Here is a 72,089-nt window from a genome sequence, read left to right as displayed (position 1 = left end):
TATATAAAAGCCGCTGCCAAAAACCATCACCTCTGCTTTGCCACTGCCACTGCCACTGCCTCTGCCTGCTCCTCCCTGCGCACATGCCGCCGCTTGCTCCGCCGCGTCTGGCCACGAGTCGAGCCTCGGTTGGGCAAGGGGTTGAGGTTGGCCGCCGCGCCGTCCCGTGAGCTTCCTTTCGCACGCAAGTGCACGAACTATGAGAACAATCGAACCTTTGAACGCTTGAACTCTTGAACGTATCCAAAACTTGCAAACGAACTTGAACCATGGACGTAACCAACTAAAATGCAAACTAAAAACTGAAAAACAAACCTCTGTGAACCTTAGTGGAGCACTTGGCGCGCGAGGACGAACCGCGAGCCGAGCCTCGACGCCCGTCGACCGCGCACGGTGTACCGCTACTCGGCTGCCGCGAGGTGAGCATCTTCTCCTTCCCTTGCTCTTCTCCCCTGTAACACCCTGAAAATTTCGGTTTTAAAATACGAAATTAAAAATTCGAAATAACTAAAAATCTTTTCTAACCTACTTGCATGCTAGAATTTATTTGATTTTATTTTCCGTTTTCCTGCTATGCATAACGTATGAGAATATGCGTGTATTTTGATTTTAAATATTATTTATTTAAAGAACCATGATTATGAAATATGTTAATATTTGCAAATACCAATTATTTTCCTAAAAACCCTTCTCCATATATTAGAACCCCTCTGACATATTTGTTCTATAAATAAAGATATATATTACAGTTTTGAATAGAAACCCTCTGTGGGATAGTTTGTTAAAACGAATACTATTTTGCAAAGGAAATATAATTTTGATTATTTTCTAAGAATCCTTAAAAAGGAATAAGTCTTTCGGAAAATAACTTGCAAACGATATCTAGTAGTAAAGTATTTATCAAAATCTTACTTGCAAAGTGAAAAATAATTCCTAAAAGGCTATTTTAAAAGAAATGACTTTCACAGATAAAGTCCGGTTTTATTCCCCCTTAAAAGGCCTAGCGTTGATATTTCTTACAGGGGCGGACCTACCCATTGGGCAGGGTTGGGCGACCAGCCCAGCTACGGCCCACGTTGCCCCACTCCCCTGGATCCCATATCCATCAGTCCATCAAGGAAAATAGCCCACAAGTCAGCCCATCAAGCAAACAAGCCCATGTTAGCCCGTTAGGCATCTGTTAACGACCAAATTTGGTAAGATATGAACCAGGTTTGGCATTGGAATCGAAGTGGATTCGGCAAAGAGATAGATTTGAAGAATAGAGTATGCATCGGCTGCGAAGGCATCGGCTGGATTCTGAATCGGCTGAGATGGATTGGATAGAGGACAGCCGATGGAGTCGGTATAACAGATTCTGATGAAGATGGCTTCGAGGCTGCTTCTAGAATCGATGGACGTGCTTAATGAGGATTGCCACGATAGAGATAAAGCTCTCAGATAGGTAATTGTATCTATTAATTAGGATATCTTATGTAATTTCCTTAGAGATATGTTTGGGTAAAAGTCTGCCGCAAAGACTTTATGGTATCTTAGAGTTTGTTAGAGATAAGAGTCATGTCCGGCAAGGACATATTTTGTATCTCGGAGTATAAATATGACCTGAACTCATGTAATCAATTAACACACGTTCAATAACACTTTCGGCGCATCGCCACCCTTTTATTTTATTTCGACGAGTTCTTACTTTCGGGTTGAGCTGCATCGATTCGATCTTCAACTAGAGGTAAACTTGTCATGGCGGTTTGCGTTCTCGGGATTAGTGCTTCCATCTTTATGATACTCTAATCTTGTCTATGTAATTCATCGAGTTATCATATATACTTTATAATCTCTGTTAGTTGCGCTATATAACTTGTCATCGGCTGTTTCTTTTGTTAGGAAGTTGCCGATAGAGTTAGATCTCGTTATTAATATAGATTATATCGTGTATCTACCATCTCTTAGAGGTTTTCATCATCTTGTATAGATCTCACAGTTATCTTTATGCTTAATGCTGCATCGGTTGAGTTCGATCTATTAAGTTTTATCTATAATTGTGATATCCAGCCTGTTTTATGATCATAAATAGAGATAGCATCGGAGTTTCAGCCGATCTTACCTGATTTAGCTATTTTATGTCTCGTATGCTTGATCATTATGCTAAATCTGCCCTTTATATTTAGATCTTATTGCAACAAAGTATATTAGGCTTTCTGTTTAGTATATCTTGCTTGTTTTGATATCTTAGTATAAAGTTGTATCGGAGTATTAGCCGATACGTGCTAGATCTATTTGATCAGCTATGCTATAAACATTTACATATTCATTGCTTTAATATATATTTCGACTTAAGTGATTTATACTGTCTTGGCATGGCAACCGTCTATCCCAATCACTTAGTTTAAGTATATATCGGAGTAAAGATTATATGCTGTTAATGTCTACAGCCGATCGAGTAGATTTAGTTTTATCTTATTTATTCATTATTGCCAATCGATTCAAAGATGACATCGGCTCGAAGATAAATGATATGTCATCAGTAAGTAGCCGATCGGCTATCGTTTATAGATTTAACCGCGGTTTCTCTTGTCTTTATTCTTGTTGATTGCAGGATCAAATCAACTGGCACGCTCACGAACCTAAAGGCGAGATTTTGGATCTGTACAGGAGTTAAGCAGATCTTTTAGGCCAGTGTGTGTTTTTTCACATCAACACGCTTTTGGCACGCCCGGTGGGATCGAGTTGCGATAACTTTTTCTCATGGCAGAAAAACAATCACCGTCATCAGGAGTCAAGCCTCCAAACCCCCCAGGGGCCAAGCTTCCAAACCCTCCGGGGACCAAGCATCCAAATCCTCCGGGGACCAAGCAATCATCATATGAAGTTGGGACTAATAACATTGTTCCAGTCACTGTAGACAAATTATCACCAGAACAAAAGCTGGAGTTTGTGCAAATAATGAAGAGCGCTCAGGAGAAATTCATGAACTCATTCAAGGAAACCCGCCAAGGAACAATCATTCAAAAGTACAAGCTGAAGGTGGTTGCTGCCGATGAACCTGGAACAAGCTCATCTCAAGATGGTAGAACCAAGGGAGCTAAAGGTGGTGTGGATGGTTCAGGTGACAAAGGTGCGGAACTTAGAGATGGTGAGGTTGAGGACATTGGAGAAGAGGATGCTGAGGAGCAAGAGCCTCCAAGGTGCAATAATTTCCAAGACCAAGTTGACTATGCTATGCAACATGCTTTGATCAACCAATCAGGAGTGCTTGTTAACACTTTAACAAATATGATTAAGTCTGTGGTTGATGGTACGATAACTGAGCATCAAAACACGGGGCCAGTCTTCCTACCAAATGGCGTGTTCCCACAGTACAAGAATTTGGTGACAGGCAACCAACAGCATACCGCCAATGCACCACCGGTCCAGCCGATGGCAGCAGTTTCTGCTCTAGCACCAGGTGCACCGTCGTCGGCACAAAGGCAGGTGGTTAATCCTCATGTCTTGACCAGAGAGCAACCACAACATGTTGGACAGAACATCATTCGGCTGACTCAGGAGCAGATTGCTGCAATGTTCGCACCAACTCAGCCGACTGTCGAGCCAGTACAGTCGACACCGATCAGGCAGCAGGTTATCCAGCCGATTAGGCAGCAGACGATGCAACAGATACCAACAGGACAGAGAACACCTATTGCTCAGCAAAATCCACCTGTCGGAGCCCAGTTTGTGCCTGAACAGCAGATGTATAATGTTCAACAAACCCCTCAGAACTATCTTGGTGGTAATTTCAATCTCCAGTATCCACCTCGGTCACCTCAAATTCAATAGCAAACAGGAGGATCACCTCAGCCTTAGTTTCTACCCCAACTGAATCAATTCGATCCAATACAGCAGCAGATGCAAGGAGTGCCCCAGCAGAAGCCTTGGGCAGACATGATTGCAGATATGATGAGGGAGCAGTTTGGGCTTAAGCCAAAAGACACTAGAAATTTGTATCGGCACCCCTATCCTGAGTGGTTTGAAAGAGTTCCGCTGCCCAACCGATACAAGGTTCCGGACTTCTCGAAGTTTTCAGGACAAGACAATATTTCAACCTATGAGTATGTCAGCCGATTCTTAGCTCACTGTGGAGAGGCATCGGCTGTTGATGCTTTGAGGGTTTGATTGTTTCCTTTGTCTTTGTCTGGATCGGCATTCACATGGTTTTCTTCGCTACCTTATAATTCTGTCAATAGTTGGGCCGATTTAGAGAAACAATTTCACAGCTACTTCTACAGTGGGATTCATGAGATGAAGCTTTCTGATTTGACAGCAATTAGACAGAGGCATGATGAAACTGTACAGGACTATATTCAGAGATTCAGAGAGATGAGGAATAGGTGCTACAGTTTGGCTTTGACCGATTCTCGGTTAGCTGATCTGGCTTTTCAGGGTTTGATCGCTTCGATCAAGGAGAAGTTTTCATCCCAAGACTTCGAGAGCTTGTCCCATCTTGCACAGAAGGTGACCCTGCATGAGCAAAGGTTTGCAGAGGCTAAGAATAATTTCAAGAAGGTCAATCATGTGTATCCTTATATGTATGACTCTGAAGAAGAAGATGACTCCGAGGTAGCAGTAGCCAAATGGGCCAGAAGTAAAAAGATTATAGCGTGCCCATGGGTGAAGAGTTCTGGGAAGGAAGAAAGATATGATTTCGATATCACCAAGGCTGATAAGATTTTCGATTTGCTACTTCGGGAGAGGCAGATTCAACTTTCTGCTGGTCATGTGATTCCATCGGCTGAGGAGTTGGGGAAAAGGAAATACTGCAAGTGGCATAACTCTAGTTCTCATGCTACCAATGATTGCAAAGTTTTTAAACAACAGATCCAGCTGGCTATCGAGGGAGGCAAAATTAAGTTTGTTGACTCCAAAAAGCCGATGAAGGTCAATGGTAATCCTTTTCCTGTCAACATGGTGCATACATCTGGGAGAACAACCGATGAGGGCAAACATCGGAGTTCACAGCTGAATTCAGTTAGAATTATCAACAAATATCAAAGGAGGCATGACAAGCAGCAGGAGAGGTATTTTGAAGAGAAAGATGACGGTTTTGATCCACATTGGGATTGTGAGTTTTTCAGATTTTGCTGGAACGAGGGGATGCGGTTGCCATCAATTGAAGATTGCCCTGGATGCAGAGACAATGCGGGGAGTTCAAGCCGATCCTACAATAGAGGCAATCGGCTGGGTCAGAAAAGAGTCCCTGTTCATTAGAGGTTGGGCCCAGTGCATCATGATCATGATCAAGATGAAGATGAGGGTAGAAAAACGCAATGGTGTCCTTCTGGTATTTTCACCAAAAATCAGAAGAGAAGGGTTCAAAGGATGAGGAACAGAGAGCGTTTTCAGGAGGTACAACAGGAGATCAATCATCGGCTAAAGAAGACCAAGTAGGAATGGCGCATCAAAAGTAAAGTTACAACAGCCGATGAATTTGAAGCCGACAAGGCGAAGAGATTGACCAAGAGCAAAGCTGTTGCATCCACGTCGGTAAACATGGTTTTATGTTACCTGCAGAATTCGAAGCCAAACAAGCCAATGTTGATGATGTAGAAGAGGCCTCTGCTAGGTTGATTTTGTTGCCAGAGCAAGCAATCTTTGAGAAGCCAGAAGGGACAGAGAATCGGCACCTTAAGCCATTATATGTCAATGGGTTTGTCAATGGGAAGCCGATGTCCAAGGTGATGGTCGATGGTGGGGCTGCTGTGAATTTGATGCCATACGCTACATTCGGGAAGCTGGGCAAGAATACAGATGATCTCATCAAGACAAACCTGATTCTCAAGGATGTTGGTGGTAATCCATCGGAGACCAAGGGAGTTTTAAATGTGGAGTTGACAATCGGCAACAAAACTGTTCCTACAACGTTTTTTGTCATCGATGGGAAGGGATCCTACAGCCTGTTGCTTGGAAGGGATTGGATTCATGCGAATTGTTGTATTCCTTCAACCATGCACCAGTGCTTGATTCAATGGCAAGGTGACAAGATTGAGATCGGCTCGAAGATAAATGATATGTCATCGGCAACTAGCCGATTGGCTATCATTTATGGATTTAACCACGGTTTCTCTTGTCTTTATTCTTGTTGATTGCAGGATCAAATCAACTGGCACGCTCACGAAGCTAAAGGCGAGATTTTGGACCTGCACAGAAGTTAATCAGATCTTCCAGGCCAGTGTGTGTTTTTTCACATCAACAGCATCACGCGCACACGCCGCAGCCGCACACGAAACAGACTTGACTTCTCGTCTTGATTATTTTCTCGTCTTCCAATCGGCGATGCCGCCCGACGCCGATTGACACCGACCCATTATGGCGCACTGCCTCTGCCGTCGTACGCGCGACTGCGCCGACGCATCCACGCGCCCACGCCGGGTGCTGCTGCCATGCCAGGCTGCTGCCTGCTGCAGTCCGCTAGGGCCTAGGGCTAGCTAGCGGCATGGCATTGCAGGCAGCGGGCCTGCGGTAGCCGGCAGCCGGTAGCCAGCAAAGGTCTGAAGTGGCGAAAGCCGCTGTCCGTTTCCAGGCAGTCCGGTTGGAAAAGGTATCATCAGCAAGAAGTCCAAAATGAAATCAAGGTATCGTAGATGTAGTGGAGTTTTCAATATAATTGACTGATGAGCAACAAGCTAATGACCGGATTTTTCTCCTCTTAGAATTTTGATCTTGTGGATATAGACATTTCTTTTAAAGAAAGTGCTAGCATGTGTTTTCCAATTGTCTCTACTCTAGAAAGGGCTAATTTATTAGCAGGACATCTTCTTATATATTAAACGATTTTTAAAGACAATGACCAGTTAACTATCACCAATGTTTTATAAATTACCTGGTTTTTGCAAATTGATATGATGAATTATATATAACATAAAGATTATTGTTTTGTTTTTAAATGAAACGCACCATCCAGAATAAAAGTATTATCTTGAATGTTCTTATTCGTCTTAATTTATTGATTGTATTGAACTTTTTATGTGATTAAAATATATAAATATAATGCATGCCGTGTTTGGTTGTACTTATCGAGTGAATATCTCCACCCCATCTTTTTTATAAAGCTGCATCCGCCACTGATTTCTTAACGACATTACTAGAAATATAATTTCTAGCAATGATGTAGAAATATTCATGGTATATTCATAGATACAGATATGATCCGTAAACGCACGGATATACCATTATAATTTCACCCGGAAGTATTCCAAGGTATCGTATTTATTTAATCCAAGGGAAGATATGATAAGAGAGAATTATACTGATAATTTATATATTACTTGTATATAAGGTCTATGGAGGGGTTAAGTAATTCAAAGGGTAGGATAAATGTGACACACAGTAGAAAGAGCTAATATATTCTCACTAAAATATAATCTAACCTAAGTGGAGGAAGAATAAGAAAAGAATTCATTCATATACTTCTAATATACATTCATGCTTACTTTACACTTGCTAGTATACAGTCATGCAAACAATAGCCCTAATAGTGCCCTCCTAGTGTTTCGAGAGACCACCCCTGATTGCCGAGTTAATTACGACAGCCTATCATATACATCCAACCAGGGCTAAATACAGAAGAGTACCCTCCCCAGGAAAGTGTCTCAGGAATATACACTAACATAGAGGAACACCTGTACTGAGCTGTCACCATCAGCAGCCCACCTCTACTGTCCCGCAGCATATATGGCCAGATAATGATACTCCCTCCGTTTCACAATGTAGGTCATTCTAGCATTTCCCACATTCATATGATGCTAATGAATCTAGACATATATATCTATCCAGATTCATTAACATCAATATGAATGTGGGAAATGCTAGAATGACTTACATTGTGAAACGGAGGAAGTACTTAATAATCTAAGCACCACGCTTACATTATTAAATACTACACCACATCCATGCATCCAACATAGAGCAACCGAATATTCGGACATTAAACCCATACCAATGCACCTCTCCGGTAAGCTAGCTACACAACTATATCGATACACGTAGAAAATAAAGTTGGTACTCGGATAATAAAAAGCAAATAAAATAACAAAGATGTATAAAGAAGAATATTCTATTAATTTAATGTCTTACAAAAGAAGAGAGAAAAGCTGCTAGAGCCATACCCGAAATCTCCTAAAGACTCGAGGACTAAGAAAACTATTCTATTTCCTACTCCACTAGCACTAGAACACTACTAAACTTGAGAGAGCTCTTTGATCTTCTTCTTGAGTGTGTGGAGAATGGAGTGAGAGGAGGGGTATTTATACGCTATGAGGTGCCTTGGGAGTGTGGAAATGCTCAAAGCATCCAATGAGCATATTCCCTCTTGCTTCACCTCCTTGTGCCAAGTATCCATGATGGTTGCTTCAGGTAGAAACGGTTACAACTGCCATGGGATGTCGATAACTACCGGCCTGTGGAATTTCTGGGCCATCTGGGCTGTTTTGGGTTCGATAGAACCCTGGACTGGCCCATTTAGCCCACAAATCGATAGATGAACTCCTCGTTGATTCCTCAGCTCAGAAGTGCAGTAGTTGGGCCCAATTGATATTATTTTAATGGGTTTAGAGGCCCATCCACCCGTAAATCTACCTCTCGATGGATTTTGATTAATTGTTCAGTTATGTTTCGTCGATTCTCCTCCATTTATGAATGCTTCTCCTGCATATATGTTAGTAGCATAGCACATAGTGGAAGTAGATATTTTATTTGGAAATTATGCATTGCAAGCATAGCTAGTCTTCATTAATTGGGTAATATTGACGGTCGAAATTGGTCGATAACGACCGTCAACAATCCCCTCAAGCTTGAATCTTTGCTCGTCTCGAGTAAAGGATGAAAGGAAACGAAAACTTGGTTGTTGATCAGGAGTTGTTGCAATGCTGTATATCTAGAATGTACAAAATGCATAGTATGGGTACCCTTACCAGAATCAAGTCAGTCAGCACGGTGGCTTAACCATACGCCTAAACTGTGAGGCATCATGCTTCACCTTGTCTTGGGTGGTTGAGAGACAGAATGGTTAGTAAAGCACTACTCACCCATTCCTTGTCTAACTTTTATTCAGGAGATTTTCTCAAATGATTTGTGCAAATAAAAAAAACAAGTTGCTCAAATGATTCTCTCAGTCCCTCAGCGGTATATAATTGTATTCCTCACCAAGGTATTGCATTTGTCCCTATTCTAAGGTCATATATGTGGAGTTTGGTAGGGATCAAGTGAGTCATACTTCTATTCACATTTATTACTTCTGATATATGGTGGTACCAAGACCTATTTAGTGGATAAATATAAAACTAAACTTTACTTTTTGATATACCTCCTCCTTCTTTATTTTTGCAAGCTTTAAGAAGTATGGCTAGCTCTTTGTCGAAACTAGATTTCGGCAATACTAAAGGGGGTAGCGAACAAGCTGTAAAAGTGGATGGGTTATGAGACAAAGGATTTATACTGGTTCAGGTTCTCTCGATGAGAAGTAATACCCTACTCCTGTCTAGGAAAATATTCTGCTGATTGTGTTATTGATTTGACAATCTGAAGGGTGGTTATGCCCTCAAGGAGCCCCCCGACCTCTCCTTATATAGGTAGAGGAGTCGTGATTACAAGATAGAAACCTTATCCCATACGATCTAAGTTCTATAGATATTTTACAATTGTCACCGAGTAGAACTACAAGATATTTCCTTGATATACAAGTTAACATAATACCCGAGTCCTTATCTTTACATATTCTGTTACTACGTGTTACCCCCAATAACCAGTCGGATAACATAACCCTGTGAGTATATGGTATAGCCCCTGAGACATTCACAGACGATGAGATAATCCTTTCCCAAGTGATTTAATAAAAAGGTCGAGTAATTCAATCATCCTCCGCTGCAACCCTCGAGTACTTCAATCATCTCAAGCTGTGAAGGGCTAAAAAAACAAAAATTAAGGTGCATCAACTAGATGCACCTAATTAGGTGTAGTCCTCGACTATGTGATTAGTTGAGCAAACTAAACATATAGTCAAGGATAAAATAAATAACCAACCAAGCGGTATGGAATGATTACGGTCATCAAAATGACTAAACAAAATATAAAGCCGATTAATCGCCGATTCGCCGTCCCGTCCTCCATCCGCCGCACGCCGTCTCCGCCTACGCGCCGCGCGCCGACTCCTTCACCACCACACAGCCTCGCCAACCGCTTTCATCGTTCTCCCACGTCGCCATCACCATCCTATCTGCTGCCGGCGCTCTCCAGTGGTCCTGCCTACCGCCGGCACCACCCCCATCCGCCATACCCCCCGTGATACTCCCATCCACCGCCAGGAACTCTTCTCCACTCCTCCCTCCCCAGGCTCGCTCCGATCTGGATTTACTGTTGTGGTCCACGCTCCCGCCAAGCGTGGTCTCGACTGCACCTCCTCCTTCCCACCTTACCGCTACTCTGCTCCTGTGGGCGACGAGGGGGAGAGAGCGCTGGCGCAGTGCCTGTTCGCCCTCGCTTAGATCGGCGCCACCGCCAACCACTCACTCGCCGTCACCAAGATCGGCTGCACCACCGACCCCCCGCTCTCCCTTGCCAAGATCGATGCCGCCGCACCTATTGAAGGTTGCTGCTGCGTTGAAAGGGGAATAATTTTCAGACTTAAACTTACTGAATCCACTCGATCCACTCCACCGCCATTGCCTCGATCCACTCCCATGTCCTTTTGGCGCCTGCTGCATCCATTCCGCCACGGCTGCATCCACTCCACGTCTCCACCACAGCTCCATCGCTGCACTCGATCTTCTAGCGGTGACGGCGCCGTCTCTGCCTGGGCCGTGGTGCGAAAGCGTCGTCGCCAAGCTGGTCAGCTAGCCCCGATCAGTCTCCAAGTTTGGTTGATTGGTGATAACGAATAACGTACAATCCTGACTGTGGTAGTATGGTAGAATAGCGCTCCTGTGCTCCAGCTAATAGTTTGTTTGACAGACGCTTGATTGGCTTTTTAAGTGACCATTTTATAATTTATATTTTGTCATATTTCTGTGCTCCACAGAGTAGAAAAGGTGTTGAAGGAAACAATTGAAGACAAAATATCGGTAGTACTCCAAGTTGCTATCAGGGAAGCACTTACAAAGTGTTTGTGGAAATGCCTCTCAACAATATATCCACACGTGATCTTTAATCTTCATGCATTTTTTTTGTTGGAATTTTTTTCCTTGATATAGTAGGCGGGACTGGATTTTTCACATTTTGGTCCTTTTGAAAAACTTATTTCGCAAATAGACCCTTGGAAAAACTTATCCCAGAAATGGTCCTTTTTGGGTGCCAGAGTGGCTGGCGCCGTCCCCCTGCCGACGTGGCGGGGTGATGCTGAGGTGGCTAGGGGGAGCGCGCCAGAGTGGCTGGCGCCCCCCCCCCCAAATTTTTTTTATTTGTTTGATATTTTTTTCACGTTTAGGGACACACAAAAACCAACCATAGAAAAAATGAACTCAAATGGACGTAATATGTGGCCTGTAGAATTTTTCCTCTCCTCTCGTCTCTCTCCGAACTAGTGCAGAGGAGAGAGATGTGCAACTTTTTTATTTTTATTTTATTTTTCTGATATTTTTTTCATGTTTAGGAACTCAAAAGAACCAACCATAAAAAAATAAATTCAAACGGACAAAATATGTGGCCCGTGGAATTTTCCAAAGCTCTACCGAAAAACTTCTTTCCTCGAAAATACAATCTTACAAGCGGAATTTGGAGGTTTTAATATCGCTGAACCCGGCAAAGCGGGGAAGAATCGGATATAACTTTTTATGTAGATGTCCGTGCATATATTATTTGCCTGATTCCGAGTCCGTATGAGAAAGTTACGCCGATTTTAATAGATGACACCTGAATGACTTTTCGCTAGAGCTTTGTAAAATTCTACAAGTCACATATTTTGTCTGTTTGAGTTTATTTTTTGTATGGTTGGTTCCTGCATTCTCCTAAGTGCGAAAAAATATCAAAAGAATAAAATAAAAATAAAAAATTTGTATCTCTATACTGTTTAACTTATGGCTATCATTTCATGTGGTTATATTTTGAATTAGATTAAGTAATTTCATATAGTGGTAGATTGCATTATGTTTAACATGCTGATCAAAGGGTTTTACTAAAGGAGTTATGGTCTAATTTTGGTGAAGGTGCAAAGTAGGCTAAGTGGTATGCTAGCTATTTTCAGACTTAGCTAAGTGGTATATTCCGTTCGAGTTTAAAATTTTTTTGTGGTTGGTTGTATCGTGATCCTAAGTGAAAAACATCCCAAAAAATAAAATAAAAATGACACCATTGCAACTCTATATAGAGAAATGGAGGCGGGGGTGGGGGGGGGGGGGAGGAGGGCGCCAGCTAGTGCCCTCCTCCCTGGGGCGGCGCCAGCGTGCTGGCGCCCTCCTCCTGCCACGTCAGTTCGCGTGTGCCACGGTGCCAGGAGGACGGCACCAGAGAGGCTGGCACCGTCCCGTTGGACGACGACGCCAGCCACTCTGGCGTCCCAAAAAGGATCATTTCTGGGTTAAGTTTTTCTAGGGTCTATTAGAGAAATAAGTTTTTTAAAAGGACCAAAATGTGAAAAATCCAGGTAGGCGGGACATTGATCATGATGGTCTGGACGATATATGTATTTCAGACGGTAAGGATTTCTTGCTATGTCATTTAATTAATGTCAATCTAATTATATTTCTTTTAGCTTAGATATCATTTTGCATGTTTTATAAAGGAGTAGTACTTTTCATCTTGCTGTGTTGGCCTGTTTCCGGAAAATCACAATGTTGGGCTATCCTACATAAATTTAATCTGCTTGCTTAATTTTCATGGCAAACTGCACTTATGCTGATTAACCTAGCTCTTTTGTTGATAAGAATTAATATAGTTTACAAAAGCGTTATTGTGAATTAGACTAAATGAATATATGTGGAGTCGTTAAATTATGTATACGATGAGTGCAAGCTATAGTCGCTGAATGAAATCTCACTGATTCATTGTAGTTGTAACTAAAGAAAAAAGAGATTATGCTCAACACCTTCGCCGCCTCCCACCTTGATGGCATGCTGGCGTCCTCCTCCGGCCCGCTTCCAAAGCTAGGATCCTCATCCATATCTGCTACCGTGGCCCGTGGCATCACCGACTCCCAAGTCGGCGCATCTGCGACAATGGGTTATGTGGACACCCCGAGTATTATACCATCCAGTGTCCAACGCGACCACCAGATACTATTGGAGAAGTGGGATCCATACACGCACAAATAGCCACTTGTCCTCAATGTGTCCATGATCGCGGTTGACAACCTTCTGTTATAATAACCGGAATGTCGAGTAGTGAGCACAAGACATAACCATAAGATAGCTTGCCAGTCTACTCCGTCATAAGCCCGTCAACCACTCGAAGGTGGCGACCGAAAGCATACCCCAGTGACTCGATCCAAAGCGCTATCCCCGATTATCTCAAGTGATCAAAACTCGTTACTCATGCTTGACTAGTCCCCAGGAATGCGACTAGCCTCACACTTTCATTGCAAGCAATTAATAAACATAGCAAGTACCATAATAGGGTTAAAGTGCAGCGAGGTACATGACACATAATATGGTCCGAGGTCCCAACATACAACACATAAATATAGCAGCGGAAGTCTCAATTAGAGTTCATAAGCAAAAGATAAAACCGGTGGTGCCACAACCCCACTAGGGCAAACCAACCGGGCAAGAGCCAAGCTGCAAGAGATCACTCATTGCCCTCGCCGCCCTCGGCAGAGCAATGACCACACAAGAAACATAACTCATAACCGGAATCCTCTCCTGAAATTGCAGACACCGGGTTAAGTACAAGATTGTATTCGCAAGTCTTACCCAAAATTATAAATACATAAGGGAGAGAGAAGTATGCAAGCTTTCTAGCCTATAGTGGGTCTCTAGGTTCAACATTTGCATAAAGCTAATTTTATTGAGCAATTAATGAGTAAAATAAGCAAGGACAAGTAAATCTAGCATCATTTTAATTTATGGACAGCAAGTATATAATTCTGAAATGTATAAGCAAATGAGCCCAAACGGCGCTCTCATCATCAACCATGGACTACCAAAGTCCATGCCAACATGGCACAACATGCCAACACCACCATCAAACATAATCCCATCCATAATAATCCACATTTGATGCTAACATAACTGACTAACACATCAAGCATTGTCCATAACTGAGGACGCGGCTATTCGAATAGATTATACTCTGATCAGAGGTGTACAACAGGACCCACACGAAATGAACAAAGATCAAATGCTACATACCCCGTCGAGTGTGGTACACAAGTGATTCAAGCTCATTACATGCCCTTTCTTAGCCCCACCCCAACCACCTATACCACGCTGGGGTTCCTGACGACTCAGCCACGTGCGTGCGTGATGTGACCAAGGCGGGCGCGCCACGCGGGAGGCACCCCCGGCCAAACCTAGGCACTCGAGGCCCTCCAAAGGCTACCTGCCTCACGACTCTCCAACGTGGTATAAATGATCATAGTAGAACTAGTAAGAACAAGCCGGTCCCAAATAAGGCATGTGGTAAGTATGTAGGGTGCTTGATTAGATGTCAAAATGTTCGGTCCTTAACGACCTAGACGGGGCTACTTGCATCAGGGGAAACCAACCTCCCATCATCGCCCTATCACCCGTCCAAATCCAACATAATTCATCAATCATTATTTAGTGTAAGTGCTCAAGTTTTATGCCCAATAATGCAAGTTGTCTATATACCACAATTAATAGCACTGTCCATCCCTATAGTTCTATTAGCACTAAGCATGGCTAAGCATTAATGAATAAGACATCCCAAGTAATCCCAACCAGTGGTAATAGGGTATAAGGACAGCAATATCACAAGAACTAAATGCATAAATAAGTTCTACCCATACACCATAAACCGACAATATTAATATCTAGGAAATGCATGCATATATGTACGTATAGATTGCAACCAAATCATTTTTAGAGAAAGCATAGGTTCTATATGCTTAGGTGCTTGCCTTGCTGCTGCGTGGAAACACACTCAACCTCAGAGTCTTGCTCCACGTACTCCGAATTCTCTGAATCTATCGATAAGAGGTAAATATGCAAATAAGATTCGAATAAACATGCATATGCAACATGCTCTACAGAACACGGGGTAAACACAGTGGACATGTCACATTTTCAACAAGAACTTGGGTGAAAGAATGACCCTATTTGCTGCCATGATTTTGGAGATATAAAAGTGACAAGCCACAAATGCTGAAAATGGTCCTATGCCAAAACTGAATATAAACTATGGGTCATTTGGTGATCCCCACATATTCTGGCAAATTTTCATGGGTGAAACTTACTCCATACAAAAGAGTAATTTACTGGTGATAGGAATAGTATTCGGATTATTTAATTTGGAGTTTGAACAAGATAGTAGGTATATATGAAACCTAGAGAGTGAGAAAAAGAAAACTGCTGCCTGCAGCCCTTGTGCCCAAGATTTGATTCGAAAGTTTACTTCGCAAATGCTCAGTGATTGAGGAAAATGAAGAAGGCATGATTTAGCTCAGCTATTGGTTTTGTAAATACAACTTTTACAAGGTGTTGGTTAGTTCTCGGAGGGATTAAGTCGCAACATGAAGTTTCTAGCTAGCCTAAGAACTTATGATGCTGAAAGACAGCAACTTGCTTCCAATGGCAACTCATAAAGGTCCAAAGGTTGCTGTTACACTCCATGCATGCATATACTTTAGAATGCAGATGGTGAGGTACTGTGGTTGTGAAGGTTGGAGCACAAACAGCCATAGAACAAGAACAAATCGATGAAGAAACAAAAAAATGGTGATAGCAACCTGAGTAAACCGAGGGAGATAGGGGTTGTAATCGTCGGAGTGGAGAGAGACGAGTTGCAGCTGTTCTTTGCTCTAAAATCTTGCATCAATGACCTGTGGAGAGAGGTAGGGAGGCTCAACGCAATGGCACTCACAAGAGGGACACAATGGATGGGAAGGAAACTCACCAAGTGGAGGAAAAACATGGTTGTTTTACTGCTGCAACCAGCAGCAAGCTCCACCTGTTTTCTTCCCGATCTCCCTCATGAATCCATGCATGTGCAAGATATTTGGATGGATGGGAGGCTTGGATACTTGAGATTGTTGTAGTGTGACATGCACGGATGGATCTCAAGTGTTTGGAGGAGATTTGATGGGAAGAAGTGAGCTAGGAGCTCAGCTTGCAAGAAAGAAAAGAACAGGCATGGGAGAAAGAAAAGAGGAAGAAGATGAAAGAGTTTAGCTTGTCTTATGGACCTGATGTGGGTGGATGACCTAGAGGTGGGTTGGGGTTTGGTGGAGAGCCTAGGTCTGTGACAGGTGGGGCCAAGTCGAGCTGGGTCCATGGGACAGATAAAGGAAGGTTAGAACCATACGTACACATTGAAAATAGTGAATTTTCAGGAATTTTCCTTCTCTCCTTCTTGGGTAACTAGTTTGTCCTAGCTACAAGAGAGTCAAAAATGTGTGTTCTGGCGTGGAGATAGATTGAGTTACGTAGTTTACATTTTTCAAAGTTTCACTAAAAAATTCAAAATATTTTAATTATGGCAAAAAGGTGAAAAGGGGTATGCTGAGAACTAAATTGAATTTTAATGAGGTTAAAACTGTGTGTAAAAATTCTAGAAAAATTATATTAACTCATTATAAATAATGTAGTATTTGAATAAATTATAAAACCTATATCCTTCAGTTCAACTTTAGGCACATTTAGAAGTTGCTTCATTTTGCCAATTAGGTTTCTAATTAATTTAGCTTGACTACCTTGACTGCTTTACTTGAGGTAGTAAAAAGAATGATAAAATTATGAAACCTTCATGGTGGTCATCTTAGGTTGTCTAAGAGACAAGATGAGCTTCAAGGAATTTTATGTTGCTTAGATTTAGTACAGAGTCTATGTTCATTTAACATGTACCAATCATCAAAACAAAGGAAATCATTCAAGCTAATAAATTGGACTTCACTACAAACAGGTACACAATCACACAATCACAGCCACTAGTTACTCAAATTACTAACCAAATGCTATGCGTGATCGGGTAGATTATCTAATAAGAGAAATATTAATGACTAGACTATGAAGTTACAAAATTTCCGATTGGTCATTTAATATAGTTAAATACAAAGAGGTTTTGACTTGGCTTAAAAGTTAAAAGGGAGAAAAAGAAAGGTGGATCTTCGTGGATTATCTGGTATTGAGTTGGCTTAGTCTCTTATATTCTCGTTCCATTCGTGCAAGGAAATTATTGGTGAGTAGGTCTTTAGTTGTGTTGGTGAATTTTATTAGCGTCGTAGTGCTCTCTGAAAAATTGGATGAGACTTCATTAACCCAGCAACTTATAGATTTCGCCACCAAGGTTATAGAGTTATTTGTTTTCTGAAAAAAAATGTTTTCCCTATAACGGTAACTAAAGATTCACATAATCCCAAATGAAAGTCTGGTAAAAGGTTTAAATTTCTAGCCATTTTAAACATAAGAATCATCTGGAGAATTTTTTTTAAGAAAGTTTTTGAAACTCCTATAATTTTATCAGAAACACAATATATGACATGTTAAACAACTAATTGAAATTTCAGGTTGTTACAGGTTATGGAAGGAGGACCCCAAGGGAATGTTCACGGACAATATCCAGACCAACGGCGCGTCCATCACTTGGGAGGAGGGTCTCATGCCTGAGGTGAAGTATTGGTTTGTGCTGTTCGATACTGCTAGGTTGTTTGTAGGGTTTAAACTTTAGAACAATCACGTCAGGTAAAAATACATGTTGTTTCGTAGAATTTTACAATGTGAATTATTCTTAAATTGGTGAATTTGTTATGTAGGAAGGAAGAAGCAGGGAGGCTGAAATTTCTATTTTAATCTAATAATGGAGTTGAACATGTGATTTGGTCTTTATGCTAATTTATTTTGCAAACAATCTGGGAGTGGTTACTGACTGCATGCTATTTTTTCCCAGGTTTGCCTGTTGGAATTTGCTATTTTTATAAGTTTTCTTCCTTAAAATTCCATTTGTTCTGTGATTGTTCTCAAGTGGCAAATGAGGAAGTCGTTGATTTAGTATATTAAACATTGGTGGAGGAATATTGATCAAGTGCAAAATTGATCAAAAGTTGCCTGTTGATCTGGCGACGAAGATCAGTTGCAAAACTAATACTCTTTCAAAATAGACATGATAGCAAAGGTTGTATTTTTCTTAAGTTCTTTGCAGCATAAATATTCCATACTGGTGTACTGTGGTTCTACACGGTGATTTTCTTAATTTTATTTAATTTTCATTTTGTATGGAAACAAAAATGAGGCTTGGTGTCTTCTCCGTTTCAATGATCTATTCTCGCCAACATGGATTCCATGTGCATTGTTGTACTCTGGTTGGATGCTCTACACTTCTGAAGTGTTGTGTTTATTTTTCAGTTTCAAGTTGAGTGGAAATTACAATGAAAATTTATTTATTCTATCTCTGAAACGAAAATGGACAGTCTTGGATACATATTAAGTATGCATTGCTAAATATTAGGTTGAAGCAAGAACGTGCATTGTACGTGCACGATTACTAGTATCAATCAAATGTCTTAATAAACCCTCACTGCTTTGCGACTTATTAAAGAAGTCCACAAAACAAGCATAAAAATTTTAAACTGTAAGGTACCTTTTAAAATGCACTGTAGTAATTCACTAAAGAATTAACTAACTGCGGTATAAAAGGATTTTAACGGTATTGGGTATTTAATCACGTGCAAATTTGCCAAACAAAAATTGCCTAAGACCCAAAGGAAGGTGACAACGGTAGCTCGGTAGGAATTTTGACGTGGGACCAAAACCATCTGAAAGTAGACTCCATAAGCTTTCCAGCAAGTACTCATGGGCCTCGAAATTCCTTCTAGATCAGCGGCTAGGTCCGTTTGAAGTTGATGCTGTTAGGAGGCCTGATTCCGAATCCAAAACGTGTACAACTTAATCTCTTGTCTTCTATGGGCCAAAAGTGACGTGGTGAGTTAGAAGTAGACTTGGAGAAGGTCTTGGTTTGGTCCCCAATCAACTTCTTTGATCATCCATGCATTCGTTATGCTCGGCCTCTTTTCCTTCGTACAAGCAAGAACCTCTGCAAACGAAAACACACAAAACTTATTGTGTAGCAACGTTTGTTCAAATATATAACAAGTAAATCTAATGTAGAACATATGCACCTTTAGTTGATTAATACATAAAGTAGCCATGGTTATATCCGAGCTAGTTGTGTACTCATCAGCTGGTATGGACCCGAAGTGGTCACACAGCATGGCACATGCGCTGGCACTGGATACACGGACGTGGCCAAGAGGGGACGTTCCTGGCCTGGGCGTTAATAGAATACTCATATCAACAAGCTGCAACTTCTTTTCAGAAGCCGATCTCCAAAGAACTCCAGAGTTAAGCGTGCTTGGCCTGGAGCAATTTGGGATGGGTGGCCGACCGGGAAATTCTTTCCGGGTGCGCACGAGTGAGGACAAAGTGTGCAGAAAAGACTTGTGTTGGTCTGTGAGGGCAGTCTATGACCTATAAAAGCTATCAGATGTAAGCAGGCCCGGCCTGGGAGAGGCGGGTCGTTACAAGATCCTAGAGAACATCAATATTAAGCTAGATGGCTTCGCTTCTGCTTTACAAAACCAGCTGAGCTTCAATAAAATGATAGAAACACAGCTAGCCCAATTGGCTTCTTTAGTCCCTGCAACTAAAACTGGGAGGATTCTGGGCTAGCCCGACTCCATTGAAAATATCAAGGCGATCACGACGAGGGGAGGTAAGTCCACTCGTGATCCGCCGTATCCTAACCCTACAGGAACTAATGGGGTTGCCAAAGAAGCGCCATCTAGTGACTCAGCTGACAAAGAGGTTCAGGCAGAAAAGGCCGTGCCGTAGGAATACTTCGACACATGATTGCTGCCGTTTTCCTCAACGGAGTAGGAAACTGTCAGTGGACGAGCAGTTCGCTCGCTTTGTTGAAGTAATCCAGAAGATTCACATCAACGTGCCATTGTTGGATGCTATGTAAGTGCCAACATATGCCAGTTATCTCAATGATATCCTCAACAACAAGAGACCGCTCCCAACAACGGAGGTGGTTAAGCTGACGGAGCAGTGCAACAACGTCATACTCCACAAGCTCCCGGAAAAGAAGAAGGATCCGGGGTGTCCTACGATCACCTGCTCGATCGGGGCATAGCAGTTCGACCAAACCCTGTGTGATCTCGGAGCCAGTGTCAGCGTCATGCCGAAGGACATCTTTGACAAGCTCAACTTCACGGTGTTGGCACCAACACCATGGTGTTGGCACCAACACGGATGCGCCTACAACTGCTGACTCGTCAGTCCGTTACCCAGCGGAGATAGCGGAGGATGTGCCAGTCAAGATATGGGATTTCTTCATCCCGGTTGACTTTGTGGTGCTGGATATGGACACGGGAAAAGAGACGCCGCTTATCCTGGGGCGTTCGTTCCTTAGCACCGCAGGAGCCAACATTGACGTGGGAACGGGAAGTATCCGTTTCCATATCAACGAGAAGGAGGAAAAGTTTGAGTTTCAGCCAAGGACTGAACAATGCTCCATGGTCAGAATAAAGTACGGGCCAAACCCGCAGAATATTCAAGTGGTCGAAGTGGAGCCACCCAATACGGATAGCCTGGTAAAGTTCATGCAGAATTTCCTGGAAAAGGAAACAACGATGCACAGGAGCCGTTAATGGAAGACGCCGGTAAAATCAAGTACACCGGCCAAGAAGCTAGAGCAGTCGAAGCCGTCTTTCGCACCAAAACCAAAGGTGTGGATAGAAAAGCCAAAGACGCCCGCTCCATTACCTCCGGAGACGGGTGGGAAATCCGCGCACTGAACTGAAAGGAGGTATGGTCTTGCTCGTCGGACTTAAAATGACGCGACCTTCGCCAACAGGTAAATTGGTATGTATCCGCATATTTGTTTTCAACAATTTAAATTTTTGCATCATCACATGTTTGAATTTGAAAATTGCATTTAGGATTTTTTTGAATTTTGAGGAAATTCTTCAAATGAATTTTTCAGAGCAAATCAAAATAAAATTTTCAATGAAAATTCACTGTGCCACGACCACACTGACCGTTGGAACCCAACAGCCAAAAGTGGGGCTGGTTTGGCCCACCAAGGGTTCGGCCGAACCGGCCAGGCAACGGTCGGCTGCCTCCCTTTTTGAGGCAACGGCTAGTGGGCCCCACATGTCAGTTTTGACCATTGTGGGTGCACCACTTAAGACAACCGGCCGGGAGAGGGAAATCCACCCCATTTCAACACATTTTCATTCCCTTTCCAAAGTTTGCTCTCAAGTTCATTCAAGCTTTGATAGTTTCCCTCAAATTCAAATACTTAGCTGCATATATACAAGTTGCTTTGGTGAAACTAACCGGCGGGTGAAACTCTTGCTATTCTAATCCCCACCGAGTTAGACCGTTCTTGCTCCATTGTGCAGAATGAGGAGGCAACTGTCTCGTCTGTTCAAGGGGTCTGGCTTTTCGTCAAGTCATCATGATGAGTCTAGTGCTCGTTCATCAGCTGATGTCTCGATAGTGGACGCCGAAGCTCCGCGACGTCTCCTGAACGACGCCGACCTCGACCTTGTCGACGATCGGGAAAGACAAGCCTACTACATGCTGAGCGACTGGGAGTACGCTCACATGCGAGAATACTCTCCGGAGCTGCTGAAAAAGATAGGTATGGATGTTGATTTTCGTGCTATTTGGAAAACTGTTGGTTGGCATAGATTTGCTGTGGTAGATGAGCCTGATTCTCGTTTGCTTACTTTTCAATTTGTGTGCACTTTGAAAGAAATAGAAGATGGAGTTTCCTTTTGCTTTTTCCATAAAGAATACACACTTACATGGAAAGGATTAAGTACACTTCTTGGCTTTCACGATTCCTGTAAAATCGATCTCCAGAAAGGAATTTCTTGGTTCGAGAAAAATAGGTTTTGGGAAGATATTTATGGTGCTCCAATTTGCAAGAAACCTAGGACGAATGATATCCATAATCCTACACTTAGGCTCATGCACAGGTGGATTGCTATGACTTTGTTTCCTAGAGGTGATCTTAGACCCATTAGGGGGGATGAATTAATTATCATGTTTGCCATGGTTACAAAAATCAAAATTGCTCATGTGAAATGTATGATAAGGCAATTGTTAGAAAGTATAAGATTTTCTGCTCTTGTTGAGTGCACATCTCTGATTACTCGGAGCAAAAGGGCTAGGGGTCGTTAGTGACCAAATAGCTTTCATCTCAGCCGCTTGTCCTTGTATTGATGAGAATTATCTAGTGCAAGGGCATATTCTTAAACATGGAGTAGATGGATCTTTGATATACCTTTTCCCCGGTTGTACAAATGAAATTCCGTTGCCAAATGCGGGGTATCATTTGTACAACTGCTGTGAACTAACCATTCCCCTACAGACCATAGAAGAATCTCGTGCAGGTGGAGCATACAGGGAGACGCGCAACATGGCAAGGAATGAACGAGAAAGTTCATCATCCTCAACACCCGTGCAGATGTATGAGGCAGGTTGGGAACCAACTGGGGATGCACCCGGATGGATCCAAGCTCCACGCCATAGCATTGGAGTCTCAAGTTGGGCAAGTGCCTGTGAGGACCGATGGCATGCGCCTCATGACATACAGTGGGGGGACAACCAACCCCCCAGATCAAGTGGTATGCCTCCATCTCCAGGTGAATGGCGCTCAAGTTCGTCTCGTTGGGACTTGGGTGAAATCACTAGGAGAATGGTGAATGTGCAAACGGGAGAGATCTAATACAACCTCACGGAACACATAGCACAGACGCAAGAATGGCAACAGACTGCTGATGCTCAATTTGCCAACATCAACAACATGATGCAGCAACAGCATGATGACCTTCAAGCATATTTCCGCTTTCAGCGATTCAATCCTTACCAAGGATCCTGAGCGAAAGCCAAGCTTGGGGGGAGACATCTCTCCCCCAACTGAGATAACTTGTATTACATTGTATATTTCCCTTTCCAATTGCATCCTATAAACTTGAAAACAACATAAAAATTTGCAAAATAGAAAATAACAAAAAGATAGGATAGGTTTGAGTCATGCTAGGTAAGACGAGCTCAGTATTTATTTTATGTTTCTATTTTGAAATTGAGATGGAAACGACACATTCTATTTTTTACATTAACATCTTAGTTGGAAACAAACAACATATGTTAGATGGATCTTAAGATTCTAATTTGACACAATTGATAAATTCAGCTTGAGAAGATCATAAATGGTGAAAAACGTGCCTTGCACGTGCACGCTCACTAGTAGAATATGAAGAACCAGTCTTTGAAGCCATCAATCGATTGGTTCTCTCCAAGATATACAATAGCTGCTTCTCCAAAAGACATATATCTCCTTGTGTTAGCCTCTTCACCATCAGCATGAATTGTTGGGAAAGCTGATATAAGGCTAGTGATGATATGTCTACTGCTAACCTTTTATACATATTGAGCCATAATTGCACAAACCACCAAGGGCCTCCATAGTTGATTGCCTCATCTTTCAAGATGTTGCAAGTTGCAGACTAAAGCGTTTGATAAACTGATCCAAACAGATATTTTCCTAAAGGGATATGTTTCTACTGAAACAGAAATTGGGGGGGAGGGGGCATGTGTTAACAATGGAATTTGTCATCAGATTCAGAGAAGAAGGAAGAAGATCGAAGTGAATTTGGTGATTGAATTGAACTGAACTTGGAGTTGGACTGCGCATCAGCTGAATACCGTATCGGCAGAAAACAGAGTATGAAGTTGATCAAGGTTGATGAAGCCGATAGCCAATACAGCCGATATAATATAACTTGGGCTCAGCATGGGCCTAGATTGGGATAATTGCCATTGCCAATAAGAGATAGAGCTCAATTGAGGCAATTGTATCTATTAGTTAGAATATTGAGTCGGTTTGTTAGAGATTTGGTAAGAGACCGCTGTATATGGTCTTGTTTGTATCTTAACTTTAGAAATGAATGAGTCGTGTCCATAATGGACTAAGTTTGTACTCGGAGCATAAATATGAACCCCATAGCATTGTAATAGGAGAGCCAATCCAACACAACTACGACGCATCGCCACCCGTTTATTTTTCTCATTTTCCAGCGAGTTCTTCGCAAGAGGTAACCTGTCTCAATGGCCTGCGCTATCGGGGCTAACATGTCGCTTTAGACGTGTTAGGCTCGATATCGCGAGTCTTTGCTAGCATGTCTTAGTTAATCTAATCTTACCTTCTCAATTTAGCTCTATTGGCTGCTGCTCGCTTGAGGGTTTATGTTGGTTTCGGTTAAATTGGCATGCTAGATTAGATTAGATGAGGCATTTACTATCCTGAAAAGTGTCTAATTACTTGATTGTCTAGACTGCATGTTTCTTTTCATACTTTGAGATGCATCATCCCTACTTGTGCTTAGAACCATGCAAACACCTGCAATTAGGCATAATAAGGATGGCAAAATTTGCTACAGGACACCTAAAAGATGTGTAATTGGCCGTCAGACACTGCAAATACGTGAATTGGCTATAGGATACCGCAAAAACCTGGTAATTAGCTACTGGACACCGAACCCCTTATTTTATTATATCCAGTGCAGATTGAGAGAGAAACAACGAGAAAAGTATTAATTTGCCCCTATCTCAATTAATCAACAGACGCTACACCGCGGCGAGTGAGATTAGTTGAGGCATCTACCATCCTGAAAAGTGTCTAATTGCTTGATTGTCTAGATTGAATGTTTCTTTTTCATACTTTGAGATGCATCATCCCTAGTTGTGCTTAGAACCATGCAAACTAGCCTGCAATTAGGCATAATAATGATAGTATCGGGGTTTCAGCCAATCTTACCTAATATGCATGTTTCACTCCCTGTTTCATGTATATTCCCCACTTATATAGATAGATCCTTTTATATAAGCATATCAAGCTTTAGACAGTGTCGGCTAGACTCCTGCCCTTCATGCCTGATTTCTATTTGATATGTTTATATGGATCAATTTGTTTATATAGATTTGTACTAGAGTATTAGCTAGTACTTTATCTTTCATGCTCTAAATATTATCTCATCAGCTACTTTCATAATGTTGTCTTAAATCAATCTATTAAACTCCATATACAGTATTATAGCCTTTTGGGCGTGTTGAGAGTTTATTATTTTTTGATATATCCAGTCCATAGCCGATTTGGTTTAACTCTATCGGCTGAGACCATCAACGATACGCTATCGGCCGATCGGCTATTGGTCGACTGATTCTGCTTTTATTCTTTCTTGCTGATTGCAGGATCAAATCAGCTGGCACGCCCTTGACGCACTCGAGGCTAGCCTTGGACCTGAGCAGATCTCCCAAGCCGCCGTGTTTTCACATCAACAAGTGGGTAGAGACTCGATGGACTAGGAAGTTCTCGTGGGGCCACACCCCAGTCATGGTAGGTTCTGTACGAGTATAGTGTTGTTGTTGAAGTGTTGATGATTGGAAAATACTGGTAAAAACCTAAAATGCACCCTATAAGTATATATATATGTTAAATATTCCCTGCTCTCGGGAGTGCCAGGACTCCCCTCACTTCCGGCTCGAGGTAGGGTTGGTGTATCGAGATGCAATGGGGGCTCATAGTCCTTGGAGTGGGTGCCGCAATGTGAGAATGACTGAAAAGCCAGGCCATGACGAGTCTCATGTGTTAGATCTAGGCCCATGTGTTGGGCAAGTCACAGAGTGCGGGATTAAAGGCGTACATCCACTGCACTGTGAGTAAACCAATCTATTCGGATAGACGTGCTCGTGGATAATGAGTGCCAAGACTTGTACTACTCTTGACTATGTGACCTTGCTTAAGATTAGAGATGGAACAAACTATCTGACCTTGCCCACTGTGCGGGAAGGTCGATATGATGAAAGAGGATATAAAATAGAATGCGAGGGTAAACCTGACCTAGCGAGGCTTGGGGAAGGTGGATGAACCCTCGATGATTAATGACAACTCCAACTTAACGTTGTTTTCAGTTAAAACTGCTAAGTCGTAGGTTTGTGAAATGAATTGTGAAAACAAGCTTTAAGCAAATAAACCAAGCCATCCTTGAACCCCTTTGTGCACTAAATGCATTCTGTAGTGGTGGCTTGCTGAGTACGTTTGTACTCACCCTTGCTTAATTTAAATCTTTTAGAAAGGAGTTGGAGTCGACCTTATGCATGCTATTTTGTTGAGAACGTATCGAAGATGGTGGAATAGGGACCTAGGTTCACCAGTCGATGCCTGTGGAATTCAATGGACCACCGCTGCTCCGCTTCTGCTATTGCATCTACTTCTTTCTGTATTTTGTAATATGCATGACCATGCTTGGTCTATTTGGGTCCCATTTGGGTAAGCCTTGTATCGTTAATGTAGTATACAATAGCTGTATAACGATGTCAACTTGTGATATTTGACTATGCCATGTGTGTACCACCTACTGATCCAGGGAGTGGTATTGTAAGACACATGGGGTTTCCGGTGTACAAAACCGGGGCCCACACATTAATTGTGCCCTTTTCTTATCCTACTTCTAATAAGGCTCATTTAGAGCTCTGGTAGGGAATACGAATTGCATATTTGCATCACATATATTGTAAAGTAAAAAATCGGATCCAAGAAGATAACTAGTCATACCATCATGATCAAGATGTGCATGTGTGTGGAAAGGAATATGTATGTGGAAAAAATGATATGCGTGTGGAAGTATGGAAAATGAAATGACGACTCATTTTTGTATGATCCTCCTCCTTACACTTTTATTTGGAGAACATGGCTATTTTTACTCTCATTTTTTTTTCATCATTTCTTTTTCATGCTCGAGGATAGTTGTGTGAGCGTATATCTCAATTCCATTTATTCCTTCTTTTTTTTTCAACATTTTTTTAGCTCATGTCTCATTTTTCATGGATAGTTCGAGGAGCGAACACAGGTATGTGGAGTGTTTATTTGGTGGATGGTTGGTTGATGCGGACTTCTAGAAAAGAAGTATAACATATTTGGGTGATGGATGGAGTATGTTTGCTAACCTCCAATGTAGAGGGGATGAAAAGTATATGTTTGCTAACCTGAAGTGTAGAGGATAAGCAAACATCATGGGTGTGTGTGTGATCTTGATCATGAAAGTATGAGAAGAATCTAACAAGGGTCACAACAATTTAACTAAACTCAAAATGATAAAGAGCAGCGTATGTAAATATGATTGACATATGGCTTTGGTAGGAATAAGATATCAGTGAGGCATATGTAAAATTACCCATTTGATTGACATATGGCTTTGGTAGAATTACCCATTTGATTAGCCGAGATTTTGCATCTTTGCATCTTTTTAAAGAGCAAATCTTTTAATGTGGCATGATAAACGATAACTTTTGCTCTTGCTAAGTAAGATCTGACTAATCAAAGGAAAAAAGAATGGCAAGGAGCTCTTTATATCAACTGTTGCAATATTTAACTGGGCTCCAGTTAAAGTTACACTAGCACATGCGATAACATAGTGTTTCTTACATTAAGAATGATCCTAAAAGCATTATCACTAGCATTGCGCGCAAACGATAGCATCCAATCAGGGCGATGAATGATTGGTGTTGAGTGGAATGCATATTGTAAGATATTAAATGATTTTAAGCACTCATTAACGAGTTAAAGGGGCATCTGTTGGTATTTTATACTATCATAGAAAATTCAGCAAGCACACGTATACCACTGTAGCACTTCCCCATAGAGTATTCCAAGGGTATCAAATACGAGGAACGTGTGTACCTACGAAACAAATTCAATACAAGGACAACAACTTATGATAGTTTGGTTAGAGAGGATTCCAACTCAAAGGTAAAACTCTATCTAATGTTTTGGGCACTGTTGACGGTCTTTAAATCATAATATTTGACCGTCAATACTTGCATATAATGAAATAAAATATGGTATCCAACTTAGTGGTAGGGTTTACTACTAATCATTTCCACTAGTGTTGGTGAAATATGTGTATGCAGGTATTTTGAGAAGAAAACACATCCGTCAAGCGACAAACTGCACCTCCGCGCATTCAGGACACATTTACACGGATTGGAGGCCCCATAAGTCAATTAAACAAATCCAAACGGGCCCAACCATAATGCCAATGGGCTGAGGGCCTCAAAATTTGTAACATACTGAAAATTTGCTATTTTCTGAATATGCATCATGCCGATTCTTATATTCTTAATAACCTTCCTAAACCTAAGAAATTATAATTAGAGGGACCTCCTAAAACTAACCTACATAATATCCCTGTCTAGTATTTAAAATCTTTCGTGGTTTTATTCTAAAAATTGATCTTGTTAAATCGAGGTATTCTCTTTGATTTGATTTTGCATCTTAAACCTTCTTTTGACCAAAATTTCCTTTATTCAAATTTAGTTTAAAAATCCTTTTTACCTTTATGAACTATGGTCCAAGAAAATCCTCCCTTGAACCTAATCCCTTGCAATTCCAATTTTTATTAGATTGTCGATCCATCCTTTAAATTCTCGATCCAAATTATTTCTTTAAATCTAGCCGCCAATTTAATCCATGTGGCTTGATTCTCTCTCCGGCACAAGAATAGTATTATTACGAATATTGTGAATAATTGCTCTTGTGCTAAGAGAATAGACTTTATCCCTCCACCCCAAATCCAAAACCTCATTTAGCCCATATCTAATTCTTTAAATTCCATGCCACATATTTTGGGCTAAAATTTTATTTACTCTACTCCCTCCATATTCCCTCCACATACTCAAAAATATTCAAATCTAGAGCCATATTATTTATAGTGTTGAATATTCCTATTTCCTATTTGAGTACTTCCAAATAAATTCCCTCAAGCTTCACCTTTAAAGATGTTGCACTCAAATAAACCAGAAAATATCTCTTCTGGAAATTATATTTGGATATAATTTCCTTTCAAACCTTCCTATTCAAATATTCTCCGAATTCGAATCCCTTGTAAAACTTAGCCATCCAAATTTCCTTTGAATCAATTATTCAAACCTATATGAAAATTAGACTTTCTTTCTTTCTAGACTGGGCCGAAACCCTTTCCCTCCTCCAGCCCAAGCCGGCCCAGCCACCACAGCCGAGCCGCCCTTCCTCCTCCTGCAGACGCGCACACGCACACGCACACGCCGTCGCCGCTTCCTTGCCGTCGCCGCCAAGTCGCGCCGCCACCGTCGCCGTGCCTTACCCTCCAACTCCGCCGTCTTTCCTTCGCCGCTAAGCAACCTCCGCCCGACGTCAGCGCCACCTCACACCACCGACGTCAGCACTAAGCCGAACCGACATGATCGACCAATCAGAGTTAGAGCCGGCGTCGACTTCTTCTTCTCCACCCAACCGGCGTCGTGCTCTCCTTCTCTTCCTCCTCTCCGAAACCGCCTCTAACCACCGCCTTTCCTCGCCTATATATAGCCGGAGAGACCCCGTTTCCTTCCCCATAGCCGAGCTCCTCGAGCTCTCTCTCTCCTGCCAAGTCCGGCCGACGCCGCCATCGGTCGATCTCCTCCCCTATAGCTTTCCTCCTAGTTTCCTTGCACCATCGGCTTTGCCTCCCTCCGGCGAACCCATTTTTCCCGTTTCCCCCTTCTCCCCCACCCCATAGCAACCACCACAACCACTTCCCTTGCAGCCGAAGAGAAGCTCTTCTACTCGCCGTTCCGGCCAACTTCCCCTCTCTCTCGGCCAGCCACCGACTTCCCCGGGTGCGCGTCGCTCGGGAACACGCTTGGCCACCGCCGTCGAGTCCGTTCCATCACTGGAGCACCGGCGCCCCACCTCTTTCCCTCCTCTCTGTTGCCCGGCAGAAGAAAGAAGAGAAGGAGGAAGATGACGGGAGGAAGAAGAAGAAGAAGAAGAAGAAAGAAAAGAAAAAGAAAGACTGACAGGTGGGCCCCTGTACAGTAACATTTTGTATTTTCTCTATTTAATTCAAATTCTATTTCTTTAGAAGCCCATATCTCCTAAACCGTAGATCCGATTCCAGTGAAACTTGGACCTAAATTCATCTAAATTCAAACCCTACATTTTGGTACCAAATTTGCTATTTTAATATTTTATTTGAATTTCTTTAATTTATTCAAATACCATTTGAATAAATATTTGATCTTATAATCGAATTTACAATTTAAACTTATATTTGCTTTTCGAATATTTCCGTTTATTTCCAAAATACCTTTTAGCCACTAAAAAGCCGCCGGTTGGAACTTTACGCCTTCCATGGGGACGTTCGTGCGGTCTATCGACCCCGACGTCGGACCGTTGGTTGTAAAGCCCGTCAAAACCAAACCTAAGGTCGAAGTGCTACTCCTGGCACCCCACGCCTTGATGCGTACAGCGGTCGGAGCTTCACTATTCCCTCGACCTCCACAGCACGCCGCACAGTTAGCTCTTGGGCTCTGTGTGATCCTAGCCGCTCCGCTGCCACTCACGGTTGTCGGAGTAACACTTCCGCCCCACTAAACCCACACAAACCTCCTATCCCTCTAGCCGTTATGCTGTCTGTTGACATCGGCTAGAGAAGATACCAATTCTAGTCGTTATATTGTCCAACTCTAGCAGCGACTAGCAAACACCTAAACCCTAGCTGATATTTATCCTACCTCAATCAGCTTGCTATCCAAACTCCACGCCATCTACAATATCATCACAACCATTTACCCTCCAACTACCTATAACCTATACATGAAATACGAGCTGATATGCTATCCTATTTCAGCATCGACTCGAGAACAACTAAATCCTAGCCATTCTTCTACCAAAGCCCAACCTCGACCAATGCTAGCCACATACTCACTTAACCAGTTATATATCTCTTACTCTCCAAGCAACCAAAACCCACACATAAAATATAAACGACATGAGTTGCTTGATCCCTTCTCCGCCTCAACCTCCAACCCTCTAGAACCTCCACATAAAATATTAACCCAATAATCCCTATACCCTTTAAAGGAGATAGATTATACCCTAAACCCTAGCCCTCTTAGACGCTTATTGTTTTCTTGTTATTTTATGGCTTTTATTGAATTTGGCTTTTCCTCTTCTTCAGTAGAGTTTATTTTATTTTGGATGGCAACCTGTGGCATTTCAAAGATCAGATAATCAGGTTGCCTACCTTGGATTTATTCGCGTTGGAGCAAGGCAAGTTATTATTCCTCCCCTTTGAGCATAATGATCCTATATTCTGATATCTCTATTCTATGCATTAGTCATACATGATTTTGAATGCATAACCTGAACGTAGCAAACCAGATATATGCTAGATTTTGCTTAGCCCTGCCTAGTTAGTCTGCATAAAAATATAATGAACTTAGATTGGGACAGTACGTAGGAATTGGTTGATTTCTGGGTGGCTAGTACTGTCTCAGTTGATATAGTTATTACCAAGTACTTATGTCAAACGAACGAGTACGACCGCAATTCTAGAATGGGGATAGACCTTGCAAAGTAAGTTATCTAGCAAAGGTGGTACCTCTGTACAGTGGTTCTATTTTAAGTCCTCGCGCAGGAGGCAATTATATGCCGCGAAGGGCAAATGTGACATTTACCGAGGCGCAGGTAAATGATTTATTGAGCTCAAGTATATATATAATTGTGAAAACCTAGTTGAGATGACGGGGGTCTCTCAACCAGTTCTCTCTCTAAAAACCTCGGGAACGCTAGAACTCTTCTCGCTGCTGATAACGTTACGTTCAGAGCGCATGAGGATGAGAGTTCATGGAACAGGTGCCACTGATGTTAGTAACCGAAAAGCTTTGCCATGACTAAGCTAATGAATATTGGCATGTCATGGATTGCGGGTAAAGTGTACATTTACTGCAGTAAAATAAAGATGAATCTATTCGAATAGCCGTGCTCACGGAATTGAGTATCGGGACTCATATGGTACTTTGGTTAGAAACCTAATTCAAGATTTTACTAAATGCTGCTGCATTTAAAACATCATGCCTTCTATTTCTATATTCTCTGCTTTCTGCAAGTAATCGTAATCCTACTCAAATATTGTCCTTTCATACATTCATTATTGAATATAATAGCTTGCTGAGTACGTTGTACTCACCCTTGCTTCAACCCCTTTTTCCAGAGTTAAATTGAAGTTCTTGCCGAAGCCAGGAGTTCAATCATATAAATTAATCTTATTTTAACCTAGTTTTCAAATCTAGATTAGTTAGATGGTTTAAGTCTATAGCAAAACATTAGAGTTGAGTCATTCTATAGCTTCTGCTGTAATAGTTAGCCACAATCTTGTAAATTCCCCTATTATTTTATGTAATAACACCTCCTTTGGAGCTATGTTCAAATGTACGCAATGAAGATCCAGATTGTTGAAGCTGTATCAATCTACTGATCCAGGGCTTGATACAGTTAAACATGTCGGTTTCCAAATCATTAGTTTTGGGACCCGACAAAATTAGTGTCCACGAGGAAGAATGGGTCCAACGGAGCCCTCCCGGGTTTGGCCGAACCACTTCTGAGGCCGTTTATCACGAGATTCGACGTGGACGGCCCTGATTACTTCCTGATGGCGGTTCCAGGGTAGTTTCGTCATTTCGCATAGGCTGTAACCGTCATACCTGCCTATAAAAGGAGGAGCTCACTCTCATTTCCAAGAGGCTCTATTGTATCTTTTGTACATTAGAATAAGGTAGAGAGTGAGGGGAAGCTCTGGAGGAGTGCCCGGAAGTTTGGCGCTCATCCGACTTCTACTTTGACGAGTGTTGCTTCCTAGGAGGAATTCTGAAGGAGTACCGGAGCTGTCGATACACTCTGCTCCAGGTTCGGAGAGCTTATTCTATAAAGTAAGCATTCGTGTTCCTTTCTTATGTTATTTAATTTCTTAGTCTAAGTAAGATAGATTTCCATCTTTGCGGGTTCATTGTTTAGTATTTATACTAAGTGCTCTAGTACTAGGATTCCAGATAGGGAAGGAAGTTCCTGCGCAAGTATTAGAGTAGTAATTAATAACTTTGGCGTGGTGTCTAGGTTAGAGATTACCTTTGTTTGTTGTGTATCCCACGGTTTTGTTAGAGATAGACGACAGGTGGTGACAGCCCTGAATCCCGACCTAGTAATCCTCCACGTTCGGATTATATATCGATATATCGATATAGGGATTATATATTGTTAATATCTACAGCCGATCGAGTAGATTTAGTCCCTTTTACTTATTAATGACTGCCGATCGATGCATATATGACATCGGCTCAAAGATAAATGATATGTCATCGGCATCTAGCCGATCGGCTATCGTTTATGGATTTAACCGCGGTTTCTTTGTCTTTGTTTCTTGTTGATTGCAGGATCAAATCAACTGGCACGCTAGCATACCCAAAGGCGAGTTTTGGACCTGCACTGGAGTTAAGTAGATCTCCCAGGCCTCGTGTTTTCACATCAATAGTTGCCCCATATGGAGGTCACTATGAAGCATTCAGGCACACGCAAAGATCTGGCAGAGTGGATTCTTTTGGCCATCAATGTATGATGACACAAAGGAATTTGTTCGGATACGTACAAGTTGCCAGAAGCATGGAGGGATCCCTGCTCGCGATGCAATGCCACTGACAAACAATCTTCAAGTCGAGCTATTTGATGTATGGGGAATCAACTTCATGGGACCTTTCCCAAAGTCCTATGACTGCGAGTATATCCTAGTGGCTGTTGACTATGTGTCCAAGTGGGTAGAGGCAATGCCATGTAGGGCCGCAGACGCCAAGCACGCCCGCTGGATGTTCCATGAGATTATCTTCCCTCGTTTTGGAACTCCGCGGATGGCGATAAGTGACGGAGGGTCTCATTTCATCGATAAGACCTTCCGAAACTTTTTGCAAGAACTTGGGGCTCAGCACAACATTGCCACTCCATATCATCCCCAGACAAGTGGACAGGCAGAAACGACCAACAAACAAATCAAGAACATTCTACAGAAGACTGTCAATGAGATGGGGAAGGCATGGAAGAACAAGCTACCTGATGCACTTTGAGCATATAGGACTGCTTATAAGACGCCCATAGGCATGTCACCATACCAACTTGTCTACGGGAAAACATGCCACCTTCCGGTAGAGTTGGAACACAGGGCGCACTGAGCTATCCGGACTTGGAACATGGATCTAAAGAGAGCCGGACAACACAGGAAGATGCAGCTCTCTGAGCTGGAGGAATGGAGGGACAAGGCCTACCACAATGCCAAGATGTATAAGAACAGAACCAAAAGATGGCATGATAAACAAATCAAGCACAAGGAGTTCAAAGCAGGGGACAAGGTGATGCTGTTCAACTCACGGGTGAAGCTTTTCAAAATGGAAAACTTCGAAGTAAATGGACGGGTCCATATACCGTCGTTGACGCTTCATCACATGGAGCCGTCACGCTGCGCGACAATGAAGGTAACATCTTTAAGGTAAATGGCCATCGTTTAAAAGTTTTCCTTGATCCATTAGAAGTTGATCGTGACATAGATGTGGTAAATCTAGTTGCTTTTAGCTTCAACTCGGAGTCCTCAGGTCCCCCTTGATCCGTTAATTTTTAATGCCATGAGTCCTTAGGCCTCCCTCTAGTTATCTTAGGTCTAGCTATCATGATGAAAACAAAAACAAAAATAAAATATAATATAATAAATTTGGCTCCTTGATCTTCCAACCAAGTGAGTCCTTTTTGCTTCACTCTTGTCTTTGTTTTTCTTTTTTGTCCAATAAAGAGTCCCATGTACAAAGACAAGTGTGGGGGTGATCTTGCACATCAACACCGTAAACAGAGCAAGATCACCCTAGAAGTGATGAGCCATGACAAACAACACAAGGGAGATTGATGCAGTCAGACCCAATGAATCGTCCTCTGTTTTATACAGAGTGCAGGTTTGCACAATTTTTCCTTTCGACATCCATTCTATCTTGAGTTTAATTTGATTATCAATTTTAAAATATCAAAGATAATTAAACTCAAGCTAGGGATGGTACAATTATAGTTTATGGTCTCCCTGAAAATAACATACATGCCTATTATTCTTTGCTCATTACTTGTTGCTTGTGGTGACATATCCAATAGGGACCCCATGCTATCTAGGTAATTGATGAATGAGATATAGTCTGATGATAGAAATCCTGCTCTTCATGTTGCACACTTGGAAATTTTATAAAAAGAAAAAAAATATAACGATGCTAAACTCCTCATTGATATTTTCATTCCCACTAGAGCCATAGGTTGATCAGTCATGATTAGCTTGCTACATACGCTACTTGTTATTACATTGAGCTTTGTCGAATATTGTGAGCCTAGTGAAATGCTTTTCATACTTTCATGGTCAAGATCACATATACTCCACATACACGCGCACATGCTTGACTTCTACACTGGAAGTTAGCATTCCTCAGTTGTCATTCATTTCATCCATAGTCCACAAAATAAATACTCCATGTCATTTATGCCTCTTCCTCCAAAGTTCTTTCAAAGAAGAGAGAGAGAGAGAGAGAGAGAGAGGCATTTCTATGCAAAAAGAAAGAAAAAAAAGTGCTCATACAAGTATGGAGCATGATGATGATAAAAAAAAAGAAAAAGAAAAAAAAAGAGATAGCCATGCACTCTCCCAAATTTCAAAAGAGAATAAATGGATGACGAGGTATACAAAAGGAGTTATTATTATTTTCCTTTTTCTATCCACTAATTTACCATACACATACACATGCACTTCTTGACCAGAAAGTATATCTTGTATTTCCGTGGATCAATTATTTGACTTTGCAATATATGTGATGCAAGTAATGCTCTACTCTTTTCCGTACCCTGAGCTTCACATAGCCTTATTAGATGGTAGGAAAAGAAAAGGCACAATCATATGCCTTTGTGAGTAATCATACACTTTGAGTGATTGAGAGAATCAATGGAGGAGCAAAGCAAAGTTATAATTTTGTGTTACAAAAAAAAAACTCCAAGTTGTTCTTCATGAAAAGTTAGGGTGACTTGAGTCAAGATTGTTCCATTTCTCAATTGCTCAAGATCGCATGGTAGACACTACAAAGATCCACAAGTACAGGTATGGCTTTGAATAATTTGTTTGCATGATTATTAGTAAGGAAGTTATAACCCTATTGTATAGTCTATAGCCTTCACTCGGGACGAGCAAAGGTTAAGTGTGGGGGTGTTGTTGATGGTCCTTAAATCATAATATTTGACCGTCAATACTTGCATATAATAAAATAAAATATGTTATCCAACTTAGTGGTAGGGTTTACTACTAATTATTTCCACTAGTGTTGGTGAGATATGTGTATGCAGGTATTTTGAGAAGAAAATACATCCGTCAAGCGACGAACTGCATCTCCGCGCATTCAGGACACATTTACACAGATTGGAGGCCCCATAAGTCAATTAAACAACTCCAAATGGGCCCAACCATGATGCCAATGGGCTAAGGGCCTCAAAATTAGTGTCCACGAGGAAAAACGGGTCCAACGAGCCCTCCGGGTTTGGCCGAACCACCAGTTCGGCGGAACCACATATGAGGCCGTTGATCACGAGATTCGACGTGGACGACCCTGATTACTTCTTGATGGCGGTTCCGGGGTAGTTTAGTCATTTCGCATAGGCTGTAACCGTCATACTTGCCTATAAAAGGAGGAGCTCACTCTACTTTCCATCACACAACTTTGAGCTGAGTTACAAGAGGCTCTATTGTATCTTTTGTACATTACAATAAGGTAGAGAGTGAGGGGATGCTCTGGAGGAGTGCCCGGAAGTTTGGCGCTCATCCAACTTCTACCTCGACGAGTGTAGCTCTCTAGGAGGAATTCTAGAGGAGTACTGGAGCTCTTGTACTAGGACTCTTTAGTATTTATACTAAGTACTCTAGTACTAGAACTCCGGATAGGGAAGGAAGTTCCTGCGCAAGTATTAGAGTAGTAATTAATAACTTAGGCGTGGTGTCTAGGTTAAAGATTACCTTTGTTTGTTGTGTATCCCACGGTTTTGTCAGAGGTAGACGGCAAGTGGTGACAACCCTGAATCCTGTCCTAGTAATCCTCCACGTTCGGATACATCATAGAGTTATGGTCGGAACCACGCTGGTAGACCAGCAGGGGTCGGTGCCTGAAGCAACAGATAAGAAATTACCTTTGCTTAGCTTAGATAATTAAAACACATAGAAAGTCCTCTGTAGCTTGCCTACCTATAGTTGTTGTCCTTGGATTGTCTTAGCCTTAGGTAGATTATACACGTTCCCTGAGTTCGATATTCTTTTGGGGTCACCCGAAGGTGAAGTGCTACAGCAGTATTTCGTGCGCTTGCCGATTTACATGTGGTCATAAGAAATACCAACAGGCACCGGCCCTCCCTTGGTCTGCCAGGCTATGTCCGGTCTTGAGCTCTATGATATACCCGAACATGGAGGGATACATAAAGGACAGACATAACTATTACCACCTACCGGCCATCTCAATTTTTGTGTAGCAAACAACAAAGAAAGGTAATTTCTAACCTAGACACCACACTTAAGTTATTAATTACTCCCTCCATTCCAAATTGATCTACATATAGTTTTTTTAGGTTATTCCTAAATGATCTACTGTTCATTCATTAAGTCTATTCGTTATTTGTGCATTGGAGTAAATGGACATTGATGCATGCATCCATGCACACAAGTATTTATAACCCACATGCAATATATTGATTTGCTATTGGCTAGGAAATAGTGGGGATGGTGCATGCATAGAGTTTGTTGCTAGAGTAAATATAGTATGAGAGAGTTATTAGCTTTTCTTGGTCTTGGTGTACTATGAAATATGTAGATCAAATTGGAATAGAGGGAGTACTACTCTAGCCTTGTGCAGAAACTTCATTCTTTATCCAGAGTCCTAGTACTAGAGCACTCAGTTGCACACTAAGTGATGAACCCGCACAGATGAGAATATACCTTACTTAAATAAACTAATTAAAGAACATAAGGAAAGTCGAATACTTACTTTATAAAAGGAAGCATCCGCCGAGGTACAAGCGAGAGAAGAAGGCCGACAATCCCGACTTTTTCTGGTACTCCATTGGAAGAATGCCGACAGTCCGACACTCCTTCGTATAATTCTTGGAGGAACTCCAATTTTTTGGGGCACACCTTCCGGAGCTTCCCTTCACTCTCTACTCAAGCCAACATACTAAAGTAAAGTCTAAAATCTAAAGGTGAGTTGTACTCTACTTTGTTGTGCATTTTCCATGTGTGAAGGCCTCCTCCTTTTATAGCTTGCAACGACAGTTAGAATGGTAGTTCTTGATGAGGGATGTTAGGTCCCAATCTTCCGATAGGTATTGATAAACAGTCGATTTGGGCGGAGTCGCGACACAACTCGATCCGGCTTCTGAACGAACACGCTACTGAGCCCCGCAATCGCAACACCACGTCTCCTCTGGTTATCAACCGTGCCGAAACCCGGTTGACCTCGCCAAGAAGGCTAATCCCTGCATGCGAATCGAAGAACACAAGCAAGAACAAGATAGATTGCAACCAAATTGCATATGAATGATTAAGCACACGAATTTGGGGTTCCACAAACCGATCTAGCGGCGAAACTGTTCTTGACAGAATAATCTAAGCAAAACCCAACTCTAAACGATGACGGCTACTGAATAAAAATGATTAGGGACGTCCTACGGTTGGCCTAGGGCGCACACCCTCATGGGCTAAGCCCACGACACAGATATAAGTCCCAAAACACAAATCAGATTCGGACTGGATGATATACGTGACTTGTTTTGCAGATTCCCGGCAGCTCAATAGGAATTTTGACGTGGGACCAAAACCACATGAAAGTAGACTCCATAAGCTTTCTAACAAGTACTTATGGGCCCCAAAATTTCTTCTATATCAGCAGCTAGGTCCATTTGAAGTTGATGCTGTCAAGAGGCCCAGATCCGAATCCAAAACGTATAGAACTTTATCTATTGTCTTCTATGGACCAAAAGTGACGTGGTGAGATGAAAGAAGACTTGGAGAAGGTCTTGGTTTGGTCCCCAATCAACTTCTTCAATCATCCATGCATTCCTTACGCTCGGTCTCTTTTCTTTCGCCCAAGCAAGTACCTCTGCAAATGAAAACACACAAAACTCATTGTGTAGCAACGTTTGTTCAAATATATAACAAGTAAATCTAATGTAGAACATATGCACCTTTGGTTGATTAATACATAAGGTAGTCATGGTTATATCCGAGCTAGTTATGTCCTCATTAGTTTTGGTGGTCGGTTCATCCACAACCGTCATTAGGGTGTAATCCTAGATTTCCACTTGGTAGGCTAGGATGATTGGCTACAAGGTCGGTTCGGCAGAACCACGGGTTCAGCTGACATGTGGGCCCCACCTCCTAGTCGCTCCTTTGGCTGGGAGACTAACTAGTGGGTCCTTATGGCAGTTAGGATTGTTTAGCTCAACTTTAAGTCGGTTTTGACAGTAAGGTGGGCCGGCCCTCCAATTCTTATGCTCGTGCGTGATTGACCGAAGGTTCATTTTCGTTGCATGGCGGGTGTATTTTCTCCTTAAATGACCTGCATATATATACTTACTGAAGCTAGTGGAAATGGTTAGTAATAAACTCCTACCACTAAGTTTTGGTATTGTATTTGACGTTTCTTATGCAGGACTTGACGATTAAAGTTTGTACTTAACGACCGTCAACAACACCCCCACAGTTATCCTTTACTCATCCCCGAGTAAAGCTCATGGGTCGACTAGAGTAATGACTTTCTGCTCAATGATATGACATGCAAAATATTTCAAGATATACATGTGTCTGTGAACCTTGAAGTGTCTACCACCTTGGGGTTTTCTTTGATGTTTATAAACTTTTACTGTACTCCTCAATTGATTCTCTCGAATCACTCAAAGTGTTTCATTCCACCCCAAGGCATTGATGTTGGAAAGTACTAATCATAATTGGTGGGCATCAATTTTGGAAACACAAGCACGTTATACTTCAAAATGGAAATTACCTGCATGCATGTTCTATGGAAAGTATATGCATGCAATATCTTATCGTGTTAGACCCACTAATTGGTTATAGTATCCTCTAGTGCATTGCACAGATCTTAAAGCATTTGGATTGTGGATGGCCATGGAGCCTGGGCACCATGGTGCACCAAAGAAATGTACATAATATATATATATATATATATATATATATATATATATATATATATATATATATATATATATATATATATATATATATATATATATATATATATATATATGTAAAACTAACATGACGATGCGAAGAAGTATGTGAACATGTCGCCCATTATAGGTGTAGTTTAGGAGCACAATGCTTATGATAAAATGGACAATAATAAAGACAGTACAAATAATTACATACATGGAGGGAAGCAAAACATACTATATGGCACTAAATTCTCAGCTTATTACTAGCATTCAATTGGTTCCTTCTTTTGTTTATCTTATCCACCAATGTAAATAATCCTTTTGCTCATTTGGTTTTGTTTAAACTGAACTTTTCATAACAAGTGCGATGTATATTATTCACTGCTATGAAAATAACAGTAACCTTGTTTAGTTCATAAAAAAATTCAGTACAAACATATAAAACATCCTACTGATCTCCGCACTAGCGTCACCATCGGGTGCTCTTACACTTCAGAAGATAGTGGCATGCTTTCTCTTCCTTCCATCCCAAGGATTACAAGGTAAAGATAAACGGGGAGCTGAAAAACCAGAGACAGGGAACCATTTGTGGCAAGCTTGGGACAAGGCAATCTAGCCTACATTCGAATCAAGTATAAATATCTTACAATGTACATGTCAAAGATTAGAAGTTATCAAAGAGAAGTAACAAAGTTGTTATGATATAATTTACATAACAGGAATAAAGCCAACATGTCCACAAGTAAAATACTTAAGATCTAACTAGAAACAAACACTTCAGGCATATAAGAATAATACTATAGATAAGCAAAATTTATGTGAACTAGCTTGTCCTGAATCACTGAAAAAATGAAAATTGTAGGATCGAAACATGGCGATCAACCCTACCGGAGGAAAGAGGGGAGGGAGGGAGGGGTTGAAATCGAAAATTCGAACTTTGAAATATCAAAACTCACCTTAACCTCAAAAGCAAAAAAGACATGCATAGTCTGATATGGTACTATTCACCATTTGACCATTGCTATTCACTAGTTTGGAAATTTCAATTCAGACACAAAATCACTTTAAACACAATAAATACATCATATCAATTATTCATCACACCATATTAATTATCACCACGATTTCCAAAAAATATCATAAATGGTCCTTCTCCATCATGTTTAGAGTTCTGTTGATTCACTCATTTACATTAATAATCGCTAAAAGATTGCTATGCGTTTATTGCTTTTGCACTTTGTTTTATATGTCATCGATATGCATTATTGCTTTCAAACCTTGTTTATATGGTTTTGCTATGCATTTATTGCTTTTGAACCTTGTTTATTGATATGCATTTATTGCTTTCGAACCATATTTATATGGTATTGCTTTGCATTTATTGCTTTTGAACCTAAAATTACATTGTTTATATGATATTGTTAAACCTTTATTGCTTTCGAACCAAAAAAAATTTGTTGTTTTTAGATGGATGAGCATAGAAGGCACTCATCAAGCCCAAAATAATTACCAGCAAGTTATATGCCAGATACTTATATTCTAGAACTTCACCCTTTACATGTTGTATGACGCATATTGGTTATTTTTCATGTCGTGACATAGTTTCAACCTGAGACAAAGAGTGATAGTCACTTTTTCATGTACAAACTTCTTTCACAGTTCATGAAAAAAAATCATTGAGATTCTCTCTTCCAAGCTCACAACAAACTAATATATCTCTGCCAAACATCTGATGATGCAAATGTTCTCCTTTTTCTAATTTCCTTCTCCTTCTTTGCTCTCCCTCCTCACCTTGTCTTGCTGCTCCTTGTCTATCCCAGATATTTCTAAGTTCACATGTTTGTGATGCTGCACTACCAATAGTTAATTATACAAAACTCGGAAACACCCCATCACCATTCCAAACTTTAAGCCTCTAAAACACTAGCAGACCTCAATCATATGCTCTCCTAACTTAATTTACATTGTGGGCATCGAGCCCAGGAGACCTTCCAAGATTATGAACAATATCAGCAGAGAGAGCTCTGTTTCGATGATTTTATTCTCTATTTCTCCAACTGGAAAATCTAATTGAATTACAGGTGAATTATATAGCTCCATAGCAGCCAAGACTTGGAACATGCCATCCCACATTCCCAGCGACTCAACTCATGATACCCTCAGAACATGCCATCCCACGATCCGATTGAATCGGCCTAAGCTAACAAACTTTGTTGTGCACACCGCACATCACAAGGGAAAATGAAAAAAAAACAGAGGATTTGATTATCAGTTTGCCATTTATGAATTAATAACTGGCATACAACCTACTCCATTGGTTCTTCCTTGGGAGCTTCAGCAATGTTTTCACCAAAGAGACGGAAACTGCCCTTGGGTACGCTGTTGAGAGGTGCAGCCCCCATCACCAGCACCCTCCCCTCCTCTTTGTTGGGGATGGAGGATGTATGAGGGTTGCGGCTGCTAGGAACAGAAACATTACTGACATCTATTGGAGTGATAAGGGATAAAAAGGATCCAACAAAGGCACTGGGAACCCTCTTGTCACCCCATCGCTCGTCTGAGTTGTGACTCTTCATGTGCCCACCAAGTGCTTGTCCACTGCTGAACATCGTCCCACACTTGCGGCACTCATATGGCCCTCTCCTGCTCTGCCTGGCACTGCTGACCAATGAGCGGGTTGCCTCCTTGGCAACGGAGACATCTATGATGTGCTGCACTCTCTTGCCCACAGTCATCTCATTATTCTTGTGTGCAGTCAGATGACCACCAATCTGCAAAGGACAGTCGAACATCTATGAACCAACAACTTTATAAGTGATTTTCTTTAAAATTTAGTTGCATTTAAAGACATATGGGTGCCCTAAGAAATTTACCTCAGAAATGTTTGGTGGGGGGACAGTGATGGTGGCCTGCTTGTGGAGGCCAACGATGAGGTCCCCAGTAGCCAGCTGCATGTTGCCATACGCCTCGCTGTGAGCCCGCTTCGACGGCTCCGGTAACTGTTCCAGGCATCGGGTGGGGTTCCTACTGCTGTGGTTGCCAGTGGAGGTCCAGCTGGGCATCAGCATAGCCATAGTGAGATCACCCACTTCCCCATGATCCTTCTTGGCAATTTTCTTAGTTGAGATCTCTCTTGCTGTCCCCTTTGCTGCCATGGTTGCCAAACATGGCAGGAAGGGCCGCTCCCCGTATCCATGCAGCTGCCGTTCTCGCACCACAATTCCTGAGGCTGAGATCCGCTCTTCGGACAACATTGCCATAGAAGCAGAGGATGCTGGAGGTGGCTGCATGTGATCGCCAGCTTCATCTTCACATCGGCCACCATCAATCACTTCCCCATGAGCTTGTGCAGCCGCCGACCTCCAGATCCACCCGCCTATCAGCACTGAAAGGGCAGAGGAGGAGCCCAATTCCGATGGATGTTGCCTGCTGCTTCCATCCACATGTCCATGGCCATCTTGCACACCCCAACGAGGAAGTGAAGGCGGCAACATCGAGCCACGGCGCCAAAGTGCAGTGCCCCCATGGCGGCGGTCACCTATGATCATGTGGCGCTTGCCTCCCTCAGCTTGGATGCGTGGTGGTTGGCGGGGGATGTGGAAGCGATAGCTCCCAACAGGGCGCTCCGACTCCGATGAGGAGATCCGGGAAGGGGCCATGGGCGCCGCCGATGAGGAGGGGATTGATTCTGGTAAGAGATAGGGTTTCTCTGGCTAAAGGATTTACCTGTGGATACTACTTGTGCGCTGGTACTAAATAAGCGGGGGGAGGGAGGGAGGGGGGATGGACACTTCGACAGGCAGAGTGGTAAATCTTGACATTAAATAAATTATCATCAATTGACCTTATGAGGAAGGTATTTTACTGCTTCCTATTCTGTATAACTGCACACATTTGGTCTTGGCCCATGGAGAACGTTGGGTCTCAACCCTTGTTGGCCCAACATATGTTGTGCTGTATTCGACTTCCAAGACCCTATGCCATGGCCTATCTGATACGACTCAAGTAGGGCTGATGTTCCGATCTTCACGGCGTAGGATCAAGAACCGATAACTAGCCTCAAAGAGACCAAGATAACTACCTGCAAGCAACCAAGATAACAGTGCAATCCGACAATTGTACTCGAAGCCAACCACCATACCGCCTCTATTACGGCAACTTGAATCGAGGGTTCGCCCAACCACACTCTAAGTTACCAACCAACACAACCTATAATCAATTGAAGAAAAATCCTCAAAGGGACCAGGAGCACCAATTAGGTGGCGTCGAACGCCGCTTCTATAATCTCATAAGGAAATTAAAAGAGCAAAGGGGTAGAGATCTCTCTCTGAATTTGTTAGCACACAGCTAAACAAAGGGGTTCATATTCTCATTGTCAAAAGTCCCTAAATTATAAAACATAGGGGATATTTATATTAGGAACAACCCTCCTAGATGGGAATGAAAGGTCTTGGGAGTTTACTGGACATAGGCTAGCTCAAAAGTCACAATAAGTGAATTCCTGAGAAGAGTCGCGCGTCTGTTTGGCTTCTGAACAGTCCTCAATCATTTATCCATTACTCCTTACTAGTAATATACCCGTGCTAAACGCTACGGTGCAATTCTATTTGTCTTTATAGCTGAATTAAGCAGTGATTTTATTTTTTTCAGTCACATCACTTTTTTTTTCTTACAAGTGGCATGGTAATACTTACAGATTACACAGAAAATGATTATAGACACATATGGAGTGAAACTGTAATAATTGTTTTACAACTTCAGCTGAACTAATTGTACAAGCCAGTCATGGGTCAACAATAGAAACAGGTAATGCATATTTGGAAGTCAGTCATCACATATATAGTGATTCCTTCCATCGTATAGACAAGCCGTTCTCAATATAGCATCTCGGAGTCTTTTTTGTTCAGCTGTGAGTAAGGAATCAACAAGGAAATACTTCAATCTTAAACATATCGAGAAATCAAATCACAAACAAAGAATGCACCATTTCGTCATAAAAGAAATATATGATGCCTAGATAAATTAGCTTGTACTTAAAAAATGAAAATTGACATTTCTTCTAACATTTTGGTCCAATCGAGGATAAATCAAGAAGAGAAAGGAGCTCCCTGTACCAAAAGTACTACCTAACCAAAAGTAGCATAATGAGAATATATGATGCCTAGATAAATCAGTATGTAATTAAAAATTGAAAATTCACATTCTTCTAACATTTTCATCCAATCGAAGATAAATCAAGAAGAGAAAGGAGCTCCCTGTACTAAGGCCCAGTTTGTTTCAGCTTAAGATTATTGCAATCTAGATTATTAAATCAGATTACTCTAAGCTGGATTATAATAAGCTAACATAGAATAAGCTGCGAGCTGTTTGTTTCTTTGGATTATTGGAGGCATCTAAGGGTAGTGGGTCTTTAGCCACCCAATAATCTGAAAAAAGCTCCTCCAGAGGAGATTATTATATTATAGTAATCTGGCTTATAGATTATAATAATCTATCATAATAATCTACTTGTTTGTTTCAAATTACTCCTAATAATCCAGATTATAATAATCCTAAGCTAAATCAAATAGGGCCTAAAAGTAGTACCTAACCAGAATTAGCATAATGGGATGGTTTTAATGTTTCACAAAATGAGACCTGGTAATATGCACATGAGTAGTATATTTTTCCCAAAAGACAGAACCAGACCTGGTCGTCGATAATCAAAAAAAAAAATTCCTTCATTGGATTGACTGGCACATACAAATAGAAAGGAAAAAAATTCCTTCATTGGATTGACTGGCACATACAAATAGAAAGGTTAGGCCCTGAGATTTAGTAGCATTGAATTGTTGATCCTAGAAAGCAATAGGGAAAAATAGGTACAAAAGGGTCAGGTTGACATGGAGTTGATGCCATGGTGCCCAATTATGCATGTTCAAGTTTTGAACAGGAGATCTAGTTTTGCCAAATCAATTTTAAACCTAATAACAAAATACAGCCATGTCATATCGGATAACCTCCATACAGTAATTTTCATTACACAAAAATTAAACTTGTCCCTTATTTTTTTTTAAACAGGAATTGGAAATTGATTCCATCCAGACAATTGAACGGAGGGAGTAGTAATTAGTATCAAACCAGCATCCCGAGCCTAGTAACATTGTTCACTGTCTTATCGCATAGAAATAAATGGCATGGTTCCGATAGTCCATTGTTCACAATTTCATGGCACAAAAAGAAGCTAATTCAAACTAACATATATGCCACTGTAAACGAGTTCCATCGTCTGCACACTCATAGTTCAATTTTATAATAAACATGACCAAAAATGGTATAGCCAGGTGAATACATTCTCCAACTTGAAGCACATAATATAAATTTCTCACATATAATCAGTTGAATGCGGCTACAACTTCATCTTAAGATCAGACGTAATATTGGTGCTCCATCTTAGGGTTACCTACAAGCGTAATATTTGTGCTCCATCGTAGGGTTTTTTTTTAACAATAGAAGAAAAGACAACAGTTCATACATGATTTTGCTGTTTTTTTACTTAATACATGATTTTTGCTGTTTACGATTATGATTTGCAAAGCCCAGCAAGCGTGCATAATGCATTTGCTATGAATCGAAACAAACCAAAACTGAACTAATACAATGTACTATGTCACAATGAGATGAGTTTTGTCCAGGTTCAATCTCAGAATATATGTGAAAAAAAATGAGAAATTGACTTAACCTTGTTTGTAGGGGAGGGGGCTCGGAGGATGGAGAGCACGATGTAGGCCGGCGTCTTTAGGATCAGACGACTCAATGCACTGTAGGGTATGTCTGTGTTATAGACGGTGACGTGTATAGAGAAGATAGGCCTATTCACTGTGCATTCCCACACAATCGCTGGGACACGATCACCTCCACACCGTCGGTTTCGCCTCCATGCCCCTAGTGTAAAGAGGAAATATGAACAGTTGATCTCATCTTGCTTATGGCACATAACAAGTAATAAATAAAAATATTTCCAGATTCAAGCATATTGCTGGTTCAAAACTATATTGGGGGATATGCATCATTTATACTCCAAATAAAGCCAGCACCAAATCTTAATACAGGAAATATATGATCAAACCCAAGAGTAAAAATGCACCATTTCTAATTCGGATGAATGACAATCAAGTCCATTGCATCTACATATAATGAGGCATGTTCTGTACACTCGGTCATCAATTTTATTCAGAAAATGACGATCTATCTCACAAGTATATGGACTCGATTATTACATAAATGCTACACATAATTTTCACTGTAAATTGATTGATTAGACAAGTACTTAATCATGCATGGGTGGTACAGTGGCAAATAGGGAAACAAATCAATAATAATATAATTTTGACCCATATTCCTATAAACTATTCAATTCTGATATATATAAGGCCTTACTTGATTCGGCGGCAATTCCAGCCAAGCAATTTGATGTCAAATTGAGCAGTGAACTGAAATCTGTGTATTGGTTGTAGCTGGAAACATTTTAACTTGTAATGATCGTTTCTCAAAACTATCTCTTCTCACAAACATAGATGAAGTGAAAAATTGAGCACTACATAAATTTTTATAAGAATTTGTATGCAAGAAAAGACTCCCATATTGAAACACAGTTGTAAATATGAGTAGGTTCCAAGAAGTTGAGTAGCTATACAAGAAATCATGGTAATAGAAAAAAACCGAGGAATTGTAGGAATCCTTACTTTCCTCCCATATCACAGAAATAAGCACTCACCTTCAGTAGCATACAAAAGGAACCAAGGGAATGATCAAACACCACTATTTTTCATTGGGATTTACCAAACCCATGCACTAAATGGCCAATGCCATGAACCTGTTGCCATAATTGGAGGTAAAAATATGAGTAGTAACTGCACTATATGCAGTTTAGTAGGAAACATGGTAGCATATACACATTCTCAAGTGTAACAGCAACATATACTCCTGTATAAAAATTCAGCATCCTTTAGGTTCCACGTGTAGTATTCATTTGAAAAGGGAGCTTCATGGCATTAATACAACATAATCTTTTGATCTAAGAACAATTCAGAAGCAAGAAAACTGTGACTGTTATGGAGAGTGTCAAGTTCGTCTTGTTCGGTTAAATATCTTAACTATAGAGTCTTCAGAAAGAGTGACAACAGGAAGGTGATTCCCCATCTTAGTAAGCAGCAAGAATCTTTAGGCAGAACAGTCAACCATGAAGCTACATTTTTTATAGAACTTCTACTCTCAACAGAAATACAAAACCATTATGTTTGATCAGATTGTTTGCGCAATCTGCAAAGTAGGCTACTGGTAGCATAAATGGCAGCCCTTAACAGTTATTAAGCCCATCCATACATCAAGTTTAGGTATAAGGTCACTTGAAATAGATCCATACCATAATGCAGATGTTTGCCAGTCAGGAAATTGCTGCATCTTTGTCCAGATGTCTATGACTGGATGGTTCAATTCTTTAGCAACTGTCAGGCATGCCTGTGCATAAGTGCCAGCAGCCTCATTGGTTCTTTCAGGTAGTTTTGAAGGGTCATCTTCTCCATACATGTCCCTGCAAGGAAAGACAGGGACAGTCAGTAAGGTTCGCAAATCCTCTTTACAAAAAAAAAGGGAACATTGTTTAATTTGTAACTTGAAAAAAGAATCTTCAGATCAATCTAAGGGCCACCAAGTGGTGGGTGACTGGATATATACCCGATAAACCAAATATGAAATAATCCCATAATGTAGAATACACATGCTTTTACATGAGAAATACAGACAACATGATGGTCAAATTGCATACCCTGTACTGTACTGGTGCATTATGAACTCGGTTTTAAATTCTTGAGCAAAGTAATTTTTATCGGAGTAATTCAATAAACAGAGAGCACAAGCAATTTCCTAGCTGACCCCTTTATTGTCGTCTGTTCATGACAATTAGCAGGAATTAATGCCATGGATGAAATAAACAGAGGATGGCAAATACACCGTGATGCCATTAACAGGGAAATGCAACAAGAATGCCATATAGCAACATAAAACCGATTAAAACCATCTTGTTGTTATTCCTTCCATCCTTACCGGATTCTCACCGGTTCATAAATTGGTGGAGGTGTGATGAGTATAATTTTAGTGGAGGGCCATTGCTCCTGCGAAAGATCGAAACCAAAACAGAGTTAAAGCAACCATAAAGCAGCAGCATCAATTAGTTCAAGTTGGGGAAATCCAAGCAGAACCTTGAAGTAGGCGCAGATGGCGCGGAGGTTGCTCTGGTACTCGTCGAGCGGCACGTGCTGGTGCACCTGCATCTGGGCGCTGTGGAGCGATGTGCGAAGGAAGGCGTGCGACGATCGCGTACGTGATTTTTCTGCCAGTGATCCCGCGTGCGTGTTCTGTCGTTGGATGCGATGCGATGGATGATTTTCGGTCATTAGATTTGAGGAATGGCGAGCCGTTTGTTTGTTGGAGGTGAAACTAAACTTAGATTGTCTTTCCAACCATATATATTAAATTAAACTACTTAAAAAATAAAAAATAAGAGATATTTCCTTCATCCGGCAAAACAAAATAAATAGTGAAAAAAATAAAAGAAAGTTCGACTCTCGTCAAAACAAAATAAATAGCGAAAAAAATAAAAAAAAAAGTCCGACTCCCTCTCAGAAACGAAAGAAAAGGTCCGACTCTATATCCGATTCCCCCTTAAAAACGGAAAATAAAACACACCACACCTCTCAGTCTCGGTTTGAGTCCGAGATCTCAGGCACACTTCTCTCGGTTTCAATCTATACCGTGATATCCCATACATCTTGGTGAAAAAAATTAATGTGCCAGATTGAAGATCTGTTTGCAAAAACGGAACCTACCGGTCGAGAACATTCTATTTTTATATGATTTTAATTTTTGGGTTTGTATTTTTCTATTTGAGTCCCTGTAATTTTTATATTTATATTTGAGTCCCTATAATCTTGCAATAAGATACTTGAGGTCGTTTTATTGAAAAAATAAAAAAATGAAAAGGGTGAAACAAATTCCGATTTCTAATCAGTGTATATCTCTTCTCTATCTCTAATCTAATCTAACTATTTAAAAAGAGAAAATGCACGAGAAAAATAAAAACGGTTCAAAAAAATGTGTGAGAAAAAAGCGCAAAAAAAATGCTAAAATGGTTTTCCATTTTCCATAAAAAAACATGCGAGAAATATTATTTCCATCGTTGGTAATTTTTTTAAAAAAAAACATGCAAGGAAAAAACTGTATGAAAAAATGCGCCATTTCTAAAAAATGATTTGAAAAAACCGCGCAAGAAAAAAACACCGTCTATTAAAAACAAATCGCTCTGAAAAAACTGTCAGAAAAAAAACACTAAATTCATATTTGAGTCGGATAGGATTCATCGATTTTTTTGCCATCTATTACACGGCTTTTATTTCGTCATATATTCTCCTGTATTGGAAAAAAAGCAAAAAAAGAACATTAAAAAAAAGAGCAAAAAACGTGTGAGAAAAGAAAAGAAAAAAAGGGAGAAAAATATGGTTTTCGTCGTCAGTAAAAAAAAATCAAAAAAACCATGCTACGAAGAAATTGTTAGAAAGAAATGCGCCATTTCTAAAAAATGGTTTGAGAAAATCGCACAAGAAAATTATACACCATTTAAAAAAAATAAGCCACTCATTAAAATACAAACATTATCATTGACATGATTATGCATGAAAAATGTATATTATTATTAGAATTTATTCACCCGTTCAGTTTTGGTCCCTCCAGTTGTCCCATATACTTACTAAACCAAGGTCGAAATCAGTTTTAAGCCATTTAAAATTGCTGGGAAATTATGATCAATTATTTAATCACTTAGCAGATTATTTTTAGATAAATGAGACCAACAAAATGCTTATCTAGAAAGTATTAATTATATGATATTGTATTTGACCAACGTTAATATGGTTTTATGTCAAAATAATTATTATTTCCTTAAATATTAAATTATTTCTAGAATTCGAACATATTCCACTAAAGATTTTATTTCGATACTACAAAGTGTGTGTTTCTTTCCCATTGCAGATGCCTTTTTACCTTTTTCCTTTTGTAGCACTAAAAAAACTGAAAACATACTATAGTAGAATGCAATAAAGCAACAAAACGTTTAACCTCTCTTACTAAATCCCGTTGCAATACACGGGCATATTTGCTAGTATATTAAACATGAAGGAAGTTGACTGGCTGGGTTGCACATCCCTTAGAAGTTGGAGCAAATGTTTGGAGACAGTGTACTTCAAAATCAGCATGACGTAAACGGTCGTCATCTTCACATAACCACTTTGATCTTCTAGCTCATCGTCGATCGATGCCCATCAAGTGTTGTACATGTGTAAACCTAGTGTTGTTCTCATCAATATTGAAATATGTTTCAGCTAGAAGCGAGTTCACCTCTTGTTGTAGTTTCTTTGTACGGCTACGTGTGATCGGTCCTTGAAATGGTGTAACGGATTAGCTCTCATCAGTGGCTAAGTCAGATGATTGTCTTTGAGTTATCATGTGACGGGTGGTGGGACACATCACTACCTAGGGCTTATATTCATCATCTTTGTCTGCTCCCTGCCGGCAAAATCTATTTGTGCTTCTTCTAGATCCAAACCTGCTCCCCACTGCTATCGTCTACCCGACTGGTTTCCACCGTTTCTTCTCTACCCACACCTAGTCCCCACCATGATCCCCGAGTCAGAAGTTCCTCACCGATTGCTTGGTGTCCTCCCCATCTCCTCTTCCGACTGAATGCAAGGAGAAGAGCATGGCTGAAACAAATAAATAAGATATCTTGCATTTAATTGAAGACGTTTAGGTGGAGGAAATATTTCGAATGCACAGAAGATCCTAAGGTTCATATATTAATGGATGACTTTGAATAGATAAGCAATAGTTAGGTACATATTAGTATTTAGTTTCTTTATTAAAATTACTGACGTACAAGTTTGTCAGTCCTACATTACTTTTCTCTATCACAAACTTGCATGGCTTACATTGTAGCAAAAAAAGTAGTGGCATGTAGAAACAAGGAGGTTGAAGCCCGGGGAATTTAATAGCCAGTATATAAAAGAGCAACACATGATACCAGTGTCCCAAGCTGGTACATTATACTAGATTAGAACGGCTTGTTTGTGACTGGGAAAACCGATAGTGTCATTTGGTCCATCACCACTACGATCAACACCGATCTACGTAGGCGTCCTACTGCTCCACCTGTGATTTAAGGATTGTGAAAATCAGGCACTATCACAGGTGGGCGGGCGGCCGCCTGCGTATATCAATTTTTGCAGGTGTCTAAGTAGTACTGTTCGCCTGCAAAAATGCTTCTTCACAAGCGGCCCTAAGAGCATCCCCAGCAGCTCATCTAAATTTCATCCTCCATATTGTTATTTGGATGATCCTCCAAAAAGATTATCACTCTATATTTCTTTTTACTTCAGCAGATCATTCATATTACATCCTTCATCCTATATTTTACAATTATCTTTCAACTGCTATCTATTTTAAATTAATTTCTCTCTTCTACCTCTCCTTTCTCAACACTTCTTCTCTCTTCTACTCCTCTTCTCTCTTCTACCAGGCAGGGGGCGGCCGACGGGCGAAGGCGGGGGGCGGCTGGGCGTAGGCGCAGGCGTGGGTGGAAGTGGGCGAGCAGGCGCGGGCGGCCGGCGGGCACTGGCGGAGGCGGATGCGGCGGTCGGCGGAGGCGGATGCGACGGTCGGCAGAGGCACCGGCCGGCTTCCCCTCTCCCCGTGACCCGGCCGTCACGCCAAGCCACCTCCCTCCGGCGTACGCCGTCCCGCCGCCTCCTAGACGCCAAGCGCCGCCGCGCCAGCCCACGGCCGCACGCACCGCCCTCGGCCGCCATCCCTGCCGCCCTTGGCTGTCAATCCAGTCGCCGCATGACTCACTCGCTGCGGCGTCGTCGCCCACAGCCGCCGCCTTGGCCGCCGGCCACCTCCTCCTTCCCCCACCACCATCGCCGCCTCCTGCTGCGTCGGCAACGATGCTGCACGCCACCCCACCGCCGTGCCAAGTGAAGAGGGAGGACAGGGACGTGCCCGACGGCGGCCGGCGAAGGTGGGATCGATCCGGATGGGGGCGGGAGAACCGGATGGCGTGAGGAGGGCGTTTCTCTCTCCTGTTTTGGTGGATGTCTATTTTTGGAGGATGTATTGGAGTGTCTGCTGGAGCCTCTTTTTTTTTGCTTCTATACGCCATTTCTCATATGAAGGGTGGGATAGAAGAGCTGCTGGGGATGCTCTAAGTACCTGTGTAGGTAAGGACTGATCACCCGTTACTTGTGTAGGTGACAGTAGTAGTTCAGCAGTGTCCAACCATCTGTGATGAAAAATAAATAAATAAGTAAATAATAATAATAATAATAATAATAATAATAATAAAAAGCATCAAACACTCATCATCACCGTCCAGCCTCAAGCAAAGGGTGGCCAGATTAGGCGGCCCATTTGGTCATGATCGCCATCTCTAGTAACAGAGAGCTTAGGTGGCCACCAGAACCGGATCATGCCGGCTCAAACTCGTCTTCTTTAAATTTTTAGAGGCACTAGGAGCAACTTCAATAAAATGGCCAAATAGGTGGCCTAGTTAAATTTTAGCAATTCTAACAAAAAAAAATCATGCTCCAAGAGACTCTCCAACTGGATGCCCAAGCCATCCGGCTGGCTAAACCTGAGTTCCCGCTAGCCAAATCTAGCCAGTCAAACCGGCTGACCATCCACTCTGTTCTCTCTCACTCTCTCTCCCCCCTCTCTCTCTCCTAGTCTCCTGGCACAAGCACGAGCTCGGCCAAGCAGCAGCGGCATCCAAAACTTGGGCGATGCAGCTAGCGTTGCATTGCAATGCATTGCAGCTCGGTGTTCTTTGCTTTGCTTGCCGCAGCCATTTTTTGGCCGCTTCTATAGCAGCTTCCTTGCTTTGCTTGCCCTCCCATGACATGTCCTCTCCCTGACTTGTGTTGGGTAAATCGATCGATGGGCGCGGCGGCGGCGGAGGAGGTGGTGGTGGTGAGGGCGCCGCCGCCGTCATCGGGGAAGAGGAGGTCCACCACCGCCCGATGTTGTTGGTGCAATGCTCCCGCCATCGTCGCCAGAGCCCGAGGAGGATTGTCTGATTATCAAGATTGAGTCGTGAAGCCAGGTCTTCGCGTTCCTCGATGGCGCCGTCGGGGAGTCCGGCGAGGAGAGGGACGCGAAGACGGAGGCGCTCGTTGAGGTGCTCGCTGCGGTGAGGATGAGCGGGAAGAAGCAGGGGCTGGAGAGAGAGGGGATGGGGCGGCGGCAGCAGAGGGGAGAGGGGAGAGAAGGGGAGGAAGAAGAGGAAGAAGAAAAAGTTGCAGAGAGTGACATGTGGGTCCCATTATCGTAGACTCAGAATAGAGAGTATGAATAGAGAGGCTGTTGGAGTAGACAACAAGTTTGACTTGCCAAATTAGATGGAAAATTGGCCAAATAGATATTTGGAGAGTCAGATTTGGAGAGACTGTTGGAGATGCTCGGCCCTATTTGATTCAGCTTAGGATTATTATAATCTGAATTATTAGGAGTAAGCTGAAACAAACCGATATACTTATTTATTATGATAGATTATTATAATCTATAAGCTAGATTACTATAATCTGGTAAGCCACTCTACAGGTGCTTTTTTTTAATTATTGGGTGACTAACAGCTAACAAACAGATAATAATCCAGAGAAACAAACAGCTAACAGCTTATTCTATGTCGGCTTATTATAATCCAGCTTTTAGTAATCTAGTTCTATAATCTAGATTATAATAATCTTAAGCTGAAACAAATAGGACCTTAGGCTTGAATCCTAGGTCCCGCACAAAAAATGGTCAGCCTACGTAACGCCGTGAAAGAAATAAAAAATCACTATCATCAACAATTTTTGTGAAAACTTGCATCATACCAGGTTTTCTTGATTTTTTTTCCTCTGTTGTGCTAGTGCTAAATAAATTTAACGACGGAAAGTGATTAATAATTATTTATAGAACCATGATTGTGAATTAAATTGTTTTATAGAACCACGACAGAAAGTGCTTCTCTAGGAGTGCTTGCTCTCAAAATGTCTCCTGCTTCTCCTGTGATACCTGATCTGTCTCCTAGTAGTATTGTAAGGCACTGTGGAGATTATGAGTACCATATACCCACAGGGTTACATTACGTGACTGGTAATTCATAGTAAAAGATAAGGATTCGGGTATTGTATTAACTTGTATGTCAAGGAAATATCCCATAATCCTAGTCGGTTACGATTGTAAAGTATACATAGGACTTAGACCGTAAGGGATAAGGTTTTTATCTTATAATCCCGAGTCAGGGGTGTAACAACCTGAAAATTTAACTAATAGTTTAACATGTCAAATGCTGTGTTTCTAATAACATTATAGGAGTTTCTATAACTTTCATAAAAAAAATCTTGAGATGATTCTTATGTTTAAAATGGTTTTGCCAGACTTTCATTTGGGATGATATGAATCTTTAGCTACTATTATAGGGAAAACATTTCTTTTCCAGAAAACAAATGACCCTATAATCTTGGTGGCGAAATCTATAAGTTGCTACGTTAATGAAGTCTTATCCTTTTTTTCAGAGAGTGCATTAGCGCTAATAAAATCTACCAACACATTTTAGGAGTAGCTTGACTAATTTAAGTTTTCACTTGCACGAGGGGAACAATGATATAAGAGATCAAGCTGACTCGATACCAGATTGTCGGTGATATGGGCCCGAGGGTACCCCTTACGGAGGGCGAAGGCCACCCCCAGCCCACGTGGTGCCCCCTGAGGGTGTCGGTCCCTAGGGTGGAGCAGCGGCTGCCTCCCACGTCAGGGGTCAGGCCGTCCTGAGGCCCTCCATGCTTTGTTTCGCGTGTGCGCCTTGGGCGGGCGCTCCCAGCACCCAACCACCACATTTAATGAACGCCGCATTTAATGCGGCGGGCATGCGCACTGACAGACCATTTGCAGCCGGAATGACGGATGTGACGGCGTGCAGGCCTAGGACAGGGCGCCGTGCGCATGCGCCTCCTGTTAGCAGAGGGCATGGCCTATGCCTGCCCCATCCCGTCACCATTAATGAGCGGCTTTCTGCCTCTCATTTGGACTTGGGCCAGCTTTTTCCATGCTGGTCTGTTTGAGAGATCCCTACCCCTTGGTGGGGCCGGACGGCCAGCAATCGTTGACAGTTAAAAAGGAATGACATGGGTATTCGCCCGTGTCGGCCGGCGTGATGGGATGGAGCCCATGCCGTGGTAAGGCGCACGTGGCTTCCCACGTCGGGAGGACAAACACACATTAATTACCTGTAAAGAATGTTGTCCTTTCCCTTGAAGTTAGGTCTTGGGCCTTTGTGGTAACCCCTTGAGATATAAAAGCAGACCAATGCCTGCAAGAAAGGGGGATCGAAACCTAGAGAAAGAAAGCACTTGTATTCTCCAACCAGAATCAACCACGCACATGAGTCCCTGGTCCGAACATGTATAAACCGCATGCGTCTCCATCACTCCCGAGGGGCCCGACGCCCTCCGCATGTCTTTCCCATCAACTCTCAAACCTTCACCCATGTCCCTGGTCCGAACCAGAAAGGGGGTCCCACAATCCCCAGCTTGAAGAGTTTACCCTCCGACACAAATAATCCACAAAGGTCCACCATTTTTCTCCCTTTTAGCTTTTAAGCCAAGTCGAAACCTCTTTGTATTTAACTTTATTGAATGACCAATCGGTAATTTTGTAACCTCATAGTCTATTCATTAATTTTTCGCTTATTAAATAATCTACCCGATCACGCATAGTTTTTGGCTAGTAGATTGAGTAACTAGTCACTGTGTGCTTGAGTATATGTTTTGAGTGAAGTCCAATTTATTGGCTTGAATGATTTTCTTTGTTAAATGAACATAGAGACGCTGTAACAAATCTAAGCAACATAAAATTCCTTGAAGGTCCTCATGTCAATTAGACAACCTAAGATGACAACTATGAAGGTTTCATCATTTTATCACCCTTTTTACTACCTCAAGTATATCGGTCAAGTATAATCATACTTAATTAATTAGAAATCTAATCGGCAAAATGAAGCAACTTCTTAATGTGCTTAAAGTTGAACATGAGGGTATAGGTTTTATAATTTATTAAAATACTAGATTATTTATCACAAGTTAATATATATTTTTTAGAATTTTTACACTTAGTTTTGACCTCCTTAAAAGTCAATTTAGTTCTCAGCATACCCCTTTTCACCTTTTTGCCAAAAATAAAAATATTTCTAATTTTAGAGTGAAACTTTGAAAATTGGAAACTAGGAAACTCAGGATATCTCCACATCAAAGCACATAATTTTAGCATTTTTCTAACTAGTTCAAACTATTTAACCAAGAAGGAGAGAAAGAAATTCCTGAAAAATTAACCAAAACAGATGTTCACTCTGCTTCTTACCCATCCTCCTAACCCTTGCCTAGTGTACCACGTCCTGCCCCACATGTCAATGTCCTAGGCTAACTCCACCCTGGGTGCATGCAAAATGTCGCGTGGCACCCACGAGAGGCATGCATGCCGACACGCATCTCGTGTGGTGGCACCGTTCTTCGCTTCCTCTTTGACTCCAGCTCTCCAAGCTGCTCCCTCTCTACTCACACTTCACCCCAGAGCCAAGAAATCAAAGTGGGAGAGTTTCCCCTTGCTCTCCTCGCCTTCATCTTCTTGCTGGCCGTCGGGATGACTCCATAACCGCCGCCCAATGGGTCATCGTCATCGCCATTTTTCTTTCGTTCCCGACTCACCGCAGCACGCCATAGCCTCTGCTCTGATTTCGCCCCGTTTCTTGCAGCCGATCCCCAGGAACACCGACCTCGCCACGGGAGCTCTGGAGCGTGGCCACACCGTCGTCAACGCGCAGCCATGGGATCATGTCGCCATTCCCGTCGCCTTAAGCTGAATCCGGCTGAGTTGCTGCGCCACTGATTTTGCCTCATCGTCTTCTACAAAATGCCCCAAGAATCTCACGGATCTATGCAGCGAGGAGGGAGATCGACCACCGCCTTCTCCGACTCCGACCTAGCCCCTCCGTCGTCGATTCCCATTCAAGCGGTGAGCCATTTGTCGATTGTTTGCAGTAGTACCAACCTTAGGTGGTGTTCTATGTCATAATCACGCCGGAGAGACGATGTAAACCACGTCGCCGATGAGATCACGGCCAACACACACACAAAAAAAAAACTCATGCGAACAGAGGAACACGGTCTTTTTTGGTGCTGCTGAATTGACAGCTTTTCCAGACTCTATTCCATTGCTTAAAATAAGCTATTACAAGGAAAGCAACCATAGCCTCCAATTAGGCCAAAACATGCAGACATGCACAACTAACCATATAGAGCTACTACTAATCAGCACACAAGGATTATTCTTAACAATCTCCTCCTAAGACTTGTTGTGCTCACTACTGATGTTGATCAGGCCGATCTTTGAACGTAGCTCATGGAACTTGGTCTTGCCCAGCGGCTTCGTCAGAATGTCGCCCAGCTGTTCTTCGCTCCTGATGAACTCCACAATGATCAGGCCATTTTCTGCAGCCTCCATTTTCTGCAGCCTCCCGGGCTAGATGATACTTCATGTCACGACCTAGATGATACTTCATGTCACGACCGGAAATAACCCAACGGGCGTTCCTTACGTGCGTGTGTTATTCCTTGTCCCAGGAGGCAAGGTACACCAGAAGTTGATACAATTCAGAGTTTAATAAGCGGAAGCGTAAATAGTTAATTATTACATGGGCAGCGACGGCCCAGCACACTCAAAGACAACGGAAAACAGCGGAAGACTAAGGCGACGACCACATGCGCTTGACAGCAGGCACGAGCTAGACACCAAAGCCTTCATCATCCAGGGGCTCCTCTTCTGGGTTTGGGAAAAATTGAGCAAGACTGAGTACAACCACCGTACTCAACAAGACACACCCACAAGTGCAGCATAAGTGCAAAGGAGTACAATGGAGTTATAGTATAGGGGTTAGGTTTTGCAATAAACAGCATTTAAAAAAAAACCTTAGTTGCTCAAAGCTAAATTTAAAACACGATCCTAGAACTATTTCATATTATTAAACAAGGCCGTGAACCCACACGAACCTGCCTTAACCCAAGGCCTACGATGATTCAGACCGAACTGGCAACCCGACCCTGGGTCTCAGCTCGTCCCAAGCCAACCCAGGCCAACCATTCCACATTTTAGTTGTTAAGCAGGTTTTAAGAATTAAAACACTAACTTGGGTACATTGCTCGGCTTGCCTATAACCGAGGGCGCGGCTATTCGAATAGATTATACTCTGATCAGAGGTGTACATCTTTGCCCACAAGACACATCTTCCTCACGTGCAACCACGTGCCACATACCACCACGGCATATGGACGGAAGACATGACATAGTTTCCAACCCATCCTAGCCATAGACAAGAGTACCGACCCAACCCCACCTACGGCCGGAACCCCCGGGACAGGTAGGCAGGACTGAGCCCCTAGCAGCAGGACACCGGTCCTGTGCCATGACATCTCGACTACCGGGCCGCGGCTCGTGTAGCCTTCATTTGTCCTAGAGATGTCCATCGACCCCCGACTTCGTCCATCTCCATCCGTGTACTTTTGTTTATAACCAGACTGAGCCACAAACTAAGCCTTACCCATTAGACATGTGGAAGTACGGTAGTGCTTTGCAACAGAGGCCCGAAGACCGGTCCTTATATGGCCGAGGTGCTACCATCAAAACCATGCACCCCGAGCCCAGCCTAAAACCATTTTGAGGGTTTTGAATAGAGGGAGAGGTGTGAATCCAATTCCACAATAATCCAACCATTCCATGGTGTCCAAGTGATATGAATATTCCCAAAGTCTAGAGTTATAAAACCACCCTACGTTGTCCTATTAAACAGCGAAGCATCTACCTAACTTCATACTGGTGGAACCATGAATAAAATGTCCACTAGTTGGGGTTTTGTTTATCCTAGGGTGAACAAGGTAATAATAATAACAATAACAATAATAAGTTCATAACAAAGGTAAATAGGCATGGCTAAATAAAACAGTGATAACGCGGGAATTTTAAATAAAGCGGTAATGCAATAATTTAAATCAAAATAACTTTATAAACTGGGATTCAATATGTTCAAGGATGATGTGACTTGCCTTGCTCGCTTTCCCAAACGTCGGCTTCGACCTCCATGAAGAGCGGATCCTCCGAAGCTGCAGCGTCTACACGACCAACGGAAAAATAAAAGGGCTTTTACTCTAATAAACTCCATATAACAAGCAGGAACAAAGCACAAAAATGGGTTCTTGACTTCTTAAGGAAAAATTAGAGAGTTGAACGGTCCAATTCCGAGTTCAAATGGCCAAGTTATGGCCATTTGAAGTTTATATGCTCTTTAAATGAATATTTACGAATTTCTTCATTTAAATTTTAATTTAAAAATATATTTATTGCGTCAGCCGGGAGAGAGGGCGCGCGGACCGGGTCCACGGGAGTGGGACCCACGCGGCAGCCTCACGGTCCACGGTGGACCGGGTGCACCCGGCTCACACCGGCCGGCGCCGTGGGCCCCACGCGTCAGCCGCACCCGAGGGCGCGGGCGGCTGACGGCCGGGCCCCACGCGGCAGCCGCTAGGGGCGCCCGGGGGCGGCCACGTCGGCGCGGCCGGCGGGAGGCGGCGCGCCCGCACCCCTATGGTCGCCGGCGGCGGCCATAGGCATGGCGGAGCGGCGGCCGAGAGAGGGGAGGGAAAGGGGGAAACGAAGCGGCGGTCCATGGCTCACCCTGGGTCGACGGCGACGACGGAAACGGCAACCGGAGCGGAGGAAGGCGGCGGCGCGGCTCGGGTGGACGGGGTCAACGGCGCTCCGGCGGTCAGCGAGCGAAACGGAGGGGTGGACGAGGTCGGCGAGGATGCGGCGAGGCCGAAGGAGGCGGCGCCGAGATGGGAGGTGGTCCGGGGCGACGGCGGCGGCGGACCGGAGCTCGGCGGCGACGGCGGAGAGAGAGAGCGACGGCGCGAGCTTGATTCCGGCGAGGAGAGAGGGCGGTGAGTGGCGGAAACGGTGGTGGGGAGCTCGGGGAGGGTTTATATAGGGTTGGGAGTGAGAGAGGGCGGCCGGAGGGGAAGGAAACCGGCGCGGGAGGTCCGGCCGCCATCAATGGCGCCGGCGAGATTTGCAGGGGCAAATCCGCCCGTTTGAACGCGAGAGAGAGAGGGAAAAATGGGGGGAAAGGGAGAGGGGATCACGGGGAGTGATTCCCCCCACTTTATTGCTTGCGGGGACGGCGGGAGGCGGCGGGATTCGCGGCGGCGGCGGCGCTAGGGCGCGGGGAGGCGGCGGGAGCGGCGGGAGGAAGGGGATGATGGGTGGGCCCCACCCGTCAGCGAGGGTGGCGGGCGGGCCCGCCCGTCAGCGGCGCGCGCGCGGGAAGGGCCGAGTGGGCCGCGGGGGAGAGGAGAGAGGGGGAGGGAGATGGGCCGAATTCGGCCCATCAGAGGGGAGAGGGTGATTTTTAGGGTTTTCTTTTTATAAAACCTTTTTAACTTTGTTTATTTCTTAATAATTATTATTTGTGCTCTGAAAATTCCACTAAAATTTATTTACACATTTTAGGCTTTTAGGAAATATACAAAAATCCTCCAAGCCCTATTTGACTTTTAACTTTGCACATTTTAATTTTTGAAGGCTTTCACAAGCATTTTAATCATTCTAGGCATGATTTAGAGGATGTATTTTAGGGTCGATTTGGGACGCGACAAACCTACCCCCCTTAAACGGAATCTCGACCCCGAGATTCGGAAGAACTAGCGAAGAGATCTGGATGGGCTGCCTTCAGCTCGTCTTCACGCTCCCAGGTAGCTTCTTCCTCGGCGTGGTTGCTCCATTGGACCTTGCAAAAACGGATTACCCGGTTCCTGGTCCTGCGCTCCATGGTGTCCAGGATTTTCACTGGTCTCTCCACGTAGGTCAAGTCTTCGCGAACTTCAATCTGCTCTATGTCGGCCTGCTCGGTCGGCACTCGAAGACATTTCTTGAGTTGCGACACATGGAACACATCATGCACGTTGCCCAAGGAAGCGGGCAGCTCCAATTGGTAAGCAACTTCTCCGCGTCGAGCAATGATGCGGAAAGGACCCACGAACCGAGGAGCGAGCTTCCCTTTCGCTTGAAACCTGTGTACACCCCGCAACGGCGTTACCCGGAGATACACAAAGTCATCCACTGCGAATTCCAGGTCACGGCGTCGGTTGTCTGCATAACTCTTCTGCCGAGACTATGCCACCTTTAGGTTTTCCCGAATGGTCCTGACCTTCGCTTCAGCTTCTCTCAAGATATCGGTCCCGAATACTTGGCTTTCCCCGACTTGGTCCCACAATAGTGGTGTCCTGCATTTGCGGCCATACAACGCTTCGTATGGTGCCATCTGTATGCTGGCTTGGTAGCTGTTATTATAGGAGAACTCGGCGTAGGGGAGACTCTTATCCCATGTCTTCCCAAAATCTAGGACACATGCGCGAAGCATATCTTCGAGGATCTGGTTCAGACGCTCGGTCTGCCCATCTGTCTGCGGGTGGTACGCGGTGCTGAAATTTAATCGGGTTCCCAACTCTTCTTGGAGTTTCTTCCAGAAATGAGAGGTGAACTGGCTTCCCCGATCAGATACAATTTTCTTGGGGACGCCATGCAGACTTACGATCCTAGCGAAGTAGAGTTCAGCTAGTTTGTTCCCTCCATAGGTGGTCTTTACGGGAATGAACCGTGCTACCTTGGTTAGTCGATCCACGACTACCCATATAGAATCATATCCGCCTTGGGTTTTTGGAAGTCCGGTGATAAAATCCATCCCAATTTCATCCCATTTCCATTCTGGCACTTGTAGAGGTTGGAGAAGTCCGGCCGGTCGTTGGTGCTCGGCTTTGACACGCTGGCACACATCACAAAGGGCCACGAACTCTGCGATTTCCCGCTTCATACTAACCCACCAATATTTCTCTTTCAAGTCCAAGTACATCTTCGTGCTGCCAGGATGGATGGAATAGGGACTTTCGTGAGCTTCCTGAAGTATCAACTGTTTAAGTTCCCTGACGTCTGGAACGCATACCCGATTTCCATTCCATAGGGTTCCGTGTTCATCCTCTGACGTCTGGAACGCATACCCGATTTCCATTCCATAGGGTTCCGTGTTCATCCTCTGTGAAACCAGCGGCTTTACCCTGTTTCATATTCTTGAGGAGTCCATGCATATCCGGATCATTCTTCTGAGCCTCGCGGATTTGATCGAGCAAGGTAGGATTGGCTTCCAATGTGGCCAAGAATCCACGACCAACTATGCTTAGGTTCAGGGCTTCCAACTGTTGATTAAGTTCCGGTGGAATGCCTTGGACGCCAAGAGTGTTGCAATGGCTTTTTCGACTTAGAGTGTCGGCGACTACGTTGGCCTTGCCAGGATGATAGTGGATCCCCACATCATAATCCTTGATGAGTTCTAACCATCTCCTCTGCCGAAGATTCAGATCCGACTGAGTGAAGATGTATTTCAAACTCTTATGGTCAGTATATATTTCACAGCGATTTCCAATGAGGTAGTGCCGCCAGATCTTTAGAGCATGAACCACAGCGGCCAATTCCAAATCATGGGTAGGGTAGTTGCCTTCATGAGGCCGCAGCTGGCGTGAGGCATAGGCTACCACATGACCTTCCTGCATTAATACGCACCCCAAACCTTGGCGCGAAGCGTCACAGTACACCAGGAAGTCCTTACGAGTATCCGGTAGAGTTAATACTGGCGAGGAAACCAGCTTCTCTTTGAGAGTTTGGAATGCTTTCTCACACTGCAGACTCCACACAAATTTTTCTTCTTTCTTCAACAATTGTGTCATGGGTCGAGCGATTTTGAAGAAGTTCTCGATGAACCTCCGGTAGTACCCGGCCAAACCCAAAAAACTGCGGACTTGAGTGACCGTCTTGGGTTGCTTCCAATCGGTGACGGCGGTCACCGTTTCGGGGTCCACAGCAACTCCTTTAGCAGATATCACGTGCCCTAAGAACTTGACTTGGGACAACCAGAACTCACACTTGCTAAGCTTGGCATACAATTGATGTTCCCGCAGTTTTCCCAACACCAGACGGAGATGCTTCTGATGGTCTTCCTCTGATTGTGAGTACACCAGGATGTCGTCAATGAAGACCACAACAAACTTATCCAAGTATTCCATGAACACTTTGTTCATTAAGTTCATGAAGAAGGCAGGAGCATTGGCTAGACCGAACGACATCACCGTGAATTCATACAGCCCATATCGCGTGGTGAATGCGGTCTTCGGGATATCTTCTTCACGAATACGCAATTGGTGATATCCGGAGCGAAGATCGATTTTAGAAAAGACGGTGGCACCTTTGAGCTGGTCGAACAGATCATCGATCCGAGGAAGAGGGTACTTGTTTTTGATAGTGACTTCATTGAGACCTCGGTAGTCAACACACATCCTCTTTGTCTTGTCCTTCTTTTCCACAAAAATCACGGGAGCACCCCAGGGGGAAGTGCTCGGCCGAATATACCCCTTTTCCTTCAGCTCTTCCACTTGCTTCTTGACTTCGGCAAGTTCATTCGCGGCCATACGGTAGGGCCGCTTGTACAGAGGGGTTGCTCCTGGAGCAAGATCTATCCGGAACTCGATCTCCCGCTTGGGCGGCATACCGGGTAGTTCTTCCGGAAACACGTCACCGAATTCACTGACGATGGGGATTTCTGACAGTCCTATCTGATGAAGTTCCGAACTGCCAACAGAGGTTGGGGGTGCAAAGAACACAACTGGTTGTTCCGGCCCTCGGTACAGAGTGACAGTGCGCCTTGCGCAATCCACTACACCTTGGAATTGAGCCAACCAATTCATCCCAAGGATCACATCCAAGTTCTTGGTGTCCAGAAGAATCAAATCCGAGGGAAAAGGGATTCCCTGGATTTCTATAGGGACGGCTGGGCTATAATACTTTGCTGTCATATCCCCTCCAGGGGTGGTGATGAGCAGAGGGTTTCTAAGCCGTTCTACCCCCAGTTGATTTCTTCCCACGAAAGGCACAGATATAAACGAGTGGGAACCTCCAGAGTCGAACAAAATGGTAGCAGGAATGGAATGAATGAGGAACGTACCAACGATGACGTCCGGAGTCGTCAGCATATCCTCGGCAGTCACGTGGTTCACACGACCCCGAGCGACGTCCTTACCACCGTTGTTGGGGCGGGGAGGCGCTTGGCCTTGCTGGCGCCGCGGCTTCGGGCATTTGTCCGCAAAGTGCCCGGGCTCGAAGCAGTTGAAGCACAGACGCTGCTGTCCTTGAGCGTCTCTGCGGCCTTGACCAGGCTACACAGCTGGCGCAGGAGGACGGGGTGCACGGGTACCTTGCTGACTCTGCTGTTGCTGCAGCTGTGGGACGCGCACCACGAATTGAGGTCGGGGCGCGGAGCGAGGTTGCTGCTGCTGCTGCTGCGAGGAGGATCCCCCTGGATAGGGATTGGTGTAGCGGACCCTTTGGTTAGTCCCCTGTTGATTGCGGAAATTCGCCAAGCGACGCTTGTGCGACTCCAGTTCCTTGTGCTTGGCTTCCAAGCGGATGCTCTTGTCGACCAGACGTTGGAAATCCGGATAGTCCCCGGAAACGAGACGCACCGATAGCTCAGGGTCCATTCCTGCCAAGAACTTCTCCTGCTTTTCCTCATCTTCCCGAACATCCTCCGGAGCGTACCGGGCCAAGTTGTTAAACTCATGCAAATACTCCATCACAGAGCGGTTGCCTTGCTTCAACTCCCGGAATTCCCTTTTCTTAAGGGCCATGACTCCGGCGGGCACATGGGTCCTCCGGAAAGCGGCGGTGAATCGGGCCCAAGTAATAGGCTGCCCCTCTGGCTGTGTAGCCTGGAAGTGGTCCCACCATAGAGATGCGGGCCCCTGCAGTTGGTGAGCGGCAAAGATGACTTTCTCCTCATCGTTGCACTGCACGGTGTCTAACTTCTTCCCCACGGCATGCAACCAATCCAAAGCATCCACGGGGTTATTGGAGCTAGAGAAGGTAGGCGGACGGATGCGGAGGAACTCGGCGAGTTTAGTGTGTTGCGGGGCTGGGGGTGGAGGTGAAGCATTATGCTGTGGTGGATTTTGGATGTGGTGGAGGAAAGCAGCCATCATGTTGGCCTGCTGGGCGAGGATTTGGGTGAGGAGGGTGTTGGTGTCTGGTGGTGGCGGTGGAGGCGGGGGAGGAGGGGGAGGTGGGCTGCCATGGTTGTTGTGGTTGCTGCCTTCGGGTTGGTTGCCTTCACCGGTAGCAGCACTTCTCCTGGTTGTCACCATCTGAAATATCCCATACAGAACCAGCCAAGAGAGAGAACAGACTATTAAAACTAATCACCCACGACTACCATAATTCTTGAATTTATTACTACTATTGAAATGGGTTCATTAAGGTTCAAGTTGCTTAAGCAAATAAAATGAAGACAGGCTCCGACACAGTCATACCACACACCGGTACAACCATGCCCCACACGACTCCAACAGGAAGACAAACGAGAAAGAACACGCGCGCAAGCCTACTAACTGCTCGTCTACTTCTGCGACGGGCCAGGGCGGAAGGTGAGCATCAGCGCATCCTCCGTGCTTCCAACGCCGGAGGCTTCCCCCTCCTGAGGAACCACGGGCGCGGGCTCGGCACGAGGGGTCTCCACAAAGCAGGTCCATGCCAAGGACTGACGAACAAGCTCAGGCCTGGAGGTGCTCTTGCGGGCGGTGATCTTCTGGCTGCGGCAGACGCGGTGGCGCTTGGGACGGCAGACCTCTCCCTAGGCGACCTTGAGCTGACACAGCTGCGCCTCCAGCGCGTCTAGGTCCTTCTTCAGCTGCAGATTCTCCTGACGCAGCTCCAGGATCTTCATGTTGTTCTCAACCATCCCACGGCGCACCATATGATGGAAGTCGATACGAGCCGCGTCGTACGCCTCCACCATGCGCGCCAGGTGCATGATGGTAGCGTCATCCTCCGAGCTAGCATCCCGAAAGGTGGCGTAGTCGCGGGCTCCTCCGCGACGAGGGTGGTAGCGGTAGGGCGAGTGCTGCAACTCGTCCGGGTAGCGCTGGTGAAGAGTGCCGATGGCGAGGAGTGCGGCGTTCTGGCAAGCGGCGGAGAAGGAATCTCCTCCCGCAGTGACTGCCAACGAAGTCCTCTCGGGAGAGCCAATGAGGATCACTGCAGCGACCTCCCAAGCAGCGTGGGGCTCGGCATCGTCACCCTCCTGCTCCGGGAGCTGCTTGCCCTGGTAGTCCACTCCATGCGGATATCCCAGGACAACGCACATGCCCCGCAGCTCCAGAACAAAGCCGGTCAGGTCCAGGCCACGACGGTTCATGCTGCCGGCCATCTACAAGCAAGGACAAAAGAGAGGAAATATTTTAGAGATCAGCTTTAGATGATAAATGAAGCAGCAAGACAGAGAGAGACTAAAGGATTTTCACAAATAAGAGGATTTTTATTCCGAAAATATTGCTAAGGCTTGGGATCTAAGGCTCGTCCTAGGGTCAAGGAGGCTCTGATACCAACTTGTCACGACCGGAAATAACCCAACGGGCGTTCCTTACGTGCGTGTGTTATTCCTTGTCCCAGGAGGCAAGGTACACCAGAAGTTGATACAATTCAGAGTTTAATAAGCGGAAGCGTAAATAGTTAATTATTACATGGGCAGCGACAGCCCAGCACACTCAAAGACAACGGAAAACAGCGGAAGACTAAGGCGACGACCACAGGCGCTTGACAGCAGGCACGAGCTAGACACCAAAGCCTTCATCATCCAGGGGCTCCTCTTCTGGGTTTGGGAAAAATTGAGCAAGACTGAGTACAACCACCGTACTCAACAAGACACACCCACAAGTGCAGCATAAGTGCAAAGGAGTACAATGGAGTTATAGTATAGGGGTTAGGTTTTGCAATAAACAGCATTTAAAAAAAAACCTTAGTTGCTCAAAGCTAAATTTAAAACACGATCCTAGAACTATTTCATATTATTAAACAAGGCCGTGAACCCACACGAACCTGCCTTAACCCAAGGCCTACGATGATTCAGACCGAACTGGCAACCCGACCCTGGGTCCCAGCTCGTCCCAAGCCAACCCAGGCCAACCATTCCACATTTTAGTTGTTAAGCAGGTTTTAAGAATTAAAACACTAACTTGGGTACATTGCTCGGCTTGCCCATAACCGAGGGCGCGGCTATTCGAATAGATTATACTCTGATCAGAGGTGTACATCTTTGCCCACAAGACACATCTTCCTCACGTGCAACCACGTGCCACATACCACCACGGCATATGGACGGAAGACATGACATAGTTTCCAACCCATCCTAGCCATAGACAAGAGTACCGACCCAACCCCACCTACGGCCGGAACCCCCGGGACAGGTAGGCAGGACTGAGCCCCTAGCAGCAGGACACCGGTCCTGTGCCATGACATCTCGACTACCGGGCCGCGGCTCGTGTAGCCTTCATTTGTCCTAGAGATGTCCATCGACCCCCGACTTCGTCCATCTCCATCCGTGTACTTTTGTTTATAACCAGACTGAGCCACAAACTAAGCCTTACCCATTAGACATGTGGAAGTACGGTAGTGCTTTGCAACAGAGGCCCGAAGACCGGTCCTTATATGGCCGAGGTGCTACCATCAAAACCATGCACCCCGAGCCCAGCCTAAAACCATTTTGAGGGTTTTGAATAGAGGGAGAGGTGTGAATCCAATTCCACAATAATCCAACCATTCCATGGTGTCCAAGTGATATGAATATTCCCAAAGTCTAGAGTTATAAAACCACCCTATGTTGTCCTATTAAACAGCGAAGCATCTACCTAACTTCATACTGGTGGAACCATGAATAAAATGTCCACTAGTTGGGGTTTGTTTATCCTAGGGTGAACAAGGTAATAATAATAACAATAACAATAATAAGTTCATAACAAAGGTAAATAGGCATGGCTAAATAAAACAGTGATAACGCGGGAATTTTAAATAAAGCGGTAATGCAATAATTTAAATCAAAATAACTTTATAAACTGGGATTCAATATGTTCAAGGATGATGTGACTTGCCTTGCTCGCTTTCCCAAACGTCGGCTTCGACCTCCACGAAGAGCGGATCCTCCGAAGCTGCAGCGTCTACACGACCAACGGAAAAATAAAAGGGCTTTTACTCTAATAAACTCCATATAACAAGCAGGAACAAAGCACAAAAATGGGTTCTTGACTTCTTAAGGAAAAATTAGAGAGTTGAACGGTCCAATTCCGAGTTCAAATGGCCAAGTTATGGCCATTTGAAGTTTATATGCTCTTTAAATGAATATTTACGAATTTCTTCATTTAAATTTTAATTTAAAAATATATTTATTGCGTCAGCCGGGAGAGAGGGCGCGCGGACCGGGTCCACGGGAGTGGGACCCACGCGGCAGCCTCACGGTCCACGGTGGACCGGGTGCACCCGGCTCACACCGGCTGGCGCCGTGGGCCCCACGCGTCAGCCGCACCCGAGGGCGCGGGCGGCTGACGGCCGGGCCCCACACGGCAGCCGCTAGGGGCGCCCGGGGGCGGCCACGTCGGCGCGGCCGGCGGGAGGCGGCGCGCCCGCACCCCTATGGTCGCCGGCGGCGGCCATAGGCATGGCGGAGCGGCGGCCGAGAGAGGGGAGGGAAAGGGGGAAACGAAGCGGCGGTCCATGGCTCACCCCGGGTCGACGGCGACGACGGAAACGGCAACCGGAGCGGAGGAAGGCGGCGGCGCGGCTCGGGTGGACGGGGTCGACGGCGCTCCGGCGGTCGGCGAGCGAAACGGAGGGGTGGACGAGGTCGGCGAGGATGCGGCGAGGCCGAAGGAGGCGGCGCCGAGATGGGAGGTGGTCCGGGGCGACGGCGGCGGCGGACCGGAGCTCGGCGGCGACGGCGGAGAGAGAGAGCGACGGCGCGAGCTCGATTCCGGCGAGGAGAGAGGGCGGTGAGTGGCGGAAACGGTGGTGGGGAGCTCGGGGAGGGTTTATATAGGGTTGGGAGTGAGAGAGGGTGGCCGGAGGGGAAGGAAACCGGCGCGGGAGGTCCGGCCGCCATCAATGGCGCCGGCGAGATTTGCGGGGGCAAATCCGCCCGTTTGAACGCGAGAGAGAGAGGGAAAAATGGGGGGAAAGGGAGAGGGGATCACGGGGAGTGATTCCCCCCACTTTATTGCTTGCGGGGACGGCGGGAGGCGGCGGGATTCGCGGCGGCGGCGGCGCTAGGGCGCGGGGAGGCGGCGGGAGCGGCGGGAGGAAGGGGATGACGGGTGGGCCCCACCCGTCAGCGAGGGTGGCGGGCGGGCCCGCCCGTCAGCGGCGCGCGCGCGGGGAGGGCCGAGTGGGCCGCGGGGGAGAGGAGAGATGGGGAGGGAGATGGGCCGAATTCGGCCCATCAGAGGGGAGAGGGTGATTTTTAGGGTTTTCTTTTTATAAAACCTTTTTAACTTTGTTTATTTCTTAATAATTATTATTTATGCTCTGAAAATTCCACTAAAATTTATTTACACATTTTAGGCTTTTAGGAAATATACAAAAATCCTCCAAGCCCTATTTGACTTTTAACTTTGCACATTTTAATTTTTGAAGGCTTTCACAAGCATTTTAATCATTCTAGGCATGATTTAGAGGATGTATTTTAGGGTCGATTTGGGACGCGACACTTCACTTGAATGTGCTTACTCTGTCCATGGAGTACTGGATTTTTGGTCAAGGAAATGGCAGACTTGTTGTCCACCCTTAGCATTGGCGCTCTCGGTGTCGATCCTTGCACTTCTGCCAGCACACGAGCAAGCCACAATGCCTGACAAGCAGCATTTGCAGCTGCTATGTATTCCGCCTCACAGCTTGACTGCACCACCACCTTCTGCTTCATGGATTGCCAAGTGATTGGGCTGCTGCCGAGGAAGAAAATCACCCCAGTCATGCTCTTCCTAGCATCGACATCACCAGCATAACCGCTTTCACTGAACCCCCTCAGGTATGCCTCCTTTTCCACCTTCCTGCTGAACCAAACTCCCAAATTCTTGGTTCCCGCCATGTAGTGTAGGATGTGCTTCACAGCAACGAGATGGTCCTCTCGTGGATCTTCCAAGAACCGGCTAGCATACCCAACAGCAAAAGCAAGATCAGGATAGGTGTTAACCAGGTACCTCAGGCTCCTGACGATGCTTCTATATGCCGTCGCGTCGACCGACGGCTCCGAGCTGAACTTGCTCCGCTTTAACCGTGTCTCCATGGGCACTTGACATTGATTGCACCCTTCCATGCCACTCTTCTCCAGGATCTTGGCAGCATAAGCTCCTTGGCTGAGCAAAATTCCACTTGCGCTCTACTTCACCTCAATGCACAGGTAGTAGTGAAGTTGACCGAGATTGCTCATCTTGAATGCAGCAGCCATCTCCTTCTTGAATTGCCTGATGTCGTCGTAGTTGGAGCCAGTGATCATGAGGTCGTCGACGTAGACCCCGACCACCAGCTGTGCGTTGCCGTTCCACCTGACATAGATGGCGTGCTCCGATGGACTCCTCTTGAAACCGAGTGACTGCAGTGTGTTGTCCAGCTTCGCGTTCCAGGCGCGTGGTGCTTGATGCAGCCCGTACAACGCCTTCCGTAGCTTGAGCACCTTGTGCTCCTTGTCGGCGATGACGAACCCGGCCAGCTGCTCCACATAGAACTCTTCC

At 43.8% G+C, this 72,089-nt stretch overlaps 3 protein-coding genes and 1 long non-coding RNA gene across 4 annotated transcripts; all 4 read right to left on the bottom strand.

Annotated features, from left to right (window-relative positions):
- Positions 1-15,036: 15,036 nt before the first annotated feature.
- Positions 15,037-16,255, bottom strand: LOC127785141 (uncharacterized). Its single transcript, XR_008019667.1, has 3 exons — positions 16,033-16,255; positions 15,866-15,958; positions 15,037-15,103 (listed from the first exon to the last, which is right to left on the bottom strand). It is a non-coding gene; the product is annotated as an uncharacterized LOC127785141 (long non-coding RNA).
- A 26,320-nt stretch (positions 16,256-42,575) lies between these two features.
- On the bottom strand, positions 42,576-43,928 carry LOC127784273 (uncharacterized). Its single transcript, XM_052311469.1, has 2 exons — positions 43,143-43,928; positions 42,576-43,040 (listed from the first exon to the last, which is right to left on the bottom strand). Exons 1-2 carry the CDS (start codon positions 43,926-43,928, stop codon positions 42,576-42,578), a joined length of 1,251 nt encoding a protein of 416 aa, XP_052167429.1.
- A 4,654-nt stretch (positions 43,929-48,582) lies between these two features.
- LOC127785437 (GDSL esterase/lipase At5g45920-like) lies at positions 48,583-49,580 on the bottom strand. Its single transcript, XM_052312889.1, has 3 exons — positions 49,509-49,580; positions 49,354-49,421; positions 48,583-48,841 (listed from the first exon to the last, which is right to left on the bottom strand). The coding sequence occupies exons 1-3, from the start codon at positions 49,578-49,580 to the stop codon at positions 48,583-48,585; spliced, it is 399 nt and encodes a 132-aa protein (XP_052168849.1).
- Positions 49,581-58,734: 9,154 nt separating this feature from the next.
- LOC127784634 (secreted RxLR effector protein 161-like) lies at positions 58,735-71,644 on the bottom strand. The gene is made up of 2 exons (XM_052311979.1): positions 71,210-71,644; positions 58,735-58,911 (listed from the first exon to the last, which is right to left on the bottom strand). The coding sequence occupies exons 1-2, from the start codon at positions 71,642-71,644 to the stop codon at positions 58,735-58,737; spliced, it is 612 nt and encodes a 203-aa protein (XP_052167939.1).
- Between the last annotated feature and the right edge of the window lie 445 nt (positions 71,645-72,089).

This window comes from Oryza glaberrima, chromosome 9 (genome assembly GCF_000147395.1).
Source record: "Oryza glaberrima chromosome 9, OglaRS2, whole genome shotgun sequence".
In the NCBI taxonomy this organism is placed as follows: domain Eukaryota; kingdom Viridiplantae; phylum Streptophyta; class Magnoliopsida; order Poales; family Poaceae; genus Oryza; species Oryza glaberrima.
Note: the sequence above shows the minus strand (reverse complement) of the source record. Positions and strands in the feature narration are given on the sequence as shown.

What these genes read in the sequence shown, in the direction of transcription:
- LOC127784273 (XM_052311469.1), bottom strand. Translation starts at nt 43,928, where the DNA reads ATGGCCCCTTCCCGGATCTCCTCATCGGAGTCGGAGCGCCCTGTTGGG. An exon ending in CCCCACCAAACATTTCTGAG is followed by an intron (nt 43,041 to 43,142) that starts GTAAATTTCTTA and finishes TGTCCTTTGCAG; the next exon opens with ATTGGTGGTCATCTGACTGC.
- LOC127784634 (XM_052311979.1), bottom strand. Translation starts at nt 71,644, where the DNA reads ATGGAGACACGGTTAAAGCGGAGCAAGTTCAGCTCGGAGCCGTCGGTC. An exon ending in CTGCAAATGCTGCTTGTCAG is followed by an intron (nt 58,912 to 71,209) that starts GCATTGTGGCTT and finishes AGTATCATCTAG; the next exon opens with CCCGGGAGGCTGCAGAAAAT.
- LOC127785437 (XM_052312889.1), bottom strand. Translation starts at nt 49,580, where the DNA reads ATGCAGGTGCACCAGCACGTGCCGCTCGACGAGTACCAGAGCAACCTC. An exon ending in CCATCTGCGCCTACTTCAAG is followed by an intron (nt 49,422 to 49,508) that starts GTTCTGCTTGGA and finishes GATCTTTCGCAG; the next exon opens with GAGCAATGGCCCTCCACTAA. An exon ending in TATGAACCGGTGAGAATCCG is followed by an intron (nt 48,842 to 49,353) that starts GTAAGGATGGAA and finishes CTTTCCTTGCAG; the next exon opens with GGACATGTATGGAGAAGATG.